Source organism: Arachis stenosperma, chromosome 6 (assembly GCF_014773155.1).
Source record: "Arachis stenosperma cultivar V10309 chromosome 6, arast.V10309.gnm1.PFL2, whole genome shotgun sequence".
NCBI lineage: Eukaryota > Viridiplantae > Streptophyta > Magnoliopsida > Fabales > Fabaceae > Arachis > Arachis stenosperma.
Window position 1 is genome coordinate 142,619,782 of NC_080382.1, and position 72,089 is coordinate 142,691,870.

Here is a 72,089-nt window from a genome sequence, read left to right on the forward strand (position 1 = left end):
ATATTTTCTTTAAAATTTTGTTAGTCATAGAAAAAACAACTGCGACGACGACGATAATAATAATAATAATAACAATAACAAATTAACAATAATGCACTAATGGTGTAACCATGTAACAATAACGACGACTATAACAATTAAAAATAACCACAACCATCTCTATTAATTATTGAATTAATATTTTAACACTGTACAACTTTAAATTCATAACGAAACTCATTTTTTTTTGGTCATTAAGGAAAACTCATTTTTAATTCACATTTAATCCACTCTTTATGACGGGCCGATTCTATTGGGTGCCATGAGCTGAGCACTGCATGGGCCTTACCGATTCAATACATGTCCAACGCTAGTCCACTATGTTATTCCTAGCCCAAATAATACCACTCCTTTAAACAGCCGCCACATCATCATTCATTTCCTTAATCACATGGGGAACCTGTTGTATTATCAAAAGTTTTGGGGTCAACCTTTTAGATACCACTTTCATGTACGGCACGAATGACAACCACAATTTTAGCATATTCCAAACAGGTCCTCTAAGAACCAACTTCTACTTTCCCCACAATAGACAAATCCATCTTTTAGTTACCAAAAAAAGTGAACTTTGAATATTTCTTCTTCGAATACTATAAGAAAAGATTCGATAACGACACTTTACCTAAATCCAAACAGAGAAACGACCACCATGTAAAACCACTGTGGCTGCTGATAAACTTGGCCACACTTAAAAGATTCAGTCACAATCCCTCTATCCACAATATTTTACTTTAGATAAAGTATAAGAAGTCAATGTATGTATTATATAATATATACAATAAAAGTTAAATTATAATTAAAATTAAATTATAATCAATTAATTAATTTTAAATTTAAAATAAATTAAGATTGTAATCAGTTATACTAACATATAAACTCTCTCTCTATACAGTCTTATCCTTTCTCTTTCTTTCTCCTCGATTCTCTCCGCCGTGCGCAGAGGTCACCCTCCACCACTATCTTTCGGTCATGTGCGTTGTTCTCGCCGCATCGCACCATGGCAGCAACTCCAACCAGCACTTTTCTCACCGTCGTAAGTCCACTTAGGGGTGAACATGGATCGGATCGGATCTAATATCCGCAGTTTTTTTAAACTTGGATCCGATCCGATCCGCACATTTACGGATCGGATCAGATATCGGATATATCCACAAAACATAAAAAATATATTTAAAAGCTTATTTTTATTAAAAATTATCAATAAAATTTATTTTTCTATTTTTTTAAATATGTTTACTTTTAAAATAATATTAAACATACTTTCCTTAAATAATAAATTAAAATAATACCACATATATGATAATTATTAATTGAAATAAAATATAAAAAGAATATTTACTTATTTATTTATTTATTTTTGCGAATACGCGGATATGCGGATTGGATATATAGATATCTACACAAAATCCGCAATCCGATCTGATTAGTATGCGGATCTAATTCGATCCGATAGCCTTGCGAATCGGATTCATATCCATAATTTTTTTATCGGATTCGGATAAACACGTCATATATTCAGATCGAATCCGATCCATGAACACCTCTAAGCCCGCCGTGAGCAGAGGTCACCCTCCACCATTACCTTCCGATCGTGTGAGTTGTTCTCGTCCACTGCACCATCGCAGTGACTTCAACCAGCAACCTGATGTTCATTTCAGTATGTATCTGGATGGTTAATTTATTAAACAAAATGGATGGTCATTCTGCGTATATGATACCACTTATTGATTACATGATTATCTTTATGCACAAAATGTCGGATGTTCTTGTTTACATATAACTGGATGTTCACAATTACTGTACGCGTGGATGGTTGGTTTTTGGGTGCGAGAAAGTTCAGTGATGCAGTTCGCGTTCGCCACAATGATTCAACCAGGTCACGGTCGGATGTTTAGCCGCGTTTGGTGCAAAGCAGTTCCTTCCCGCGAGGGAGTAGGAGCCCAGTTCGGGTCGGAGGAGTTGCGCGCGGAGACTGGGCTGCAGTTCAAGTTGGAAGAGTTGCGCGCGGAGCCTAGGCTGTAGTCACAAAGGAGTTGCTGCCAATGAGGAAGGATGCTCGCGAAGAAGGGTGGGCAATGCGGGTCTGTCAGGCACAGATGCAGGTTTCAGCGCACACGGCAGGATGACGTGCGGGTTCTGCGAAGCGAACGGAAAGGATTGGGGGAGAGAGTAACCGTGAGAGAAAAAGGATTAATGGAAAAAATTTAGAATTAAAGGTAAATGAATAGTAGGATAAATTAAAGCTAAACAGGCTATTTAAAATTAGAGTAAATGAGAATTAATTTATTTTTTTAATTTATATTTGATCAAATAAACAGTCTATTATAATTATTATATAGATATTTTATTGTCTCCTTGATGAAATTCCATTACTTTATTTATTTTTGTGACTTCACTCTACGGGCACACAATAAAAGCAGGTTTATTAATTTTTTCAAAGTAAATTCATTATGTGAGAATATCATTTTTTTTGGATAGAGAAGAAAATAAATGCTATCTAAACTATAAAACATTAATTTATGTAGAATAATAATTGGGTAAGATGAGATCTCTAGTATAATAGTTATGTAATTGTGTAGTTAGTTTAGTTAGAGCAAATTAATTATTGTAACAGAGAAGAGAGAGTTAGTTAGAATGCTTCTTCTAGAAGATTAACAAGAATCAAATACCATTTATGATTAATATATATGTAAATAAATTCTATAAAAAAAATTATTGAAAAATAAAGTATAATGATTGAAAAGTCTCTTTCTTCGGTCATGGTTTTTCAATTTTCACAATAGTATTTTTCATGAAATTCTTTTTCTGTAATTCTCTAGAACTCACCAAATTAAAGAATAACAAGTTATCATTATATTTTATGTGTGAATATATCAAAAATGACATATAATTAATATTATGTTTAAATTAAAAAGAAAATCTTCCAAAGATACATCAAATAATTAATATAGGGCAACTTTATTCATGGACCCCCATTGCATTCCATCCTAAATAAATAGCTGTAAATCACCAAGTCTCCAAAATCTCCTCATCAACACCTCACCCCACTCATCTTTTTTATTTTGTCTGGGTTTTAGATTTTAGTTGGCCGAGTAAACCATCAAAAATATTTTTCAATTATCAAATTGCTGATCAATTATTCTTTAAATTTATTAACGATAAACAAGTTTAACATATTTTAAAATACAATCAAAATATTTAATTGTTAAATATATATTCTCAAAACAGCTTCAAAAATTAGATTTCGAATATAATTTTTATAAGTATGGCTAAAAAATATTTTTTTTTAAAATTTTAGTAATTTTACTTTGATAAACAAACTTTAGTAATTTTATGCTAAGTAAAATTTTTTGTAATTATTTTTGTGTAAATAACTAAAAAAATTAAAAATAAAAACAAAATTTAAAGATTGAATTTTAATCATAATTTAGAAACTGTTGACTCAATACTATGGTCCAGGTTCTAATAGGTCAAAAAAGTCCAATTCAAAAATTGGCTTTTACTTTCCATCCGATTCCGTCTAAAGAGGTCGGGTTCGACATATATTCCTTTTCAAAGAGGTCGAGTTTGATAGATAGTTTGCAGATAACACATATTTAAATAAGTAACTGCCCCTAAAATCTCTTAACTCACTTCTAGAAGTAATATCTTAAGGACCCTAAGATAAAGGGACGGTTATCCACCTTCAGAAGTGAAACTACTCTAACGGTAATTATTGGATCGCCACTATATATACCCTAACTCTCCTCAGGTATATTTAAGTTCCAATATACTCTAAACCTGCTTACTTCCTTTGCTAACTTAGACATCGAAGTGTCTTTACAGGTACCATCCCCATTCTTCAAAACATTCAACTCGGATGGCTGCTCCCGATCGTGCACAAATCAAAAGTTACCTTTCATTGACGCTTGGACCAATCCTACAAGTCCAATCCATCTATTTCAAGTTACCCACGTAACAGAAATCATACTTAATTTTTACTCTAACCAAAATTACATCAAAAACGTCAAAAAAAAAAAAAAAAGAAAAAATAATGTTATGGGCAATAATAATATAAACGATTCTAATTAACCTATCTAAACACACACACCGCTGCAATTGCAATTTTTTTTAATCTTCTCTAAATAGAGTCTCCACTCTCTCATATTGTTTTCACATTGAGATCTATAATAAAGATTACTATGGCTTAAAGATAAGGTCTCATTCATAAAAATATATGAACAAAGTTTAGTTTCGTCATCATATAGTGTACTTCTCAATTAGCTAGCCGACACATCCATGATTCCATGGCCCAATTAAATGTTATATAATTAATTAATATATATTTCATCATCATTGCATCATAATAAGTTAATGACGTGGCATGCGTATTAGTCAAAAAGTTTTTTCGGAAAATCTTTGCCAACTTAATACTCCATCTCTTATTCTATTGTTACGTTTACTTGATACTTCCATCATCACCAATATTCATTTGCAAATTTGGCTACACATAAATTAAACCTTTTTACTTGTGAATTAGTTTTTTAACAATACTATGTCATTTAAGTTATAACTCGTTAGCAGCGATTTATGACTCTTATCTTTATTTTTAATAAGAATTTTATTATATTTGTTTAATAATGTCCAAAACATGAAAAATATAATATATGATATTTCTCTTAATTAATCAAAAGTTAAACTCGAGTTCCATCACTAATAGAAGAAGCATATCATGGATAGCTTTGAAAAAAAAGAGATTAATTTCCTTACCTTGCAAGTATAATAAACATGAATAATAGCTTTGATTCTACTATTCTAGGTTTATCTTTTAAACAAAGATTCTGCATGCCTTGCTTTCCACACATAAAACTAATAAGTTGAGTGATGAATTAGGGGAAAAAAAGGTTTAAACTTTAAATTCAATTTTTTAGAGGGGTAAAAACAAAAGTAACTATATTCGAAAAGGAAAAATAAAAATATTATATATACATAAAAAATCAATCACAAATTAACTATTATGTATTTGTGTATAAATACATAAAAATAATTTTTTTAATTTATATAATATATTTTAAAATGTATTTTATACGAAAAATTGATGATTTGGGACTGACAGATTTTTTATATGTGCAGAATGATTGTAGAAAAAAAAGTTTTTTCTTTTTAATTTTAAATATAGTGGAAAAAAAAGAATAAAAGAAAAAAAAAAACCTAAGAAAACAGTTAAAACAGTTACTTCTATGGCCTTATCTTTTTTGGGCAACATGGTATATATAGCCTTACTTGAGAAAGAGGAAAAAGGAAAATCTATCTAATAATGTTGCAAAAAAACAAAGAGAATACTAAATATGCTCCAATATTTATTTTTGGGGTATCAATATATGCTCCAATTATTGGTACTACCTTTTAGATGATGTGTGCAAGCAATGCACCCATTCAATTATATTGAAATCCAAGATTCAATAATTCATACCCACCACACAAACCATATAAATTGTATTGAACCCACAACATTCCATTCAAAATTATATTATTAATCAAAACTAAAATATCTATTGTTGTGTCGCCATTCGCCAATGAGGTTGGAGGCCACATTGACCAATATACTCTCTCTGTTATCTTAGTAGCTTCAACTAAAATAATTTCAAGCACGCAATGTTACTTACAAAGCCACACGCAAGTTGGCTACATTATAATAATAATATATATAAAGGAACACTAATTTTTGTTTTTAAAGATTGGAAAAGTCTAGAGGGTCAGTAATTTTATTACATTTTGGCCAACATATAACCAGCAGAGAAATGTGAGCTGTTGAATGAAATCTCACACCAATCTCATACTATCAAATCATTATTAATAGCTAATTGATGACTACTAATCACAAATATTACTGACCCCTAGCATTGCTCTTAAAGATTTTCAATAAATATGTTCAATTTTATTATTTTGGGTCTCTTTAATTTTTTTCAAATATATTTTTTGCGAGTAGTTTCTTAAAGGAAAAAGTTAAAGTCAAAGTAAGTAATAATCAACTATATATATTGTTAAACATAGGTTTTTAAGATATGTTTTTAATTTCCCACCAAATTATATATATTACATAAGGAAAAATTCTTATATTCATATAGAGTAAAGTAAATATTTTTTAAAATTTTAAAAAATTTTAAAAATAGTTTTAAAATTTATTTTATTTTAATTTTGTTCAATAAATTTTCGATTTATATTGATTATATCTTAACAGCTAAATTTTCAAGAAATTTATGACTAATTTGACTATAATGTTTGACAACTAAAAAATAGTGACAGAATTTTGTGTTAAAGGTTATCTTTATAAAAAATTTTAAGATAAAATTAAAGGAAAATAAAATTTAAAGACTTTTTTAAAATTTTAATGATAAAAAATATATTTTATGTTAGTGTTTAAACGTCTTTAGTCCGAAGAAAATTTCACTTGTGCCTTCGAGAAATTTTATATCCATAATATATAAAAAATACTTTACCTATCATCAACAACCTTGCGTCATTAGAAAAATTACATTGTTTATTATGTAGTTCAATAATGTTTTCCTTTAGATGCAGTGTACGTTTCATTTGAAGATAGTGTGTGTCTTAAGACTCAAGTCATAAATCATAATCTATTTATATATTTGTTTTTTAATTTATTGAAAACTGAAATAATTAGAGAATAGATTAATTAACCACCTAGCGATGGATACTAGCTAGATCTAGTTTTGATGTATTAATTATTAACACACATTTTTATAGTTATTAAATTATATAAAGTTATATTATTAAAGTAGGGTAATAGATATTCGCTGTTCTTAGATCAGAGAGACCAATTTCATTAAGTACTTAAGAAACTTACAATATAAATTGTGATAAATTAACTAGGACAAATTATATTATTAAATCAATTGAGATTTAAAATTATACAATTATAACAATTAAAATTTATGTATACATGTGTGTAATTTTTTTTATATATAAATTGCTACGAATTATAGTGTTTTAACTTTTTGCATATAATTTATCTTAGATTATCATAACATCATGCAAAGCATACGATTTATGAAAAGAAAATGACGAAGCAGAAATTATTTCAAATTATAGTGATTTATGAGAAAAAAATAAAAATATAAATCAAAATAAATAGTGATAATTTATACTCTAAATATTATGTTAAAAAAATAAAATATATTTTTTTTATAATTTATGTACTTATTTTAACCTATTTATATTATTACAAAGTTTGTCAAATAAATAACTAATTTATAACGAATTATGAGGTTCATTTGTTATTAACTAATAAATTATTATATATATAAAATAAAATTTAAACTTCTAATATTTATTTAAATAATTTAATAAATTAACTATTAAAACAAGTCAAATTAATTACATAATTTTTGTAACACATAACATAATTAAACTTTAAATTAAGAAGTTACCAAATAAGTATTTATTGTAGGCAGTACTTGAAATGGTCCGGTCAATAGAATCCTCCTGAAAAGTGAAAGGGGTGCTGACTCTCCCAAATTTCAGCTAATTAATTAGTGACACTAAAGATGCGAATTCTCATATTATTTAAAAATAAAAAAAGGAGCATAAATAGATAGATTCATGAACCAATACTTATCCTTTTAGGTGGCAGATAAATTCAACATTACATAAGCATAAATCCCAACCATATAAACCATCCAATGAACACAACAGATTCCATGTTACTTTTGGTCGGCCAGCAATGGATTATAATTAGATTCCACCACGCAAAGGAAAATATCTACATGCTATTGGGCCGTCAACATTTGATTCCCATTCAGCCCGGCCCACATCTTGGGCCCACCATCAAATCATATTATTAGATTCAACCGTCTAGCACACTATAGATGGCAAGTTGGACAGCTATACTTAGGATTTATAAATTATTTATTAGATACTCATACAATAAAATCAATTTGGGTTAGTCAAGGGGTCAACTTATTCATCCGCTTAAGTAAGTGTCGGGAGTTCGAACTCCGCTTTGTGCATGCAGTAACCTATTGACCAGTAACAGACCCTTAAATAGTGCTCAGATCCACACAAAAAAAAATACTCATACAAAAATTATATATATATATACTAATTCAATTATGGATGATTAAATTTATAAAAATAACTATTCTTTTATGCTTATGTGGTAAATAGTTATCTAAAAACAAAAGTTTGATAAGACTAGAGTAGGTGAATTGAAGTTAAACATATTTATTACTTAATTTGTATGTGTTTTTATAGAAAAAAATATGTTAAAAATATTCAACAATATATTATTATCAAGTATGAGTATAAAATAATCACTTTTATATTTATATTCTAAAGGATTCTCTATAAAAAAATACTAGCATTAAATCTTTTTACGTATTAAAATTAAACTATTTTCTCTTATTAAAACAACAACAATAAGGACAGAGAAAGAATTTATATACAACTTTTTTAAAATTATATTTCATTATATATAATTCTTTTTTTATTATTTTCAATACTTGAATTCAATATCCTTTAATTAAATGATAAGTCATATATCATCTCAATTAATTCTATAGTTAATAAATAAAAGAGTAAATTAATAAATATGTTAGTGTCATACAAAATTATAATAGTTGGTAAATTATGAATAGTTAGCTAAAATGTGAATACAATATTTTTGCATATTGCAGTAAAATATTAGGTTGATGAAAATAACCTTATTGGCAGATACGGCAGTTGTATTAGTTGATAGATTGAGGGTAGATATGAATCTCTCAGAAGGAATCTCTTATCTTCACCTAAGAATCTTGTCAAACATTGTACAGCACAGCATGTTGAATGGTGGATTTGCACCTGTTACCTGTGTAATGGGCACACACACAAAACAATATGGGTCCCACATCGAAGCTTCCCACTATGTAACATTATACAAATAGAAAAATAATGTCATCAGCTACCAACACTGAACACCCATTTGGTTAAGTGATAAAAAAATATAATATTTAAAATTAAACTAGTTAAATCTTTAAGGTAAATGCTACGTTAATTTTTTTTAGTAATGAATTAGAGGAGTGTGTTATGTATAGTTATAGAGAATTAGTGTATTTTTTATAAATATAAAAACAATGTTTTTTAATTAAAAACTATAAATTAGAAGTTTTGATTTGAGTAAAAATAGAAAACTCTGGGTTCGGATGAGAGTAAAAGATTGATAGTCGATTTTAGATGGAATAGAAAACTGAGAGTCGATTTTAAGTAAAAAAAACAAAAAAAATAAAAAACCCAAATTAAAGATCTGATTTGCATGTTTAATTTTTTTTCTATATTAAAATACAAATTTCACCCACTGATTTATAAAATTTTTAAAATAATAATAATAAAAAATCATAAATCTGACGTCAGATTTATAATATGCATACAAAATAAAATATTCTAAATCTTAAGATTTGTTAAAGCAAAGAGCTTTTAAAAATAAGTCAATTTTCAGTAATACAAAATTATTTTTACATTTGAGTTCTAGAATAATTAAAAGAAATCTTGTACTACTAAACATATAATCACATATATATATATATATATATATATATATATATATTCTTTTTCTAAATTTGATTAGTTGAATTTTTAGTAATAAAATCTTGATATCGATCTGGATGTTAGTTACCATTTAATAATAATAATAATATTTAGTTACCATAGCAACAGCAAGTCCCATACGCTACTCCCTCACCCACACTATTATTTAATCCCTTGCTTGCAACCAAATCCTTCATCACTTGCTACACACTCTTAACACTTTCTCTTATTCATGGAGTCCCTTCTAAGGATCACTCTTCTCTTCTTTGCCTTCACTACTTTCGTTGCCTCCGCCTCCGGCCGCCGCGACATAGTCGGAGGTACTCTCCGGCTGCCCTCTGAGGCCATCTCCAGATTCTTCCATGAGCCAGAGAATGAAGGGACAAAGTGGGCTGTTCTTCTTGCTGGTTCCAATGGTTATTGGAACTATAGGCATCAGGTAATTAAATAAATAAGTTTAAATTATCATTATTATTATTATTCTCTTCATATATCTATGTTTATGTGATATTATTTGATCAGGTTCCATAACATGTTATTCTAATGTTTATTTGTAGACTTTATGTTTAAATCTAATAATGGTTTCAAGGAACTTGTAAACCTTGCATGAAGAAAATAATTTTTATGAGAGTTTATCTTGTTCCAAAATTATTAATTTTGTATAGTGTATATTACTAAGTTACTAACGTCCAAAAATATGATGTGATTGGGCTGAGGTGTAAATATTGGTATCTATATGAGGAAATTTCATAATATTGGATTCTTGTAGTACTTGGGTGGGTACTACAAGAAAATTTTGGATGTTTTCTTTTTTCTTTTATTTCGAATATTATAAGCAATATTATAAATTTTGTAATTACATCCTAAACCTTAATTCCTTTATATATATTGATGGATAGTTATTGTATATGTAGGTTGTTGTAAATATGTGTCTACTAGAGTAAAAATATTGGTATTTATATAAGATATTTTATAGTAATAGATCCATATTTATTGAACACCTTTATCATATTTTTTAAATTATAATTTTCTTAAAAGAAATCTTTAGCAATATAGATGAGGTATATCATAGTAACTAGAAGATAAAAAAAAATTCTATTTATTTTACTGATAATCTTTCAAAATTGTTACATAGGTTTTGTGTTCTTATGATCTGTTTTAAATAATAACTTTATATGTCTTATTATAATCATACCCTTTCCTTCAAAAAATTGCATTCATACCCTCCTCTGTTTTTCTTAAAATTTGCAATATTTCATAGATAGGTAGGTAAAGTTAGGATACTAGAGTTTGAGAAACTCCAACATCTCTTCCTCTGTTTTCATTTTCATCATAACTTGTTGAATTTATATTTGCTTCTTACTCTCTTTATGTTACTTTTACTTATATGATACTTGTTATTTGATTTTAACTTTCATTACATATAATTAAAGAATACTCATATGTAATTCTCTTATCATAAAATTGATAGTTAAAAATCGTTAAAATAATAATTTAGTGAAATATATCTAACGATTCTTAATTAATAGCTTCACATGACAACTGCATATGAATTTATACCTTAAATAAATGAATAATCATTTTACACACATGCACGTGTATGTACGAAATATAAATATATTGTGTCAAGTGTCTATGTCACTATTTATACAATGTTTATATATCTTATTATAAAAAAGTTGGTAGATCTAAATGAATTATTTCGTGATAATAGATCCGTACACATTAAACACTTTACGTTACTTTCAAATATTTTTTGATTATCTTTATAATTTGATTTTAGCAATATATTTATCAGATCATAATTCATATTGACTTTTAAAACTATATCCCACTAATAGTGCAATAATTAAGCTTTTAAGATCCTTTCTAAATAATAATACTTTATATATGCTTTATTATAGTCATACCCTCCCCTGTTTCTTGGACTATATATAAATAATTGCTCTGTTTCCATAACATGTTAGATGTTACTTGGATATTTGGTTTTAATTATGAAACTTTGTGATTGTTATTTTTTAGGCTGATATTTGTCACGCATATCAACTATTGAGGAGTGGAGGGGTAAAAGAAGAAAACATAGTTGTGTTTATGTTTGATGACATAGCTTATAGTGAAGAAAACCCAAGGCCTGGAGTCATAATTAACAAACCAGATGGGGGAGATGTTTATAAAGGTGTTCCTAAGGTAAACATATTTTACTAGCTCTTTTTTTTAATTTAATTTTTATTATTTTATTCTTTTTATCATGATTAAATTTAATACATCTTAAAATAAAACATATTTAAATATAAAATAAACATGAAGGAAGAAGGACTAAGATTGTACAGGTGAAAATTCAGGTGCAGTGGACTTCACGTGAAGTTGATATTTAAGAGCTGTTAAATAATTTGATTGATTTGACTAAATTTTCATCTAACAACTCTCAAATATAACTTCACGTGAAATCGACTTCACCTGAGTTTTTACTTTTTTTTTTTTTTTTCAATCATATCTTCACAAAATTCCACTATGCTTATCAACTCTCTAAAATAAAAACAAATATATGAATTATAAATGAAATTAGAAAGTAAACCTGACTAATGATACATATGTTAATGTTCTAAAATGAAATGAAGTTAGATAGAACCCTAAATTGCTAAGATGAAGTTCTGGTTTTGCAGGATTACACCGGCAAAGATGTTAATGTCAACAACTTCTTTGCTGCTCTTCTTGGAAACAAATCAGCTCTCACTGGTGGCAGTGGCAAAGTTGTAGATAGTGGCCCCAATGATCACATATTTGTGTTCTACAGTGACCATGGAGGTCCAGGGATTCTTGGTTAGTATCTCTTAAATCTTTCATTTAAACTTTCTCCAATGAAATTCATGGATTTTCTAGTTTGTTTATATGCATACTTTGTTTGTTAGGGTAGTGTGTTTCTTTTTCTTGCTGGTTGTTGTTTATTTCCTGCTTGATTATGTCTCAATACAATGAAATCCCTAAAATCAATGTGAGATTCGTCAAGATGGTAGGTGGTAGGTACCTTGGTTGCTAGAAGTTTCAGCTTTAAGCCCCGGAAATGGAAAAAAAATCCTTACCAATTCATGGGATCTTAGTTGTGTCAGGTCGAATTAGTCGAATTTCTGGTAATAGAAACCGAATATGGATGGTTCAATGGGGAAAATTTGTGTTCTGTGGCAAAAGTTGATTTCTTTCAGCAGTCAGCACAATAGAAAATGAAAGAAGTTGCTAACATATAGATCATAGATGATGATGGTTTTAAAATTGAAATGTTCGCGAATTCGAGTTTTTTGTTGCGAATATTTTTGAACTTAAAAGGGTAGTCCTCGCATCGGAGTGCTTAATTCAGGTTACTCTTTTGAAAAATCATTTACAACACAAACCATTTTCCTTCATATATAGATATATGCTATTTTCTGTTACTTACTTGCTCTGGTTTTTCGCCGTGGGAATTTCAGGTATGCCTGTTGGTCCTTACTTGTATGCAAATGATCTTAATGACGTCTTGAAGAAGAAGCATGCTTCTGGAGGATACAAAAGCCTTGTAAGTTATACAAATAATTATTGATTGAGTTCATTAATTTTTGTAGCAACATTAAGCCAACAATTCTTTTGGTGCAGGTGTTTTATCTAGAGGCATGTGAATCTGGGAGTATCTTTGAAGGCCTTCTTCCTGAAGACATAAATATTTACGCGACAACGGCTTCAAACGCGGTCGAGAGCAGTTGGGGAACATATTGCCCTGGGGAGGATCCTAGTCCTCCCCCAGAATACTCAACCTGCTTGGGTGACCTCTACAGTATTTCTTGGATGGAAGACAGGTATTTTCCTCACAAATATACATAATTAGTTGTTCTGTTTCAAAATAAAAATCTCATCAACTAATTTGGTATGTTGAAAAATCAATGCATCTATATCTGGAGATATCAGTGTATCTATATCTTGACACAATTTGTGTCTAGATACATTGATTTTGAAAGAGAGGGAGGAGGTCATAAATGAGTCAAGGGTAATGTATACAGTTTTCACCTGTTATATTACTGTTAGAATTTTATGGATCAGAAGAGATTTCATTGTTTTATAAGTAATTTTGTTTAGTTCTTGCATAGACTAATTCTAGTTTTTATCTAATCATGGCAGTGACACCCACAATTTGAGGACAGAAACTTTACACCAACAATATAAATTGGTAAGAAAACTGTGCCTATTGTAATCAAAGAATGTGATTCAATACCTTGATAGAATTCATTAAAACAATGCTAGAAGTTTTTTTGACATGCATTTTTGTTTTTCATCACAGGTCAAAGATAGGACTTTGAATGGAAACGCATACTATGGCTCTCATGTGATGCAATATGGTGACGTAGGGATCAGCGAGAACCTTCTTTTCCAATATTTGGGAACAAATCCTGCCAATGATAATTACACTTTTGTGGATGAAAATTCCTTGAGGACACCTTCAAAAGCAGTGAACCAACGCGATGCGGACCTCATTCATTTCTGGGAGAAGGTAATCTTGTGTTCACAACAGTTTATTTTTTCAAAAATCATACATGTACTCACTCTTTTCTTGGATACTAAGCCGATTCACTAGCTTCTACCATTGGATAAGATGTGAGATCTTCATATGGATCCCACAACTGATCTAATAGCAGAGGTAAGTGAGTTGGCTAAGTGTTTGAGAAGGAGTCACTACAAATATCACAACTCTTATTGGTTGCTTGTTCATTACTTCATCTTCATTCTCAACTGTTTTTGGCAGTTCCGCAAAGCGCCCGAGGGTTCTTCGAGTAAGATCACGGCACAGAAACAAGTTGTGGAAGTGATGTCTCACAGAATGCACATAGACAACAGTGTGAAACTCATTGGAAATCTCTTATTTGGCACTGAAAAGGGTCCTGAATTGCTAAGTGCAGTTAGACCTGCAGGGAAGCCTCTTGTTGATGACTGGGATTGCCTAAAAAACATGGTACCTTTTCCCATGATTCAGTTTCTTCTCTTATGCTGATATCATAAATTAATTACATTCTTGTTTGGAAAAATTATATGGTATAATGGAATTAGAATAATTTCTTTGTGGTTGGTCCTTGTTGTAATGATAAAATTTTCAAGTGAAATACCAAAAATACCCATCTAAGGATTTTTCATATCTTTAATGGTTTGAATTTTTATTCTTCTATGGATAATTTTGTCAGGAATATGATCTTTCGTTGGTAATTGACATTCTTATGGTCTTATCTTAATTTACATCTTGAAGTTCACTTTGGTTTATGAGAGAATAACCCAAATTAATCATTGTTTAATGCAGGTAAGGACTTTTGAGACACATTGTGGATCCTTATCTCAATATGGAATGAAACATATGAGAACCTTTGCAAACATCTGCAATGCTGGGATCCATAAAGATCAAATGGATGAGGCCACAGCACAAGCATGTGTTAGCATCCCTTCCAATCCATGGAGTTCTCTTGAGAGGGGTTTTAGTGCATAATTCATAAGATAATGCACTAATGAAGATTAATCTATTATTAGTGTTTACATTATCATATCTTTTATGCTAGCCATTACTATTAATTTCTTGATCCCTCTTTGTAAATACAAAATGGGGTTGGATCATTGTAATGATGCAAGAATTATTAATGATGCATTTATAGGGTTGGATCATTGTAAGAAAAAGAAGTTACAAGGGATGAAGGAAGGACCTAATTGCTTTGGCCAATTGGAATATCCAATATGATATAGGGCATAAGATCATGAATGCATATGCCATAATATAATGTGTATATTTTTATTCCATAGGCAAATTAGGCAGATAGGTTCTCTTCCCTTGGCAATTTGCTAGGGAATTGACATCCCTTTGTAGAATTATTTTTAGAGCAATGTATTTGGTACAATTATTGTATAATATTAAAAATATTCATTTTGAATTTATTCTTGTTCTTGTGCATTATTTATTGAGCTATAGTATTTTACTTTATAAACAATTGGGTTGCTCCTTTTTATTATCTAGATTTTTGGATGATAGTTGTGGCAAGGGCAGGTTGCAAATATGATATCAGATTGAAAAATGGTTAATTTCCCTAATATAGTTTGCCAAAATGTGTTCTAATTAAGCACACAAAATTAATCCAAGACATATAGGATTATCTCTTCCCCCCTGTTAGTATGACAAAACATAAATGATTATCTATACAAAACTCTTCTACAAAGACAGAAAATTAAATTGTTAAAATATAGAATAAATGACACTCCATTACGAGCCACATATTGGCGGCGATTTTTTCCTTGATTAGCGGCGGTTTTAAACCGTCGCAAAATCAAATGCCGGCGGTTAACTGGACCGCCATGGATATGGGCGCCGGGATTGGATTTGGCGGCGGTTTCCAGCAACCGCTGGTATAACCGCCGCTAAATCAAAATTTTGTGGCACACCTATAGAAAACTGTCGCCAAATGAGACTAACACAATTTGTTTCATATTTACCGGTGGTTTTCAAACCGCCGCTAAATTTAATACAAATTTAAAAAAAATGTATTTTCATTTTAAAAAACACTTATTTTTTTGTTTAATTTCAAAGATATATTTTTTGGCCTTTTTATATTTTTTTAATATTATGAATCTTAAAATTTTTCATCTATTGAATCTAAATTTGTGGCAAAAACAACAAAATTATTGGAAAACAAAATAATATACTTATAAAAATATCAACATAGTAAATCTCTTACTAAGAACTAATGAAGTAAAACTGCAAGCATAAGCCATGTGAAGCATGCTTAGTTACCCTCAACCAGATGCATCACACAGGCTTTATATATACTCTCCCATACTTTTATAACACATTATGAATCTAAACATGAACTAGGTGAGGTATTAATGATGCATGTATATTACTTTAGTTAATTATATTTCTATCTCACTTCCAGGTTCAACTAATAGCCAAGAACATTGTTCTTATTTGATACAGTATGTAAATTTCCTATGTACAATGATGGAAACAAAGGAAAAATGAAAGAAAACAGATAAATTTAAAGCTCAGAACTAAGACAAAACTACACACATATTACAATATTTGTACATTTTAAAACTATCCAATCGATGATTGTCTAATGACGAGAAACAAACAGATCACTCTTCGTCTAATTCAGAATCCTGAACCTACAGCCTCTTTGGTCCTTCGATATGATTTGGTTCCCTTCTAACCGGTAGAATGATACTCCTAACCATTTGATTTGCTGATAGGGTATACAGATAACATGAGCAAAGAGATCTCTTATGCGAAAAACTAACAACAAATTAAAACATATCTTTTATATGAAAAAAAAATTTAATCCATTATGATAATCAAACCCACAAGACCACTTTCTATGTAGGGGTACATAAATCCTACTCTGCAATCAATTTCGAAACTCCTAGTTAAACTATGTGCTTAAATCTATACTGCCATATTCCAATCACAAGTTCACAACAAATCTACTGAGTTTAAACAAACACGGAACAATAAATAGAAAAATTAAATCACTTAAAATAGCTCCTATATGCTAACTTTCATTTAACCATTTTTTCCTTTCGAAACAATAGATTGCCTGTATTGCATTGAAATAGGAGATCAAATGGTGTAAATAGAGTTACAGACTTTACATGCATACCTGTCACTAAAATGTTCATCCATAGAGATCTTGCAAGTTGGAATTCCACCTGGTGTGCAATGACAGATTTACTCTGTGGAAAGGAAGGGAAAACATATTTTTGTTTTCAAAAGAACATAAAAAAAGAATGCATTTCCAAATTCAAATGATAACAAAATTAACAAATAGATTTTTACCATTTCACCATACACAACATCGACAACTTGATCAAGTCTAGCTTGATGCCTCAACAGGAATGGACGCAAATGATTGGTATAGAGTTGTTTTGCACCCTGTTCAACAAGCACCATGTGGTTTTGTTAATTTATTACTACCCAATATACCGAAAATGTTATCCCATAGAAGAGGATAGTTAAAAGAGAAGTAAAATAGCATAATACAATATATCCTGCTCAAGAGCTAAAAAAGATAGTATTAACTAACTAACTAACGAAGCAAATTCTCTGAAAACACGGCAAGGAAAGTAGTAATGTGCAGACGTTTGATTAAGCTTATATTAATAGCAGGAAGCTGTAGCGAAACAAGAAATGCAAACTTCATGTGGTAATAGAGTAGAAAGCAACCCCATCTCCCTGTTCTCTGCACAAAACACAATTGTTACTTTCCTTTCAACTTTAAGGTATAGCATAAATTTACCTTGTCCAAAAAAGTAATGAAAGCTAGAGAACATCAATTTTCTTTCCTGAAATACTTAAGCATCAATTTGACAAAATGATAGCACAAGATATAGTTAATAGATTTTTGCCGTAACCCATATCGGGTTTTTTCTCAGCTTGAGGTTTGGCAAGAACAACCTCGAGCAATTGACCTGAAGTTCCAATCCATCACAAAGAGGTGTATGTTTTAACATGATTCAGACAGAACCCAGTTTATAACTGAATCATAAAGAAGTACCATCAATTTCGTATTTCTCCGAGTCTTTTACGGCCTTTAATGCACTTGACCTCTCTGCATAATGGATGAAACCAAAATCACGCTTCCCTCCAGCTTTGCTAGGTGGCATGACTACTTTTGTTACTTCTCCATGACAAGAGAACAGTTCCTTGAATTGTTTGGTAGTAGTATTCTCAAGTATATTCTTCACATACAGAGCTTTAACCTGAGAATTCCCAAAAAACAGTTTTCTAGGTGTAAATATGATTTTATTTTTCCGTTTACAGTTTTTTACATTTGTTTTGGTCCGTCTTCTCTTTATTAGATTTTTGGCTCCCACCACTTAGATCTAATAATAAGTGAAAAATGAAACTAAAAAGTATTTGTAAGGACCAAAAGTGAAATTGGCAATATTTTAAAAACTAAATTGTATATTCTAAAGTACTTATAAGGAACAACGGCAAAAATGTGTCCATGTGTGTGTCTAATATTAAAAAATATCCTATATTTATATTTTATAGGGACTAAAAACATATTTAAACCAACAAAACAAATAAGTAAATTTATGGTTAGTTGATTAGTTCATTATTCATTATTATGGGTGACACAGGGATTCCCTTTTATATAAAACCACTTGTATCATCAGCATATGTAAGTATATATTATCAGCATAGATTAGTTGAAGACTGCACCTTAAAGAGCTCAATAACTTCAACTCCAGGACCAACACCCTCGACTATTCTCAGATAGTGAACACCTCAAAGTTTTACCCTGTCACAGGAAAATCTCGACTTTGATTAAAAGATTAAAACTAATCACCATATAAGATCGATTGCAGAAAGCACCATGAATACCTTATATTTCTTATTGTGTATCTCTTCTATGGCGTTTTGTGCAACCTCTTTTGTTTTGAAAGCCACAAAAACATACCCCTTACCTTCTTCATTGTCCCTGTCTTTCATTAATTGCACCTGAAAAAGTAACAACAAAAATAAACTTCTAACTAGATATTTCAGCTTTTCTCTCTCACTTGCCAAAAAATCTAGTCTTCCATAACACAATGCATTACTGCTATAGTGAAATTGGTAACTTTTCTGCAAACATTTCTGCTACACTAAAAGATCCATAAGCTGGAAACCATAAGAGAGATCCAACATTAGTATAAATACACACTTAAGCAAATGTTAGTATAAATATTTCTGCTACACATACCCATTTTACAGATAAAACCATCAACTCAATGAACTCTTACAAAAGCCCATAGATCAGAGGGAACTACTTCCTCACTTTGTCTACTGCTTGGTGATGATGCTGCTGGAATACAAATCGACTTCTTTGCCTGACTTTTCCTGAACAAGTTTCACAACAATAATAACAACTTTTTACTTTTTGATTAGTTATCTGATAAATCTAAATCTAATTCAAATAGACACAAGAGAATATCTCTTTGGTATAGCTAGTTATTGATAGAACAGGAGTCTTCAGGTGGTTTTGTGTGAAAAGTAGTACTAATTGAAAAGATAAGCTTACTTATTAATTAGTGTTGAAAGCTCCGTTAGTTATTATTGTTATAGTGACAGCCACAATATCCTACTAGCTTTCTACTTTTCATGTGGGTTAAATCCCCATGACAAGCCTCCATCATCAACTCTTCAACCCCATTAATCCATTTATTAATCAATTATATCTCACGAGGACAAAATCCATCATCATTTGAACAAATATATAATAATAAAAAAAAACTATCTAACCGGGAAGTGCGATCCTCATCAATAATTATTTGTATAACTTACAAGGCTTTTGTATCCTCCAGAAGCATGCTTCTTCTTCAAGACTTCATTAAGATCATTTGCATACAAGTAAGGACCAACAGGCATACCTGAAATTCCCACAGCGACAAACCAGAGCAAATATAACAGAAAATAGCATAAACCAGAGTAACAAAAGCAATCGGTAAAGAAGAAGAAGACCAAAAATTCTATTTTATTTATTTAAATTTTTTTTGGTGAAAAACAACAACAAAAAAATACAATGAATCAGATCAAAAAAAAAGAAAAAAGAAAATTAGGTTCCTAACCCTAATTTCTAAAATCCAATTACAATGAATCAGATCTAAGAAAAAGAAAAAAGGAAAAAGAAAACTAGGATTCCAAAAATCCTAATTCTAAAAATTCACAGATTAAAAAAAAGCTAATCCCCTACACACTAAATTTACCCGATCACCATTTACATCATTGCAGTCTATTTACATCATTGCAGTCTATGCCTCTTCTCCTTCAGTTTCCGTCGTTCCCCCACTACCATTGCTATCTCCGTCTGTCTCTGTCGTTTCCTCTCCCCGGAGGCGGACCTCTTGTTTGAGATTGCGATTCACTCTTTTCAATCGCCGGTAAGGTAAACGTGGCCCTTCGATTCTATATCTTTTCCACATTGAAGCAGTCCATAATAGTGCTTTCTTCATCTTTTTATATCTTCTTCTACTTTTTGGAGCACAGCGTCGCCATTCAGTAACTTTAGAATGCACTCCGCGTTAAAAACTTCAGTGAGCAACAGGTATTGCTCATTCGCACGGCGAGAATGAGGCTTAAAATGCCGCTTGAACCGACAACCATGGTAGCATCTTCTTCCATATTTTCTACAATGAGGACAAGTAGCTCCTGTTGCTCACCGAGGTGTTTAATGCCGATTGCCTTCTAAAGTTCCTAAACGGCGATCAATCACAAATCGGATGGTCCAATTTGTGTTTTTGAAAATAAAAAAATTTTTAATGTTAAAATCAGACCGTTTGATTTCTATTTTAAAAATAAAAAAAAAAATTAAAAATACAAAACGGACCATGCGATTTGTAATTTTTTTTTTATCAAACAAATCGGACCCTCCGATTTATACTTTACTTTTTTTTTCAAACAAATCGAACCGTCCGATTTGAATAAAACACCATATAAAAAAAACACCTAATCTTCCCATAACAATGTATTACACATATATTTATACAATATAAAAAAAATTAGCCATTTTATATAAACTTGAATTTTTAGAAATTAGGATTTTTAAAATTCTAATTTTTTTTCCTTTTTTCTTGTAATTCAACCATAAGAAGTCATAGATTATAACATCGGTCTAAGAGTTTTGGAATATGCACAGTTCTTATGAGATATAAAGATAACAGTAGTAATCTAGATAGATTATAATACTTTGGTGATTGCATATTTATTTGTTAGAGTTAGTGGATGTATTTCTTGCGAATTTTTTTCAATGACTTTTTAGATAGATATGTATTGCTTCGTTGCTTTTGTAATTTTGCTCTATTTCTATGCACCGTATAGAGATTTAATTTAAAAACTCATATTTTTATAATGAAGTAATGTCATTTCTATTTATTATTTCAACAACCATCTCAAATAATGTCATTTCTATTTATTATTTCAACAACCATCCCATACAAATATTATTTCAAACACTTATAGTAAGTGGTTTACTGGTTCAGTAGTTCAACCGAAAAAACCGTCTTAAAATAGAATAATAAATAATCTATAAATAAAAATTCAAAAACATAATTATAGCCTAGTAATTCAAATAACAGATTTCCTTTTAATTCAAATCAGTTTTCCATTAATGATCTCACTTAGCATCCCATGGAGTTCATCTTTGGTGAGTGCTTAATAACTTAAATCTAGAAAGAAAAAAAAAAGTGTCAAATTTTTGTAACTAAAAAAAGTGTCGCGTGTAATATTATCTAGTATAAACAAAAATACAAAAATACTTGCGATGTTCTCTCTATGCTAAATCCTAATATTTGGGCCATTGGAAAATTGAAAGTTGTAGCAAAACTGGCCTCAAATTGCTTTCTTCAAACTTCAAAGCGAAGTAACCAAGTTGTTTTCAATTAGAAAAGAAACTCCTTTCACAAAAGTTGCTAAAAGAATAATAGAATATATTTTTTAAACAATCTTATAATCACCTTTCTTTCTTGTTGCATGTCACACAATAAAGTGATTCACTTTTTTTTGAAAAGTATAAATAAATAACTCCTAACTAACAAACTTTAAACAACTGTAATTAATAATTATTGATTTTATATTTAAAAAAATTTAAATAATTACTAATTAATGACAATTTGAAAAATCAAAATTACCAACTAAAGACAAGTTAAGGACTAATTCGTCGCGGATTCGAGCTCTATTTAAGAGTCTACCACTGACTAATAGACTTACTACATGCACAATGCAAGATTCGAACTCCCGACACTTGCTTAAACGAACGAGTGAGATAACCATTCGACCAACCCAAATTGATTAAAGTGATTCACTTTCAACACACAAAAGACTTTGCTCACTTTGCGGACAGGAGAAGCATCGATTCATTTTTTTTGGAATAACATACACAATAAAGGCGTGGAATAATTTTAGGGACACATTCTTAAGCACTTATTCTACTTCTTGTGGTTTCCGTTTTCAATTAAATAATCCCTTGTGTAATGAAGCTATGTAACAATGCTCCTGAACAAATTCTTAAAAATAGAAGGAATTGGAGGTAATTTTAGTTATAAAATGCAAACCTGAATTTACCTAAATTACAAAGGACTTTTTTTAATTGTTATGCACATGTTGAGGGACCATGTTTCAAATAAGATTAGTGTCACATTTCACAAACAAAAACAATACCAACTTTTTGGACAAAAATCATAATCATAAAGGTCATTAGATTATACAAAATGATAAAAGCATGGAATTCACTTATTTGTTCTTAAGGTTGGTTAGACACAAACTCTAATTGTGTAAAATTTATTTTTGAGTTTTTTTTTTTAACCAAAGATAGAGAGACTCGAACCCATGACATTTTAGATGAATATGAAGAGACTATGTCATTTTTAAACTATAGCTAATTATACATTACACATTAGTAAAATTATCCAAAATACATTAATTTAATTGAATAATTGCATAAATTTTTTTGTAGTATTAGTGTATTAAAATTAAATTTATTGTCTAGTATTTTTCTTTTACTACCCATAAGAATATGAAATATAACCGAACTTAAACATCGAAAAACAATGTTAATATATATTTTCATAAGTAGAAAAAATATTATTTGTAGTGTAAATTTGAGAAAAATTGGTATAATTTATTACAAAAATGCTATTTGTACACTAAAATCAGCCACTATTGTATTTATGTATAAATACATGTGTAGTTTAATTTATTTTTAATGTGTATTTATATTCCAACATATATTTTATATACACGTAGCATAACTCAATTTATTATTATTTCTTTATTCATTCATTCTTATTGTTATTTGTGTTGTTTTTCTATGTAATATAAGGCTTACGTGGAAAATGACATGGTGTGCTTAGTGACTCCACAATCACAGTGGCAATGCAAGTGGCGTCCACAAAGGGGTCTAAATGACCACATCAATGTTTACTTTACTATTTCTTAGTCAAGCAAGAAAATTGAGGACCAAATGACACTTAATTGACAATATTTGTTCTTCAATTTACAGAACCCGGCACGTACGCAATTTGCCCCATAGAAAAAGGTAACGACGCAATTTGAAAGCACCTTTATCTTTTGATAAGGCATCATAAGAAAGCAGCCGCTAATTCATGTTCTGTTCTGTTCTTTGTGCGTCAATACGTGTAACTACACCATTTTCAGTTTTCAATAAAATAAAGGAGTTTACTTTTCAGCTGTGCGCACTTGTGTTTTTGCGAATGGCCACCACCCAGCTTATTACTCATTAATTTTTTTTTTAAGTCATGAGACGTAAATTCTTAAATCTCTTAAATCGAAAGCCAAGTAGCAGGCTTAGTTCATTCTGTTTGTTGACCTTAGCTATTTAGTTGTACACTTATACTAAAAATTAAATTTTACATACTCAAATTTAAATTCTTGAACTTCTAAAATATTCATGCTCTGTTATTATATTATGCTAACACGTAACAAAATTTTCATTCACCGTGGCAAACTCTGCGTTAATATTAGCAGCACCAAGGCTATTAAGTTTATGTCACTTTCACTTTCATTCTGTTGTTTGCTAAATAAATTGAACTAGTAATTTATACGAAAACGATGATACGTATAATACAATAATCAATTAAGCATACTAAACCTTAGCTTGCCATTGTCGTATTAAACTTTAAATCAATTTATTTATTTCTATAGTGCCACCGGTTTTCCAATAGATTTTGTAATTTATTTATAATTAAATTTCTATAGTTCAATTACATAATACTAAGACATAATTCAATAAAAAAAAAAATTAACGAAGTAGAACCAGTTGCTTTTGTAGCTAGCTACACACAGTGAGCGAGAGTCGAGCACTAGAGCTACCTCAAACTACATTTGAATCGGGGAGAAAAGAGGCACAAATTTGAATACAAAACAGTAGCTCAATTATATACTAAAAACAATCGTCACAATCATACTACTACTACTCGAAATTCAAATCATAAATCATCACAGATCCATATACTTTAACATAGCATTAATCTCTACACAGCAATATGTATAGAAATGAGAGAGAGAGAGAGAGAGAGAGAGAGAGAGAGAGTCAGAAAAAGAAAAAAAAATATTATATAGATATGTCTATATACTACTATAGTCACTCATCAAACTCTACTATGAATCCACACCGGTAAATAGCAGAAGAAAATCCATGGAACCACGCCAGACTCACGTGCTCAGATCCTGAGACCAGATCCGAAGGCGAGAGCAGCGACGGCGGCGACAAAAACGGCGGCGAAAGACGGTGAGACGGCGGTAGCCGGAGAAGCAGGGCTCGGAGCAGGAGCTTCGGCGGCGGTAGCGACGGAAACCACGGCGGCGATGACAAGCATCGACAATGTGGTAAGAATCATTGCTTTAGAGAAAGCCATTGGTGCTTCTTCTTGCTGCTGTATTTGTTGATGGTGTAGGGTTTGAGATTTTGCGGGGAATGACGGAAAGATTCTAGAGGAATGGGGGTTTATATAGAAGGGGAGCGGGAAGAAGTTACGGGCAGTTCGGGTAGGTGCCCGAATTACAGGCTGGTGATAGGGTAGTTTTGCCAGCTGGATCTGGTTCTGTTGTATCTTCAACCGAATCCAGTTTCACATGGCTCCTTCTTAACAGCAATCATCAACGACGTCGTTGCAAATTAACTACCATTTTCGCGCGCTTCATCCCACGCGCCTTTTCTTAACCAGTTAAGTTTTTTTTACTTTACATAATTTTTTTTATATTTTTTTTCAAGAATACTATTCATACATTAAAATCATCCAATAATATATTTGTGTATAAATATATATAAAAAAAAGTCTAAAAAATAAGTACTTTTATTAAAATCTAGCCAGTATTTAACTAGCAAAAAAAAAAAAGTGAGTAATCTCACATTATTTGATGAAATCTCACACTATTAAAAACATCAATGATAACTACTTGATGATTACAAATCACAAAATTTGCTGAGCCTCTAGCAGTCCTAGCGATAAAAGTACTCCAAATACAAATATGTTTATACCTAATTATAATTATATTTGCTGAATCTAAATATTTTTAATATAGTCTGTTGATATGAATGATAAATACTTTTTCTTGCTTATTCGCTAAGCTGTACTTTAAGACACTGATTAAGAAATTGGTTTGTTAATCAAGTACTGAAGACTTAGCAAGGTTATTTTCATTGTAATCATAGAAGAAGACACAGAGTTCATAACGCATTTGGACTCTTGTGCATGTGCTTAATATTAATGCATTGACAAATACATATTTGATTTTTTCGTGTCTAAATAGATATTAATTGTAACTACAAAAGGTTGTAATTAATTTGATAGCCACAAAATCAGGTAACTTGAACAAATATTCTTAATAAAATACTTCTTATTAACAAAAACTAACTAGCCCTGATTTAGTTATTACTTATTAGGGGGTGAAAAGAATAGAGACTAGTGAGGAGGGTAGAAAGTAGGAGCAGAAAGTAAAGATGTAGAGAATATTTTATGAGGTGTTATGATGCTAATTAAGGATTATTAATGAATTAAGTAATTAATAATGAGTAATGAGTAATGAACAATGCTGGGACCATGGAATTCATGGTCCTTGGCAAACACCAGTATTATTGCAACAAGTGGCACTTTCTCTCTAAGATTTTTATTTTGTGTCTTTCTTTCCAGAACCTTCTCTTTTGTATCTGTAGTTTGTAAAATTAGTATTCTCTTTTCAATATACTGTAATTCATATTGAAATTTTAGGGCACAAATTAAAAATAATAAAAATATAGATGTATACTTATTTGAGTTAAAAATTATCATAGACAATAAAAAAAAATGTTAATGGCGTCACAAATAGAAATTTTTACTAGAAAGTATAATTTTTATTCTTTTGGTTTAAATTTATTGAATGCATTGACAATAAAAAATATTATATTTATATAAAAAATTAGCCATTAAATTAATTAATATATATTTGTGTATAAAAAAAAATATATATAATTTAATTTATTTTTAATATATTTTATATTTTAATTTATATTTTACATTAATAATTTATTTTAATAATTAATTTTAGTTTATACCTAACATGATTGAGTTACAATGCATTAAAATAATCAAATGTTTTATTTTAACTATGTATAACTAAATCCTTTTATGTGAGACGGTTTTACTTAATTTTATAGTATACAGTATATTCACTCTTTCTCACATTTAGATTTACATTGGTATTTCAAATAAACACAACTTTAACTATACCAACATCAGTTTTACAAATTATTGTGTTTTAACTAATTAATTTATTTATATGTGGATCAAAATTACAAGTATTTTCTAATTAGTACAATCTCACGCTAGTGATTTATTTTCAACTAATCTAATATAATACAATCATTAGTTTAGTAGTTAGTTCAATAATCTGTTTAAGTGTCGAGTTAGTTTGAATTCCGCGTTGAGTAATTCATTAGTCAGTGATAAATTCTTAAATAAAGTTTAGATCTGCGACAGATTAATCGGATTGAAAAATACCGTAAAAAAAAATAATATACAATATACAATATATTTCAAAATTATATATATTCGTATGTTCAAATAATCCTTGTTTAATTTTGATTAGGACACGTTTAATTATAAGTTGGGTCATTAGTCAACGGGCCTGGCATCCAAGCCAAGGATGCGACAAAAGTCAAAATAGAGAATAAATACACCCTTGATTTTGATCTTCTTCTAAATAGTAATTAACAAAAACATTGATTCCACCTGAAGTTACCCTATTGGCTAATTACATCAATGATGTTGAACAATGATATCAATTTCTATCTTCACTGATTAAGTTTCTGAAAACCACTATTCAGATTGATTAACACCTTTTTTTTTTGTCACATTACAATCACACACAAATTTAGGTAGGGGTAATTAAGTATGAATGTTCTTGAAGAATTGTCAACAATTCAAAGATTATCTTAGCTAACTTACTTTAAGAATTTTCAAGAAAAATAATACTGCATTTTCTTCATAGTGCCTATTATTTTGAGGAAAATCTTTAGCTTAGTATACCTGTCATTTTTATTTAATATTTGCTAAATATTCTTTATTTATATAAGTCTAATTTATTTTATAACCTAGTTATTAAATAAGTCTAATTTGATAAATAGTTATGTAATGAGTTCTTCATTTTTGGTTTCTAACTCTTCAAATGATCAAAAGACAAATATTATGAATGAAAAAATGAACTCATTACAAAATACTTTGTGTATAAAATACGAGCCAAATATTGAAAAACTTGGTCCACCTAATTAAATTGTTTAAATTTATTTGAAATGAGAAGTAAATAAATTAAATATAAGTAGATAAATAAATAAACAAAACAAAAGAAGAGCAATGAGAGAGAGAGAGAGAGAGAGAGAGAGAGAGAGAGAGAGAGAGAGAGAGAGAGAGAGAGAGAGAGAGAGAGAGAGAGAGAGAGTATCTACATATTTCTTTTAATAAATTTGGTTGAGACTATATTTAAGTTTTCTTTCTCCGAATAAATAAAGAACACATATTAAAATGGAATAGTGAATAATAATGTATTATCAAATTTGGTTGGCATGAGTAGTTGACCAAAGAAGGGTAGGTCTATGAACCATTCTCCACGGATCAAAATTGCCGTTCTGAAAATGGTTAAAAATGTTCATCAATATACACATATCCACCTTTAATTAATCTTGTTAATATTCTCATCATATTTTAAGGTCAAAGACAAAGCCCATAGGCCTATGGCGTATATATATGGTTACTTTTGCTTCACACCAATTTTCTTAAAATAAGGGTTTTTTTATTTTTTTCCCTTTAAGGAAGATGAATTGAAATTACCATATGGTTACTTTTGCTTCACATCAATTTTCTCAAAATAGGGGTTTTTCACTTTTTCTTCAAGGAAGATGAATGAAAATTACCATATAATTATTAAGCTAGTTCCTAAAATTTTACAGAAAAATTATGTGTATATGAAAAATCAGTCACTAAATATATTATTAAATGTATATTTTATATTTTAATATATATTATATATAAATAACTAATTTAATAATTGATTTTTTTATATAAGTAAAATAATTGAAACCTTTTATTCTACACATACATTTTCCTTGTAATCACAATGAAAAGTAATAGTATTTGTCAAATCCTCATATATAACCTTTGAATCCATATGCTACAAAGTTTGATAGCAATTTTTAATGGAAATAAATTGGTGGTCATGCATTCAAGAACTATTATATTTGGAAATCCTTGTATAGTTCTACTAATTGCTAAGTTGAATGATTCATCAATTAATAAGACCAAAGAAAAATTCAACTAACTTCTAATAAGAACGGGGTTTCCAATGAAATTGCAAATTCAAGGTTATGTCTATCAATGAGTCCAAACGAACATAATTGGCTTTGTTTTAGAAATTATCGGAAGCCAAGAGAAAAAAAACAAAAGAAATTTTGAAATGTTCTAAATTATATTATTGATTTGATTTCAATGCACCATTAGTGCATGTAACAATAAACGTTAGCACAGATCCAAAGAGGTATTCCCATAAAGAATACTAATTAAAAAAATGATAATGCTAACGAGACAAAAAAAAAAGTCAAAATTTATATTATTTAATAATTATTAATTATTATAATAATTAATAAATATCAAATAAAGTAAATTTGAGCTATTTTTAATTATTTTTTTCTTGTTAACAAATATTTTTGTTAGAAAAATATAGCTGACTACACTAAACAGCTTAATCTCTTTCTCTGATAATTCACAAAGAGGAAGAAAGAAACTCTTTAAGCTCTTTGAAATAGGGGAAATTGTTCAATTCAACTTGTTCTAATGGACATGGCTAATAGTCAGGTTATTGAAATCAGAAAAATCTGTCACATTAATGAATTGATAAATAAATAAATAAATAATTAAGCAAAATAATAAAAATTCTCTTTTTTAGTCCTTTTTTATTTCGGGATTTTATAAAAAAATTCAAACTTATATTTTTATTTCATGTTTACATTTTTTTTACGTAAGTTTTAAAAACTAAAAATACTAAAAAAATAAAAATAAAAACGCAAACTAATGACATCCTTAATTGCATCCAATATTGTTGGCTAGATTTCTGCAACAATGTTATTGTTAGGTGTCTCATCAATTTGAGCATAAACCTACCAACATATTGATAAGCTTATTAATTAGAGGACACGCAAGAATATTTTTAAGATAATATATCATTACCCTTTCATTATTATGAATCTATAAATTTGGCCAAAGTTTTTTTTTTCTTTTTAAACATATACAGGACTAAGTTCATAATGATAGCTTAGATGGGTCAACTTGAAATAAATTAAGATGGTTGAACTCCTAGTTTGTTTTATTTTTAATGTTCTATGATACCTTCAAATCTTTGAAGACTTGTTTGATATCACAAGTATTCAAATGCACTATTTATTTTTCTTAGGTCTAAATTGATATTCTAGCCTTATTATCACAAGTTTATTTTATAGCCAAAGTAGTTCTAGAAAATGTAACATTTCAAAATTCTACTCATATTTTTGAGATGTTCTAAAATTAATTATCCAAGTAAAAGAAAGAAACAAAAACTAGATAGAGATAGATGAGTATATGGTATTCAGTGTCCTTGCTATCCATTTTATCTTGGCCATTCTTCTTCCTTTCAATTTTTTTCTTGGATGTTTATATCACAGAGTGGTTTCTTCATAAAAATATTATCTGCACCTTTTAGTTTCTTATTCAAAAATACTCTGCGTTAATAAAAAAAATCCACAAAACCAGTCATTTCATTATATATATGTATATATTTACATGTGTTGTTTCGTACATTTTTAATGTATATTTTATATTTTAACATATATTTTATACATGTAGTAATTGATAACTGAAATTTTTTTATATAGAATAAATTACCATTTATACCCATCAAAGATATCGACGCTGACAAATGTACCCATATAAAAATAAAACAACAATTATAACCACTTGTGCCAAGAGTACCCAGACGTTGGTTACGTATTGGTCTGTTAGAGTACTCTTGGCACACGGAAGCCATCTTCCGTGGTTACAATTGTCATTTGTCAGCGTCGGTATCTTTTTATAGGTATAAATGGTAATTTATTCTTTTTATATATGTAATATGATGATTTTTTGTTTGGTCCTTTTTGTTGAAGTAGGATGCTTCTAGAACATATAAAAAGCCTTGGAAGCTACTATTAATTCCCTTAATTTTTTTTTTAAATTACAAAGTGGTTGAGTGTCATAGAGGCTACATTTGAAGAGATTAGTGTATGTAAAGAGTTGCAAATTCACAAACAAATTATGAAGATCAAGATTCAATCATTATGTAAATTTTTAAGGACAATGGCTAATCATATACTTTGTACATCAAAAAATGTCTAAAATGGTGAACAAGAAACCCACCAATCACCATAGCCATATGATTTACTAAGCTATAAGCTAAGATTCAAAAGACTTTAAATTATTGTTATTATTATTCTACATGTATATCTTTCCTATAGTTTCAATTGAAAGTGAAAAATATCAAGTGTTAGAAGCCTAAGACCCTTGAATCCATATCCAACAAAGGTTTCAAAGAACTAGGAGAAAATTTTCTTGCAAAAAGAACACAAACTGTGGAGTTCCTTTCATTGTATTTGCAATGATGACGACTGCGAATTCTAACGATAAACTCTTCTCTGATGTCTGATTTTCCAAAACTAGCCGGGTGCGCGCCACCCCGGGACCAGTCCACCCAGGTTAAGCTCCGATTAGCCAATGCATTCCCTGCTTCAATGCTCAGCATGGTTGGAAAATAATGCTCATCAACATAACAAGCTGGTCTACAATACTTTTCAAAAATCGGATAATATCTCGTATCTTCAACAATGCTGGTGGCAATCTTTCGATTCACTTCAAACCATTGAGAGCCTTTACGCCACTGTGTTATGTTCACAAGAGGGGCCATTTCATTCCGGTAGCGTCCCCTTCCATAAGGTCCAGGATCATCAAACACACTCATGAAGCTGTGCTTGGATTCCATGATATAATTGTAGACGAAACTGAAATTGTAGAGAGGAATGCATGATTCGGATAGAAGAATAAACCGCTCATTGTAGATGTCGAGCAATGCATTAGCGAGTAGTCTTCTTTCGGCATCACACATGCTCATCCTTCCCCACTCAGCAACCTGCAGGAGAAAAGAGAAATTCATGTATTTTCAATATTCGAACAAGTTTAAGCACGAAAGCAACACAGGAATAACCTCAACTCTGAAATGCAGCCAAGTCTCCAGTTTATAAGGCATAATCATTTCTTTTGTAAGGGTGTGTTTGGCCGGAGGTAAAGAAGGGGGCGAAAACTTTTCATGGATGATTCGAATGTGTAAAACAACTAAAATTACACATAAAGCTCGTCCATGAAAATTTCAATCCAATTTTTACCTCCTGGCCAAACATACTCTAAGAATGATCCTTATAATATGGCTGAGCACAAATTATGTAAATTCACAAAACCTTAAATCTATGGTTAAAAACCTTAGGAAAACTGATTGATGCAACCACCTCTTACTTCCTAAGGAGAGCACAAATCATGATTACCAATTTGCTAAACTAATCCATAGTTTGTAATCTTAGACTCGGGAACATTTATCCATAATATGATCAAATACAGAAACCCTTCAACCTTGTACTTTTGACTAAAGGTTTGCGTCGTTTAGACGGCTGATCTATAATGATATTAGAATTTTTATAGCTTCGATTGGAGTACGATCATAAACTAGATTTTAGCATATGATCAAGTAAGCTTAGATAATGTCCATGTTTCGAGCCCAAAGTACTACAGAACCAATCTTGTTCTTATTATCTTATACATAGCAACTTAAACTCTAAAACCATTTGTCCTTAAAAACTCCTCATTAAGAATATGCATCAGAAGAATCTAACACATGTCTATCTTAATCATGGCAACAAATATTTCTTATAAGAACTATGAAAGGAAACAGAGAATAAGTAATTGCAGATTACAGCCGCACCTCCCCTCAAACTCATCTTCAAGACTAATCACTAATAATTTTGAAGAAGAAAAAAATTGCTGCATTTTCATCAAGAAACTGCTGATTTTTGTTACTCAACTCTGTTGCACCTAAATCTACAACATAGCGAAAACAAAAAGCAAAACAGTACTAACACCAGAAGCCAGGATTATGAAAACACAAAATTCTCTTCAAGCATGTAATTGATGAACAAACAATCTAAACAACCAAACTGGTATCAATTAAGGATTAAGGGATAAATTAAGCAATCCACAAATGAAATTTAAATCAACAAACTATGTGTACCATAAGAGGATCAATATCAGCATACCTTGCTAGGGATTTGCCTGTTATAAAAAACAGAAGAACGACTGAACTGAGGCTGAAACGACGGCAGCGAATGGACATATATCGAATAAAGCCTCTCATTTCCTTTGAAAAACCTCTCCCAAAGGGGTGCTAATGGCAATGGTCCCTTGGTAAGGAACATAAATGCAACCTTAGGAACCCTTTTGAAAGGGTAATCCTTGATCCTAGGACCAAATGAAGCTCTCCAAAACAATTCTTTGTCGCTCATATTGTGGATTGGATTCGAATTAGGCCGAATCCAATCTTCCAAGTCTAACAACCTATCCTGTTCGCCACGACATGGCTGAAAACTAGATTTCATCACTGATGTTGTGACAACACTCTCAATCCCAAAATGCTTAAGTGTATATATGCTAATAACTGAGAAAACAGCACAGATTGTAACAAACAAAATAAGCACCCTCAACAACGTTATAGGTAACCCTTTTACTTGGTTTGTTGTTCTCTCTTTCCCTTCTTCAAGAACCATAGCCCTAGATTCCATCTTTCCCAATAGGCAAAACCAAATCACTAAAAATCTAACATTTCAATTACAGAACTCTTCTTCTCTTGTAATGAAGTCAACTCTGAACACAGCATCATCACTGAATATAAATAAAGGCATCAAAATGAAGGGGAGAAAAAAAATCTATGATATGGTTGTTATTTTCAAAGCTTGAATTGAAAGGTTATGGCACAACAATAAAACCGCTATAGATCTATCTAATAGGGAGTACCAATACCATAGACTGCGCCAAAAATCAAGCCTTGAACATGTGATGTTGTGAAGAGTGAAGATCATCAATATGGGCACATGGGTAGTTATAAAAACATGAACTTTATCAATGATTGAAGCCAAAATTGGGGATTTTTACTATTTTATTACTGATTATATAATTGGGATCAAACAGAATTAAAGGGGTTATGCAGAAAACTAGAAACTGAAATTAAAAAGGACTTTGAAATAAGAAGAAGCAGTAGTGGCGCGAGTAACTAACAATGATGTAAAGCAATCTATGCATATCTATGATGAATGGCATTTGTGTTTGGTATGCACAGAAACAGAGTCAAAGGTTGTTGGGTATGAAGCATGAAGAGGAGTGTGTTATTTTGGAGTTTGGCACAAATGAATGAAATGTGTCACGTTGTTATTTGTCAAACCCAAATGGCCAACCTTCATTAAAGTCAGACACTGTACTTTTCACATTCCATTTTTCATCTTAGATGGCTGCCGTATAATGTGGGATTCTTAGAGCATGAAAATTCCTAGAAATTTTAAATGCTTATTATATTTATTGAATTAAATCCCTTTGAGGCTTTGAATGTGAATTAATTCTAGAAGGATGCTAATTCGAACGGTCTTAAAAGATGAGATAATAAAATAAAGTAGGAGTATAAATTGGTTTAACCCTTTCGATTAGGCTAAGTCGATATAGTCTGACCACCATTTAAATTAAATATTTAGTTGCAAAATGGTTGTTACAATTTCGAAACATATATATACTTTTTTTTTAATGCTAAAATTACTAATTATATTATTCTAGCTATACCTTTTAATTAGTTGTAATTTCACATATTGTTAGCATTTTGTCGCTGAATGATAATACTACATATGATAAAAATGTGTTAAGAAACGTACTCATTATTAAAAAAGTTAGCATAATATACCTCTTGTTTTTGAAAAGTTAGGAGATTAATTGAATTAGTGATTGATAGATTAGCCAGAACCAACGAAAAAGTTAGCACGGGTTAGGGGAAACTTAATTTGTCCAAAGTGAGTCTTCAAGTAATATCATAACTCTATGAATCAAATTAGTTTTCATAAAAAGTGAAATTCTTAATGGCTTAATGCAAAATACACCAACTTTTCCTTATTTAAGTGTGAATAGTGTTCTTTATTTTACCAAGGCAAAGACAAACATGCTTGACTGCAGAAGCTGCCGTGGCCCATGGCAACAATTCCATTATTGTTGGCTGCTGTCTATGTCAATTCTTCTTTCCCCCAGTTTGGAGTGGGGTGTGGGGACGCTATAAAACACAAGGGTTTGGCTCCGGATATTATTACGAAGAAAAAGTATAAGTAACTAACAACATTTTTGAACTATGTGAATTAATATAGTTAAAAAAATAAATTAATTTTAAATTTAATTAATAGCATTAAATTAGAGCATAGTATATTTTTATTTGATTGATAATTGTTCATATTGTTCAAAATGCTCATTGTTTACCTAGCACAAAAACATATAGAATTTAATTTTTTTAATGCATTTATTATATATATTTGGTGAAAAAAATAGATAATATATTTAATATATATAACTTAAAATATATGTTAGCAAAACTCTAAATCAAATCGATTTTGGCAGTTTACTAATCATTTTTTTAATTAAAAAAACTAGAGATGTATTATTCACAACTAATATTAGTTTAACCTAAAACCACAAAAAACATTTAAATAAAGAATGCAGCATCTTACTACAAAAACACAAGTGAATAATTATATTGAGCGCGTTATTTCACTTAAAATAAAAAAGACTTCTACCAAAAAACATGAGAGCGTTAAAACCTAGAAATCAAACAGAGTTAAATTTATTTTAATTTTTATTATCGTTTTAATATCATCAAATTAATTAGTATTTTTCACTCTACCGTCATCTTATTCTTCTGGATTTTTTGAAATGATATATCAGTCAGACTTATCCTCCAAAGTGAATATCAATTAAAAATGTTAAAAGCATTGAAATTGATTTGTTAATATTTTCAAAATTTATTCCAGCAATATAAAGCTATAAAAAAAAGATGTGGAGTATTAGAAACAGGAAAAAGGGAAAGTGGGAGATAATGGAAAAATTCAGAATAGAATACCTAGTTTGTGAATATTAGAAGATAGCAAGACAATAATGAGATCTTCAGATGGAAATATAGAATAAGCATACAATACACTTGGGAGCCATTCAAAGATTTTTATTCATGAAAACAGAAAACGCACCACATTTGATTTCTGTGTGTCAAAATGGGAGTGGAAAACATGCAGATACTTTGAATTATCAACCACCACAGGGGTTATGGCATAAGAGGTGTCTCAGAAGTTCTCATCATTAAGAAGGTAATTCAGATTAGACAAAGACATCAATCAACATAACGCAACTTACCAAATATGAAATAAAATGTGCTTCACATCGATCACTTGGAAATAGGAAGCTGTTTCTCCCCCCTCCAAATACATCATGGTTAACATGTATAGTTTTAAGGTTCTCACGAATACAGTGCCTAATTACAACCAAAGGTGAGCTTAAAAGGTAAAACATGGAACGGTCGATTTTATGTACCCGGAAATGAGCAAACAGCAAACTAGTTTACTCTACTTCACCACCTCAAAAGTGGAGCGAAGATTGGATATCGTGACAGGGCACTCTCCTTTCTCATCATAATCGGCGAAGTCTCCACTTGACAAGTCAATATTTTCAAATCTGGTTCCCTCCAGCTACAAAGGTACAACTTGCATTATTCGGAAAATACAAAATAGGCACAAACGTGGAAAATTTATGTTGTCAAAAAATATGAAGCATGTCAAAAGTCAAAACCTCAAGTAAACAATGAAAATCAGATGAAGGATTACAGAATTTGCTGATAATCTCAACAATCATGAAATCAGAAATAACATATTCAAAATGATTTGGAAGAAAAAACAAGATGACAAAGCCAATACCTAAGGAAGTGAAGATAGATATTTCCGCATCAGGGGAAAATGATCAACTAGTACAACTTTGCATGAAAGGGGGTCTGGCTCTCACTATAAATTTATTTTGAACCTAATCATTATTGCTTATAATTATTACTTTTGTTTCAGCACAAAAATTAATATTCATGCAAGTTTTGAGTTCTTAAGTAATTTTCAAGCATAAGGGATAACGTATATCTAGTTTTCAACAGTAAACATAAACCCTGATAATGTTCACTTTTACCACCTTAGAGAAAAGCTGTATGAGCTAATTGCAGTATTTAGTTGATATATCAGCAACACTGAACTATAATAGGAAATCACACATAGTATACCACACTTAGAAAATGATCAACTAGTACAACTTTGCATGAAAGGGGGTCTGGCTCTCACTATAAATTTATTTTGAACCTAATCATTATTGCTTATAATTATTACTTTTGTTTCAGCACAAAAATTAATATTCATGCAAGTTTTGAGTTCTTAAGTAATTTTCAAGCATAAGGGATAACGTATATCTAGTTTTCAACAGTAAACATAAACCCTGATAATGTTCACTTTTACCACCTTAGAGAAAAGCTGTATGAGCTAATTGCAGTATTTAGTTGATATATCAGCAACGAACTATAATAGGAAATCACACATAGTATACCACACTTAGAAAACAATGAGCAACAATAAGGAGACTCACCGACTCAGCTTTCCATCCATCAGCAAATACAAAATCCACCGGCTCATATCCCCTACAGTCAAACAACATCAATGGAGCATACTTCCCTGACTGACTTTGTGAATGAGTAAGAGGTTGGCCTCTTCCTTCAATCATTGCCACTGTACCATCCCTGCCACAGAATTTGCACTGCATGCCAAGTAAAAGTTAGAGGTGCTAAATGAAATAGAATTCCACTCAGAATTTGCACTGCATGCCAAGTAAAAATACCAGAGCTACATATCATTTGTTCTCCAGTGGTGCACTCATTCAAATCAATCTTATTGAAATGAATTCAATGGAGACTATAGCCATCAAAAATCAACAGCAAAGTTTTGTCCTACTAGATGACATCAGTGCTAGTCAAATCTTGTCGATATTAAAACCATTACGATCAGAGTGATACAACATTTTTGAGTCAAGTACCATGCCAACTCCATAAGAATTCATAATTTGTTAGTTCATTACTGCCCTTATTTATATTGCTAATTACTAACTAAATAAATAAATCCCTAACAACCCTTAATTGGCCTAAAACTACTGGGCTAATGGGCTCTGGCCTTCTAGTCAAAGTTCCCCCTCTATCTCTAGCTATTAAGACTATTGTCTATCCTGTAAACCGGGGCCTCTCACATGTCATCTACACATTTAATCAAACAGAAAGCATGAATAAAATTATACGGTAAATAGGGGCAAACTGTATTAGCTCATTTAATGGAAGATTACAACCAAAGTAATTGCTGGGTAGCACAGGTTACAAATTTGGTCATGCAAAAATAACAAGAGTTGATCTATTTTGTTGAATTGAATCATCTAAAAACACAGTTAACAAAAATAAAGAGCTGAAGAGTGATTAATTGTACCTTCCGAACGTAATTGAGGATCCTAGGGCAAGGAAAAATTCTGGGATAAGGCTAAATGAAACAAAATTCCTCTCAGTCTTAACTCTTAAACTAAAAACGAGCTTATATATATATATATATACTTCGAAGTTGTCAAGTCAATAAACACGAAAATTCCAGTACTCATCGAGTCTACAACCACATGCAAGAAACTATTTAGATAGATAACTTCACAGACACCAGAGTTGCATATTCTTCGTGTTCCAGAGCGCAGCATAACTTCACAGTTCAAAAATACCAGAGCTACATATCATTTGTTCTCCAGTGGTGCACTCATTCAAATCAATCTTATTGAAATGAATTCAATGGAGACTATAGTCATAAAAAATCAACAGCAAAGTTTTGTTCTACTAGATGACATCAGTGCTAGTCAAATCTTGTCGATATTAAAACCATTACGATCAGAGTGATACAACATTTTTGAGTCAAGTACCATGCCAACTCCATAGGAATTCATAGAATTCATAATTTGTTAGTTCACTGATGCCCTTATTTATATTGCTAATTAGTAACTAAATAAATAAATCCCCAACAACCCTTAATTGGCCTAAAACTACTGGGCTAATGGGCTCTGGCCTTCTAGTCACAGTTCCCCCTCTATCTCTAGCTATTAAGACTATCATCTATCCGGTAACCCTCCTTAATGGGGCCTCTCACATGTCTTCTACCCATTTAATCAAACAGAATGCATGAATAAAATTATACGGTAAATAGGGGCAAACTGTATTAGCTCATTTAATGGAAGATTACAACCAAAGTAATTGCTGGGTAGCACAGGTTACAAATTTGGCCATGCAAAAATAACAAGAGTTGATCTATTTTTGTTGAACTGAATCATCTAAAAACACAGTTAACAAAAATAACAAGAGCTGAAGAGTGATTAATTGTACCTTCGGAGCGTAATCGAAGAACCAAGTCCAAGGAAACTTTCTGGGATAAGGCTAAATGAAACAAAATTCCTCTCAGTCTTAACTCTTAAACTAAAAACGAGCTTATATATATATATATATATACTTTGAAGTTGTCAAGTCAATAAAAACGAAAATTCCAGTACTCATCCAGTCTACAACCACATGCAAGAAACTATTTAGATAGATAACTTCACAGACACCAGAGTTGCATATTCTTCGTGTTCCAGAGCGCAGCATAACTTCACGGTTCAAAAATACCAGAGCTACATATCATTTGTTCTCCAGTGGTGCACTCATTCAAATCAATCTTATTGAAATGAATTCAATGGAGACTATAGTCATAAAAAATCAACAGCAAAGTTTTGTTCTACTAGATGACATCAGTGCTAGTCAAATCTTGTCGATATTAAAACCATTACAATCAGAGTGATACAACATTTTTGAGTCAAGTACCATGCCAACTCCATAGGAATTCATAGAATTCATAATTTGTTAGTTCACTGATGCCCTTATTTATATTGCTAATTAGTAACTAAATAAATAAATCCCTAACAACCCTTAATTGGCCCAAAACTACTGGGCTAATGGGCTCTGGCCTTCTAGTCACAGTTCCCCCTCTATCTCTAGCTATTAAGACTATCATCTATCCGGTAACCCTCCTTAATGGGGCCTCTCACATGTCTTCTACCCATTTAATCAAACAGAATGCATGAATAAAATTATACGGTAAATAGGGGCAAACTGTATTAGCTCATTTAATGGAAGATTACAACCAAAGTAATTGCTGGGTAGCACAGGTTACAAATTTGGCCATGCAAAAATAACAAGAGTTGATCTATTTTTGTTGAATTGAATCATCTAAAAACACAGTTAACAAAAATAACAAGAGCTGAAGAGTGATTAATTGTACCTTCTTCTGAGTGTAATTGAGGATCCTAGTCCAAGGAAACTTTCTGTGATAAGGCTAAATGAAACAAAATTCCTCTCAGTCTTAACTCTTAAACTAAAAACGAGCTTATATATATATATATATATATATATATATATATACTTCGAAGTTGTCAAGTCAATAAAAACGAAAATTCCAGTACTCATCCAGTCTACAACCACATGCAAGAAACTATTTAGATAGATAACTTCACAGACACCAGAGTTGCATATTCTTCGTGTTCCAGAGTGCAGCATTCACCCTTATTGAAAGAATTCCACGAAAGCTATATCCATTAAAACTGCAAATAATATACTGGATAACATCACCTTGCGACTTGCGAGTTTCCTAATAACATATTAACAAATTACCATCATCGTCACCAACAGTCTTGTCTCACTCCGCAGGGTCGACTAAAAGGACTAGATGACATCATTGTCAGTCATAATAAATCCTGTCTATGTTAAAACCATTGTAACATAAACCATTCAAGCTTTTCACATCAACAGCTAACTCCAGTAGGAATTCGCTGAACTCAACTTCACTATTCACAATCTTATTTTCGACAACGCTAACACCCTTATATCCAGTGCTAATAAAACTAACTCACTCCGAAACAAAAACCCTAAGGAGTCTGAAGTCTGAAGTCTGAACCGAACGGCTTGGCTTCTAATTATAGTTCTTTCTTTCTACTTCTCCCTCTACCCTCGAGATATCAAGATTTAAGCCTATTCGAATGAAGAATCTATGACGTTAACACATATATATGCTGCAAGATTTAGAAATTCAAATGGAAGAAAAACAAATAACATCAAATAACTGCAACGAAACACAATTGATCCATTTTTCTTGAATCGAAACATCTGAAAACACAGTCAACAAAAAGAAGTGATTGAAATTGAATTGTACCTTCTGAAAGAGATGAGCGATACCTCTACTCCTGGGAATAGTAATGGTCTCCTTCAAAGAAACACAAGTCTCTTTCTGGCTGACCTCACCGCAGTTTCCACATTTGACCTACAGAGAGAGAAAATGGGAAGTGATAAGAAGAGAGAAGCATGGAAGAATGGAATTAGGGGAAATGACGAGAAAGACCTTGAACATATAGGGGAAGTCAGGGTCATTGCAACCAGATTGAGGTTGAAGATCGGTTAGGTTTTCGAGATCGGCGGTGATCATCAGCATGAGGAGCACCATTTTCGTTTCTTTCTTCTTTCTTTCTTTTTTTTCCGTTGGCGTCAATCGCAAGCGAGTTTTCTTCTCTCTAAGCTCGCTCCCTCGATTCTGTAACACTTTCTCACTCTCATTTCCGTTTCGTGTTACAAACTTATATGCTGGAATATTGAATTAAAGGATTCGATTATTCTAGAATCTAGAGCATCCGTTTCTTTTAAGAAAATGCCATATGTACCCCCCAAAATAAAATTTGTAAGACAAAAAATACTTGGGGATAGATAGATTATCAATATTTAAAAATATGAAATAAAGTATATTGTTAGATTATTAAATTAAAAAATTAATTTTATAATTAAATAATGACAAAAAAATTAATTTTATTGGTCTTTAATATTTTTTGTATAAAATTATAAATATATTGTTATTCAATTTATTTTTAGTGTATATTTATATTTATTTTTTATTAAATAAAGTAAATACTAAATTTATTTTTATTAGAAGTGTATATGGGCTGGGTTACATCAAATTTAGCTTAATCCAAATCTGACTCAAAATATAGATCGGGTCTAATTTTTAGACTTTAACTCGATCCTAAATCCGATGAAATTTACGCACTTTCGGAACGAGTGAAATCTGGATAAAAATCGGGTCTTTAGCATGTAAAAATCACATAATCTCCAACCATTATTTCATAATTCACTTAGTAAAATTCACTTAAAAAAATATAATAAGAACAAACTCTTCTCTAAAATTAAAGCATAATCATAATTAATATTAATATTGTCTAATAACACCAAATATTTAAATCAATACAAATAATATAATATTATGCATTAGTATAAAGTCTTATGCATTTTGAACATAAAATATTAACATATAATCTTATAATGACTAATAACACAAAATATTAAAGTTTACAATATTTAAATTCCACATAAAAATAGCTATTATCCATCACTAATAACACAAAATATTAATTAATTCGATTTGTATATAAATGTGTTTTGAGACTTTTATGTTGATTTTTTTATTTGAGATATTCAAGTAATATTGATATGTATTTGGTTTAATGAAGTGAATTGTCCTTAAATTTAATATAAACAATTAACTAGCTACTTAAAAATATAGACTATCTTCAAAATTGTATCAAAAATTTACTTAGTATTTAATTTTTCTTAAAATAAAAGATATAAATCCATTATAAAATTCTTTTAAAAAATATTTCTCCTGTTAATCAAAGAATGAAAAGATTTGTATATCCTTGTTCTTTAAATTGAGTGGGTTTAACGAATAGTTAACACATGAAGATAAATAAATAAATAAATAAAAGTTTAATTGCTCTGTTAATTTTTATAATTTTGTTAAATTTTTAATTAAGTCTTTATATATATATATATATATATATATATATATATATATATTAAGTCCCTATATTATATCAGATTTTATAATTAAGTCTTTATCGTGACAAAAACGTTAAAATTAATGAAATATTTCATTAAACAAAACGAATATATCTAATACTTAACTGAATATTCTATATAGTTTAATAAAATATTCTGTTAGTTTCAACGTTTTTATCACAATAAAAATTTACTTACAAAATTTAATTTGGTATAAGACCTAATTAAAAATTAAAATATATATATATAGGAATCTAATTTAAAAATTCAAAAACTATAAGGAGCTATGAAATAATTTAAACCATAACTAAATAAATATGTCATATACTTAGCTAGTTAATTATCTTTAGACGAGGTAAAACTCTACAACTGTGAACATGTTTGTATACATTGCAAAGATTATGACTTTTGTCCATGTAAGTTCAAAAGTTAAACTAATTATGATATCTGTTTATTCCTTCCATTACCATGATTTCAACTTCAGGTACATATTTCAAGTTTGAAATTATGAATAATGAAAAAAAGAATAATATATATCTTTCTATATATTAATAAATTGATACTCAATCTTCTTAAATCATATTATTTATAAAGATACTGGATTCCTAAAATATGATGAAAAATAAAAATATTTTTTAAATTATCCATTATATCTAATTTAAATATTTGCAATTTTTTTTAACTTGACAAATGAGTGAAGACTAAAAAGGAGGTACCTGATAAATGAAGCATGCTTTTCATGCCAAAGATCCAATTAAAATCAGCATAAAAACAAAAGTTGAATGACATATTTAGATGGTAAATCATGCAGTCATCACTGACTCTCACTCATTGTTAAGAAATAATATCTTATTTTCTAGTTAGTTCATATCTATATATATGTTTCCAATAAATAATAATAATAATAATCAATGGCACATACCACATATGTTTTCAAACCCCAAATCATATCCTTGTCTTCCATTTCAATTATATTGTCTCAAATAATATAATAATAATAATCACCAATAAATAATATATATAGATAATCTTCTATCAAATTAAATCTTGATGGATTATTCCAAAATAATTTTCATCTTTTTATTGTTGGGCCTAGCAATCATAGCTCAAGGGTTTGTAAACCATGGTGGTTCATTCTCCAAACAGAAGGTTTTGGAAGTTGAGAACAAATTGAGACATCTTAGAAGGCACTCCTTGAAAACCATCAAGGTAAAAAAAAAAAAAAAACAGTATTTACTAATTAATAATTATTATTTTTATACTCTTCAAATTAATTATTTAATTATATATTGCATGTGATCGTTAGAAGAAAAACTAGTACATGCTTTTCATATGTTAGTCATGATTAATCAAATAATCCTCTATAGCATTTACATTAAAAAATAGGTAATTAGTTACTTTGTTAAGTTTCTCAACATTTTTAAGTTGTTTTTAGGCAAGATGCTTATTACTAATATTTTGGTGCTAATCTCACTAACATGTATTGCATGACTAATAATTGTAGAGTGAAGATGGGGATATTATTGATTGCATTGACCTTAATAAGCAGCCAGCTTTTGATCACCCTGCTTTGAAAGATCACAAAATCCAGGTCACTATATATAATATATAATTTGTTTATAATTAATTATTTAAAAAAATATTAGTAAGGTTCTAACTGAAAATTTTGATATAGTATACGAATTATAAAGGCCGACAGAATAATTAAACTTTTCATCGACTTTTATGTAGTTAAAATTATAAAAAAGTCTAAAAAAATAATTTTTTTAATTTTTTTTAATTCCTCAATGGAAATGAATGTGCTTTTTAGTTATTAAAAAAATTCTGAAATAATCACATCCTTGGTGCATTACATTACCTACTAATTAGTACATTTATTTACTTATTAATCAGATGGCTCCCACTAAAAATTCAGCAAATAAGGAACCTATTGAATGGAGCAAAAGTAGAAGCAAAACAAAGGATGCTGAAGATTCATTATCATTGAGGGTGTTAACTTCCCAAATATGGAAGAAAAGTGGAACATGTCCAGAAGGAACAATACCTATTAGAAGAATAAGAAAGAATGACATGCTTAGGGCTCCTTCAATTGAAGAATATGGAAGGAAGAAACCTAGCTTCTCTCCCACTAGACAAGTTCATGAGAATCTTGACTCCTATGTACCACTAAGAAATCACTCTGTGAGTCTATTACAAATACTATATACATTTTAATTTTAATATATTGATAATATTAGTGTAAAATATTTTATATAGTTATTTAATTAAATTTAAATTATATATATAATCATGCATGATGCATAAATACAGAAGGCAATATTGTTCGCAGTAGGGTTCAGGTACTTGGGAGCAAAAGCAGACATAAATGTATGCTGGCCATTTGTTGAGAAAGATGATGAATTCAGCACTGCACAGATTTCTCTCCTCACTGGCTCTTATCAGCACTTTGAATCTGTTCAATCTGGATGGGCGGTAATTCATTCATTCATAACACAAACATATTATCCCAATTAACATCTACACCAAAATCAATCATTAATATAAAAGATATGTTATAATACAAAATAATAAAAATACACATTAAAATAAATTAAATAATATATATTTATATAAATATATAATAATTAGTTTTGATAATATTTTTTTATCGAAATAAATTATTTTTCTAACTAATTCTAATTTAAATCGTTAAAATAGATAGTTTCATGACATAATAATATGTATCAAGAAAATTCTATAACATAAAGTTAATATTTGTTACTAAAAAGATATATATATATATGAAAGAAGAGGCTTACAGTATATGCACAATTCACAATTATTTGAAACCCCAAAAAGTATTTTATGAAAAAGAAGGTAACAATATTTTTTTATTAATTTAATTTTTTTTACATAAGTAATGAGTTTGGACAAATTCAGGGGCGGTAATTATTATATAGTAAGGGGGGAATAATGGCTTCCCAAATTAAAATTTTTAATGTATAAATTTTTTTAATTTTTACTAGTCCCCTAATTTTAATTTCTTTCTTCTTTTATAGTGATGTTTTTTTTTTTTTTATATTGGCCTTCTCCAATAAAATGCTCTAGCTAGTTCTGCCCGTGGACAAATAATCCACTTCCCTTCATGGGAAATATCTGCATTTATTCCACCCAAACATCTTTTGTATTATTGGTATAGGAAACATGAAGAAACATCAATTAATTAATTCTCTTATTACTTGCACGTATAAAGTTCGAATAATAAATTTTGCATGATAAATGATCACCAACTAAAGTGCCATTTTTTTAAAGGGAAAGTATGAGGAGCCAATGAAATATTTATACAATGTATACAATGGAGGTTTATGGAATATTAGAGATATAATTATTAGTGTTACATTTTCTCATCAGCTGAAGTTTTTGGGATGAGTGGTATCATGACATGGTATTAAAGCGCTAGATCCTCCTTTTTTAAAACATGCTAACTGCCTCATGCGTCAATTTAATTTTAAAGTTATATACACCATGTTGTGTTTAATTTTAGCCATTTTTAGCAATAAATTTCAATTCTTTTATTTGTCTTTAATGAAAACAGGTCAATCCGGGTGTATATGGTGATAGACAAACTCGTGTGTTCGTATATTGGACGGTAAGTATTTAATTTTAATTAATTATTAATTATTGGGTTCTATATAAGGATAAATAAATGTTAATTGAAAAATAGACACATAGGAATTTTGCATATTACAGTGTTTTTGTTTTCATGATTCTGAGAACTAAATCGAATTGATCGGTTCAATTGAATTAACTAAAAATAATCATTTGGATTTTTCACTTCAATGCAAATTTGGTAGCCAATAAATTGGTCAATTGCAAAAATATATTATTTTATTATATCTAATTAAACTTTTATTAATATTTTAATTGAATCTTTAAATTTTTGAAACTCTAACTTTATCGAATTGATTATCAGAAACTTTTCGAATTATCTCCAATAATCTGGATTAATTCCCCTTTAATTTGATGGTGATATTGATAATAATGCAGGCTGATGGTTCAAACAAAACGGGTTGCTTTGATCTAACATGTCCTGGTTTTGTTCAAACTAGTAAAGAAATTGCATTAGGTGCTGCAATTTATCCAATCATTCCAGTTCCCGGTGACCTTCCATACGATATAAATATTTACATCTATAAGGTCAGAATACTTTATATCAAAATAAAACCCTAGTTTTAATTTAATTTGTTATTACCCCTATTACATATTATTTAAGTAATCATGTTAGGCATTAACTTTTTTTGGCTAATATCGTTCAAATTTTTTAAAATTATTTTATTTATCCTAAATATAGACCATAAATTATAAATTTTTAACCATAAATCCTAAATTATAAATTATAAAATCTAAAGTTAGTTAATAGTGACTAACTAATAATTAGTTTCGTATGCTTTTTTATATTATTTATTGAAAAGATATAAAAAATTAATGGTTAGTTAGTTGACATTAGAGGTGTTCATGGGACGGACAGAATTTAATTAGACCTCGAATCTAACCGTAAAAGGTCACCAAGTATATTTTTGTCCGGATTTAATTAGACCTCAGATTTGATCCTAAAAGGTATATACAATTTTTTTAAATTTTATATATTAAAATAATAAAATTTTATTTTTGAAAATCAAATTTAACAAATGTTATATCCTATTTATACCAAAATAAAATATTTTGAAACAAAAACAATACCGTATAATATAAAAAAATATTAATTAAAGTATAAACAAAATATGACATTACTAATTTTATTTTAAATTATAAAAAGTAGTCTTAGGTCGAGTCGGACGGATCAAAGCATAACCTGACCCGACCCGAAAGGGCGAGGGAAGAGAAGGGGAGGGGGTCGAACTTGGCAAGCACGGGTCTGGATCGGATCTTGAACACCCGTAGTCGATATTATCTAACTTTAATATTTAAGTTTATAATTTAGAATTTACATTTAAAAGTCTTTGATTTAGAATCTATAATTCAAAATAAACAAAATAATTTTAAAAGAATTAGTTGATGTATGTCAACTCAAAAAAAGTTAATTATCTGAAATTGCTCTTATTTATTTAATCGAGTTAATTAATTTAATTTCCTTAATTTATTTAGGACATTATAACCAACAATTGGTGGGTGCAGTATGGAGAGAAGACAAACATAGGGTATTGGCCAGCAGAGCTATTTGAAACATTATGTTACAATGCTGATTCTGTGGAATGGGGTGGTGAAGTTTATAGCTCTAAGATTTTACACTATCCTCACACTAAAACAAACATGGGCAATGGTAAATTTGGCTCACAACCCAACTCTGCCTACTTCAAAAGGATGAGAATTCATGATAACTCTGAGTCTTTGAAGTTTCCTGAATATGTTGATCGCTACTCTGATGAATATAATTGCTATGATGTTAGGTTTCTTGGGGATTATGTTGAAGATCCTGAGTTATATTATGGTGGTCCTGGCTCAAGTGACTATAATTATATGTGCCTTTAATTTATTTTTCATATAGTTGTAGGCATTTATTATGTTGTTAAAGTTAATTAATTCATTATATGAAGCATATTCTAGGTTATAGGGCTTCTAAGAATACATTTCTTAAATTAAATACTATTCAAGTGGGTAAAAGTACATGATTAGGTGCCATTGAGTTATAACTCAAATAACATAATCTCCTCATATTTATTTAAAGATCGCGGATTCGAGTCTCGCTATCTTTGGTAAAATATATATATATATATATATATATATATATATATATATATATATATATATATATATATGATTAGCTCAATGTGATGAATGCAAGCTATATATGTTATCCTCCTTTTATATACTCATTCTTATTAACATTTTACTTTCTTTGGTTCTTTCAAGTTTGACGAGTACTTAATATATATCACATTACTGAAAAAAATTGCTGTAAAAAAGAACGGAAAAAAAGGAAAAAGAAAAGTTCAAACTTGACATGATGAACCTGCATAAATTGATTATATTAATATTTTTTAGGTTTAATTAATCAGTAAATATTTATAGTCTCAATAAAGTTTTAATTAAATCCTTATAGTTTAGAAATTTGTAATTGAATATTTGTATTAGATAAAAAAAATTAATTAGATCCTTTTTAATTATATTTTATTAAAAAATACATCTTTTAAAATATTTGTTTTGTATTCGATATAGAATGACTTAAGAATTTTCAATATTCTAGTATCATTGTATTTTATTCTAAAAAAAAACTAAAATTAGTAAGAATTTTTTTTAATACAAAATCTCTATTACAAATTTTTAAACAATAAAAATTAATAAGAAATGGACAAATAAGTCATTGACCTTTTGATCCGCAGACATTTAAGTTTTTGAAGATTTGAAAATACATTTAAGTTTTTGACCTTTTTAAAACTTGGACATATTAATCCCTGACTCAACAAAAAAATCAAACTCGTTGTACTGATCTGATTAATACGGATGCACACATGAGAGGGTTTTTAAAATTGGACAAATTAGACTTAGGGATGATATGTTCAGTTTTTTTAGAGGTCATGAATTTAAATGTATTTTTAAATCATCAAAAACTTAAATGTCTGCGGACTAAAAAGTTAAGGATCAATTTGTCTTTTTTTCAAAATTAATTAAAATTTTAGTAAATTTTAGAGATAAACAGACCAATTAAACTTATTATTATTTAAAAAGAGTGCTACATATATAATTTTGACAAATCGGTCATAATCTCTCAACATTTTTATCAGATTATCCAAGTAAAGAAATATTCAGTAGGTTGATAGGTGAAAATATGCATCAAAATCATCATATTTTTCATAATCTCTTACTTTTCGGTATGTGACTCTGTTGAAGGAATAAGAAAATTCTCAACAATATTGTACAGAGGTCAGAACTTGTTCTTATTATTGTGTAAATAAATATGATATATTATCCCGTTATTAATTAGTCTTCTCCTAATAATCGCTGTTTGTTTTTCTTGCACTTACCCAAGAATAAAAAAAATTAAGGTCTTGTTCCTTGTTTTAGCTTTGAGAATATTTTTTTATATATTAATTTATTTAACTTTATTATAAAAGAACAACATTAGATATTTTCTATCATAATTATACATCCACAGATTTATTCTTCTTTAAACGAGTCTTTCGTAAATTTTATAAATTTTTATTTAATCATTGGTTCCATTTAATTTGGCACTTATTAATATAGCTTACTATTATTTGGTATATCATGCAGACACCTAATGCTACCACTACTTTGCATTATCCAACCCTGGCGTAAAGGTAAACTAAACAGTTGATTCCTTAGAATATTAAACAAATTATTTTTTATCTTTAAAATTTGAGATAATTTAATCATTTAGCTATATTATATTTTATAAAATTAAGAATTAATTTATTACTTTTTCTTAAATGTTAGGAACTATTTTATTCTTTAAAAAACTAATTTATTTATTTATTTATTCAGTAGAAAAGAATTTGTTAAGAATTTATTTAAAGTATTATTCAATAAATTTAGCGGTCAATAAAAATAATAAAGCAATAAATAATTTAATTTATATCTTCTCAAGAGAGTGTAATAATTAATTATGCTTCTATATACTTTGTTTTGCATGATATTTATTTAGGATGCCCTCTTTAATCTCAACGCTAAAGGAAGATATGATGGCATGGAAGCAGACATAAATGTTTGGAAACCAATGGTGGCATCAAAATTGGACCTAGTTCAGTTTCTATGTGGGTTCAAGCAGGGGATTTTCCCAATATTGATATTGCTTACATGAAATTATTATATCCTTTTTTCAACTTTCATTGATATTTCACTCTAGTTTGTGTGTCTTTTATTTCACTATATTAGTGATATGTATTAGTATTACACATTTAAATACCACATAATAATTAGAGTTTAATTTGATGTATTGACAGTGTAAAATATTTTACACAATTTGCAATTACAACTATTCTATTAGATGACCATTCATACCTTAATGAAAACTAATGCAGATAGACGTAACTCCGCATTTTTATCATGACAACAATAATAAACCTAGATTTACCACATTTTGGACGGTAAGCACATACAAGCAATTGCTCAAATATCTTTTAAAAATTAAATGAGAAATTATTCTTTTATCATTTACTATTATATAGTAAATCTAATTGTATGAAATAAAATTTTTAATATTTATTTGAATATGAAATGTCCTATTTTGAATAACTAATTACTGAGGATGTTTGATTTGCAAGTATATTTCCAGCTTCCAATTTTTACCACACACAATTTTAAAAATGAAAAACAAACACCAAACATAGAAATTTCCAAAATTGAGTGATAATTTGCAATGATGGAGCCATAGAGGATTAGCACTATGTGAAAATTGGAAATGTAGTAAAATAAAATAGCCCTTGTTCTTTTTCTAGTTTCTAGAATATGAAAATTATGGTAGTTATGATTATGCAAATCAAATTATTGACTTGTTTATATTGGCCTTTTATGCTTATAACTCATTCAGTAAATCAGTAGAAGAAGGAACCCATTTAAATTAAATCCTAATAAATCAAATGGGATATCCTAAAACTTTATTCTCCAACAAAATCCTCCCTAAATGTCTATTCGTAAAAGTTTACAAAATCACATACAGGATTGGATCACTAAGGTAAAATCTAATATAAACGATAAAATGAAAAAACAAGTATAGAAGTAGACAACATATATTAGTGTTACATTTTGACCAGTTTTGATATTCCATGAACATATTATATCTACATATGATATAAATATGCTTTGTAATTTGGTCAAAGGCGAAACCTATAGTATACTTAGCCTCTTACATTCATTTGTTACATCATATATATCCGACCATAAAAAAGACTTACAGAAACCGATGGAATTCCATATGCTGATTATTAGGAATCATACCTTTTTCTCTCTTCTTGAATTGATAAAAAGATTCTAGCAGCTGATTCTGTTGCAGATCTTCGGTTGTGAGGCACAACTTTGATCACCCTAGTCTCTGATCTAGTTTCATGAGACTGATTGGTTCCCTCTATTACCACCACAGGATCCACAAGGGAAGGTGAATTTGCTTCTCTTCCTTCAGCAACTTCTTGTGTTGTTCTAGTCTGTTGTGCCGTTTCATTAGGACTATTCGTGGAGCTTCCTTGGAACTCGCTATCCTTTGGTGTACGAGATTTCCCAGCATGCGATGCAGATCCGGTTCTCTGTACCGTCTGATTAGAGGAGCCTTGATTATGAGCAGGGAAATCGATTCTGTCGGCTGATGAATGACCATTTTGAAGATGAGAGCCTTGTGCCATGAACCGGTTTGCCTGTTCAACGGCCGACCCTGACATTGCTTGATTGTTCATAAATGGCATCCCATAAGGAGGGAAGTAGGCATGACTTCCTGGAGGAATGTAAGGCGGGACCCCAATTGCTTCGTGCGAAGCCGGGAGTCCATAGACAGGATTCATGTAAGTATTGCTCATAGGAACCGGCCCAAGGGGTCCAAATCCTCCACAAAATGACCCAGTAAATCCCGGTCCGGGATATGGCTTGTAGACAAGCCCTTCAGAAGGAGTCATAACAGGAATCAACCATTGATGCCCAGGTGACGGATTGAAACACATGGGGGCCATTCTATTATCAGCGGCACCACTGGCTTGGTGTGGATCTCCTGGAGTAGAAGAGTAATTCAAATGGTGGCTACCACTTTTTTGGGACGAAAAAGATGCTTTCCCGACTGCATTCTCAGCTGAACATTCCATCTTATGGTTTAACTTTTGGGAATCATCCTTGCGCTTTAGATTTTGTCGCTTAGGTTCCACAAGTTCTTCCAGTGAGAGGTTTTTAGTAGTAGACCCCTTCAAAGGGATCTTTCCAATGAAAGCAGCATCTTCAATCAGAAGTTCGGGCGATCCAGCAATCAGCTGTTGGACCTGTTTAAATAAAAGAGAACCAATCAGCACAAACCAAGTGGAAGGGCAAAACTGTGTGCTTGTGCAAGCGAGCAAGATAGGAGAACAAGCTTCCAATTTAGAATAGTGCAAGGCACTTAGTGTTGGAGATTATGATGATACCTTGATCAGTCTGTGCAATTCAAACACTTGGACTGCAAATATTCTCTGTTGACTGTACAGAGGAATGGGAGTTCAATCAAGACAATTGCACAAAACTCGTCCGGTGTGGAACATTAGACACAACAAAATAAAATAGAATGGACAAGAAGAAGTGAAAATTCTAGCAGTCAAAATAATGTGAAATTCTCATGCGACACTCCATTTCATCAACAAGTAACCACTAAAATCAGAGGATCTCTAGTCTTAGCTAATCAATTAAGCCAAAAAATCTACCATTCATGTACTCAAAATATTTCATATGTTCATAGAAATCTTAAGAGGACTATTCCACAGAGATTAAAATAACTACACATTTATAACCATATTTGTTTCCAAATTCAATATTCCTATTGTTTACTCATAGATTGCTTCAGTTTAAAAATCTAATACAAATTAACAAAATATAGCTAATATCGGACAACAAATTATAATATACAAAAGTAATATCTGTCCACTCATCTTCAGCATCTGCCATTTCTAAATCAAAATATAAAGATCTCACAATAAAAAGCACCCAGAAAATCCAACCCTTTGAAATCTAAAGCTTTATGGTTATCTTTCTTTCAGGAAGAAGAAAGCACATATACAGCAGATAAAAAAGGCATCTAATCGATAACAGAAAACCCAATATTATGATTAGTCTAGACCCCTCAAGTCATCACAAAACTCTCGAAGCGTCCCTACCATACTCCCTGGGATCATCCTGCATATACTTGGTCCCCTTCTTAGCCCAAGTCCTTCAGTGTAATTAAGGGCAAGTGTAGTAAGGGGACTTGCCCCAATGGTCACATTGAGAACCAAAGTAAGAGGAAACCAAGACAGGAATATCCAAACAGTGAATCATGAGATGATCGGCTGTCACAAGGGTCCCTCTCCGACATAGTACAATATTTAAGATTGCTCAATGCCCTGTTATAAAGATGATCCAGTACCCACCATAGAAACATTAGTAAGACTTTGAACAAACAGAAAAACCAATCTAGAAGGGACCCCAAGAATATTTAAATTCCCTTTTTTCAGAGTCACATTTTCTTTTATGCTATAACCAATTTGTAAATTAGTTTAAAAGGTGTGTGACTTCTGAAAAAAGAGAGAAAAGAGAAATTTGAGAGAATGTGTAGAATAAAAAAAATTAAATAACAAAAGCAGAGTTAGAACTCATAACTAAAACAAAGATATCTTAACCACATTAACTAATATGACTAACAATGCCCAAAAGAAACTAATGTGGCTTAAAATTTGCAACGGAAGACAAGAAAGCAGAAGCTTTAATTAGAAGCCTGGAAATTCACCTTTCTATCTACCTTCCAAGGGTAAAACTTTCACATTCCAAAATTATACCAAATATCTTAAATATGCATGCAAAAGAATAAGAGAAGGGAGAGAAAATCTCATCATACATCAGAAATCAAACTTCCACCAAATCTAACTTAGGACTTGTTACTTTTTTTTTGTTGGGGGTTGAGGGGGGTGTTAATTTTGAAATCCTGGCAGACATAGAAATTAAATTATCACTTCTTTTATGAAAAATCAGACTTATAAAATTCACAAAACTCAAGAATTAACAAGACACTATTAGACTTGAGCATATAATAATATGCATTTATCATGTAACACGTTTTCACAAAAATATGGTTAAAAACTACCAGAGAGGCAGATGCTACTAATAATTTAACATGAGACTTACTTGGCAATTTCTCGTCTTGCTTTAAAGAAATGTTTTTGACCTAGTATCCCTACAACATCATCAGTACTAACTCTCAAGGTTGACGAATTTTCTATACTGGAGATTTTGGAAATGTCATCACTGTCATCTAAATTCCCCCCTTGCATTGGGCCACCAATCTGTGTATCCTGACATTCGGGATCATTGTTATCCTCTTGTGGACTAGTTTGGTTTTCTGTCAAGATATCGCCGTGTTCATCATCATTGGTTTGTGAGCCAGCAACAGACACTGGCCATAAGCAAGCATCAGCATGATGTGATCTACTAATATTTGACACAAAACAATCTTGATTAGGAATTGTCTTTGTTTGACTTAGACCATCAACGGTTTCCCTTGATGATATGTCTCTACAAGACATTACTGGCTGTTGTCCATTGGAGATTATTGATGGATGTCTTTCACTCCTCACCATTGGAGTGAGATGTCTCCCATTGGAACTTTGAACTGTTTCATCATTTGATTGACCATTCCTTGAGTGAACATATACAGGAACCATGAAGTCATCATCATCTACCTTTCTCCTCTGTTCAACTTGTGTGGACGGAGTGTTCAGGTTTGCTCCATCATATTGGCGAGAACTATAACTTTCTCGACGAGTAGATGCTTGAGAAGGTTTATGAACTGGGAATGCATAGCTCCTCTCAGGACCAGTCCCCTGCAAGTAAGTTAAATCAACTTATGTTTGCAATACATAAAAGAAGCCATTCATGAACCTTCAACGAGCAGCTTATATTGTTGACATGGTTAGTTTGTCACAAAAATCAGAGTCTTCATGGCCAAGTAGGGTTGTCCCATTCTTCTACTTTCAAAACAGAAGTTGAATTTAAAACATGCAATATTAATAATTGGATATAAAAGCATCTACAAGCCTTCTCCTCAAATCCATAAATACAGTGAGGCCACATAAGAATGTATAACAATTGACATACGCCGAACATAAAATTGTTATACGTTCCTACATGTTTGGACGAGCTGTTGGAGGGAGTAGTGTCAATTCCCTTCCATCACAATTGATTTTGGCCATTTAAATCATGTTTGGTTTTTCTCAACTAGAATAAGTTCTTGCCTCTAAAATTGACTTTAGAAGAAGTGCAAATATTTTCCCCACACAAAATCACTGTTAGAGAAGTAAATTACGAAACATAAATGACTTCACATAAAAATCAATTTTAACTAAACCAATTCTGTCAGAATTAACTCTACCTACAATCAGTTCTAAAGAAGTAGAACCATACACATATAAGATTTTTATATCTCAAATCTCAGTTCACACACACACACACACACACACACACACAAAAGACAATAATTTCCAAGATCCTAGGGGGAATTACATAAAAAAAGTGAGGATTGCCCCAAAATTGATTGATACACAACTAGTCATAGTGTCATGCTAAAATCAACTAAACAAACAATCTCATGAAAACTATAAAAAGTGGATCACAATAACCACAACACAAAATCGAAGCAATAATTATACCTGGCTTGAGGATGATGGGGTACTTGGATGATTGATTGGTAGAAGACGCTGGTTGTTGAACCTTTGAGAAGGAACACTAAACTGTTCATAAAGTGCCATCTTGTTCCTAGGTGGTGCTCTTGGCCCTCCTTTCTCTGTATCATTCACATGAAGCCTTGGAAACATTGCTTCCCCAACAACCTTCTCTTCCTCTTTCCCTCTCTTCATCCTCCTCTTCTTCTTCTAACCTAAAATCCTCAGAGACAATTACACAAACACCTTAAGTGCTTAACACCCCACAACACAAAAATACACCCCCGAAACAAGGCATAACAACAATTACAACCTCAGACCCAAATCAAAGCGATTAATAGCTCAATAGCTCAATAATACCCTACAAACACAAAAGGAAAAAACTTAAGTCTTTAAATTGTGTGAATCTGGAAGTTGGGAACTAATTGAGACACACATGAAGGTATGTGATTGAAATTAGAAAAGAGAATGAAGATGTGGAAGTGAATGGGTTTCTTGTGGAAATTTGTGGGTGTGAAGAAAGAAGAAATTTTGAGAGGTGTGAGAGGCTATTTAGGGATACAGAAGAAGAGAAACAAGAACATCATCTGTGTCCGATAAAAAGGGTAGAGAGGAAAAAAACAAATAATAATAAAAAAAAAAAGTGCGGTGTTGTGGGGTCCACTAGTATCCAACTAGACTATCTCTTCCCACACTTTTTTTTTTTTTACTGGATTTTCGTTTTCGAGAATGTTCTCTGTTTTTATTTTTTAATTTTCGCTAATTATTTTAGAGTTTAAATTTAATTTTGATGTATGGAATCATTTTCTTTGTCAATATAATTTTAACTAAGTCACTAAATCTAATTTTTATGGTGTAATAAATATATGTATATTTTTTTATAAATATTATATAAATTAGCGTTTACGGTATTAAAAATTTAAAATCTAAGTATAAAAGATTAACTTTTTTATTATTATATATAACAATATTTTAAAAAACAAGTCTCAAAAATATTAATTTGCAGAATTATATAATTTCAATTTTAATTATTTAATTAAAAAATTATAAATTAATGTTTTTGTTATTGTGTTATTATGAATTTCAATCAAAATCCCGAACAATAAAATTTGCAACTTTTTTTAATTTATCATTATGAAATTTTTATGTTCAATTAAAATAATTTATTAAATTAATGTAAAAATTACTAAAAATATAACTTAAATTATCTATAAATTGTTTTATATAATACTTATAGATCCAATTAAATATAATTTAAAACTTTTATTTGTTTAATGTTAAAATATAATATGTGTTAGATGTATAAACCTTAAATCAAGCCTAACTAATAGATATAATTTTAAATTTTAAATAAAATCATAAAATTATATTATTCTTTTTTCATGACTAACCCACAATTGTAAAGATATTTTCATAAAAAGTTTTTTTTACTTTATATTATTTAGATGAAATTAGAAATTATAAAATTAAATTAATTTAATTCTTTTTTTTTTTTTATTAGGCTGCGGTGGTACACGTTTTAAATCAATCTAAACTGTATTAGATTTTTATGTCCTAATTTAATATTCATGTAAACACAAGATATGAATTTTAAGTTATATTATATATATACAAGTCTTTTTGACTTACAAGTCTTACAAGTTGAGTCAAATTCAATAGAAACTACGCTCACCCACCGAAACATGTTAACACGCGTATCACATTTTCAAAGCGTGCTCATTCACCATTATTAACGACTCTTCTTCTTCCTCAATGAAAACCACAATGATCATTTTTTTCTTTGCGTTTTTCCTCCTCCTCCTCTTCTTCCTTCTTTTTTGTGTTTTTCCTCCTTTTTCTTTGCGTGTTTTATCTTCATAGTCATTTTTCTATTATTGTTGTTGTTGTATTTTTTCCCTCCTTCTCTTCCTTTTGATTTTGTAATATTATGTATTTTTTATTTTCTTTTTTATTTGTTTTTTCCTCCCAAGAAGAATTATGAGAATATGAAATAAGAAGATGAAGAAGAAGCAGCATAAAATGAGGAGGAACTTATCAGAATAAAAATACACTCAAATATCTTCATGTTACATCCAAATATTTTCGTGTTACACCCAAATATCTTCGTGTTACACCCAAATTTGCTGCAAATACAGAAAAATGTTTCCTCTAATGCTGCATTTTATCTTCTTTTTGTTCCTTATTTTTTTCTTTCTTTTAGTTAAATGAATGTAAATTCATCTTCTTCTAAGTAATTTTGCAATATTATGTATTTTTTCTTCTTTTTTGTTTGATTTTTTTGTTTTTATTCTTGTTAAGAGAGTAAATCATGAAGAAACTTGAGAAGGTAAAACAAAAAGGAAAATATGAATAAGAAAAAAAAAAAGAAGAAGATAGTGATTGTAACACCCTACCATAAAAAGTCTTATGCTTAAGTCATAAAATCGAGGTGGCAAAGTATTACGATCTCTAAAAGTAAAAATATATATTAATAATAGTTGAAAGAAATTTTTACCGAGGAGCCTTTGAAGGAAAGATAAAACAAAATGTTAGACCAAAAAGCGCAACACTCACGTGAAAGTTAGCGTAAAACAAATAGAATAAGAGTAGAGCAAAATATATATACATAAGAGGTGACTTCCAAGGATACGGATAGCAAAGCTTCTGACTCGGTTAGTGAAGTTAAAACCGATCAGAGCATATATATATATATATATATATATATATATATATATATAATATTATATATATATTATATATATATATATATATATATATATATATATAAAACCCAAAATACTGTTTCTAAAACCTGTTTCTCCAAGTAAACTTCTAGCAGGGACAAAGCATAATATATACATAGTGGAGAGATAAATGTATCCATATATACAATATACCAAAACATAAACCCAAAACTCAAGAATCCTTCGCTGACAGATGCTCCCAGAATGCTTCAGCGAGGTGCCGCTTGACCTACATCTGAAAACCAAAAAATATGTATGGGTTGAGAACCGGAGGTTCTCAACATGCTAACAGTGCCCACATAACTAACATATAAGGTCCTGGGAAAGTCGAAGGCGATCTTAGAACTTCCGACAATAAATTCAAACTAAAAACTAACATTTTAAACTATAAACGGGGTGAGGTATCTAAGACTTTTTGGTTCCATCTCAAATTCTAACTTAACTTCTAAGCTCATCATCCCTTTCTCCAACCCTCCGAAACACCGATGAACAGACAAATAAAACAGACAAGGCAAGCACAAGTAGATATTCAAATATAGCAAATAAGCATAGATATTCAAGTAAGAAAATCCAAGTAATACAAAACCAAACAAGTCACATAAATACATACGATGCATGCCTTTTCTACTGGCCGTGAGTGATAAACCCCATTTGTAGGGTTGGAAATGATGTGGTTCCAGTTGGGTTGGAAAGCTAACATTTGGGGCTTCGAAATGATATAAGATTTGCTATGGTTAAACCGCGCATGGTGACGCGTACGCGCATAGTACGCGCACGCGCCGTTGCTGCCACATGACCCACTTAATGCAACACGTGGCCAGCGATTTTAGAAGCCTTGTGGGCCCAATCCAACTCATTTCTGATGCTATTTAAGCCAAGGATTGAAGAGGAATCAACATACTTGTCATCATTAGTCATAGTTTAGTTTTAGAAGTAGTTAGAGTTAGAGAGAGAAGCTCTCTCTTCTCTCTAGAATTAGGATTAGGAATTAGGGTTAGATTAGGATCTCATAGTTCTAGGTTTAATTCAAGTCTCCTTCTACTTCTACCTTCAATTGATGATTGCTACACTTTGGTTCTTCTTTCTATCCCTATCCTCTTGTTGTAATTTCTCTTATTTTGTTTCTAGGTTTTGTAATTGAAATATTTTTGTTCTTTTGTTTTCTTTTAATAATGCAATTTGAGATAATTCATGTGATTGTGATGTTGTTGATTGTTGTTTTGTTAATTCTTTGTAATTGTTAGTTGTTGATTCCTTTTATTCTTACAAATAAAAGTGCTTTCTTTCATTACCCTCCAAGTGTTTGATGAAATGCTTGAGAGAATGTTAGAGTAGAATTCTATGTCTTGCTTGAGAAGGTGACTTAGGATTTCTTGAGTCACTAGTGTCCAATTGATTGATAGTTGATAGCCATTAACTCTAGCCTTCATTAATCCAATTAGTGGAAAGCTAGGATTTATGGACTAGGATTGATATAACTCACTTGACTTTTCTTTGTTAATTGATTTAAGGATGACTAGGTGGGATTAATCCTTGCAACTACCATACTTGTGGCTAGTGATAATGATGAAGACCCTTGACAACCAAACCTTGCCAAGACCATTTTGTTAATAAAGTTTTCTTACCATTTACTATTCATATTTCTCATCCAAAACCCCAAAATAAACAAGTCCATAACCAATAACAAGAACACTACCCTGCAAGTCCTTTGAGAGACGACCCGAGATTTAAATACTTCGGTTTATAGATTTTAGAGGTTTGTACTTGTGACAAACAAATTTTTGTATGAAAGGATTATTGTTGGTTTAGAGACTATACTTCAACGAGATTTCATTTGTGAAATTCCAAATCGTCAAAAATCCAATCATCAGTGAGTTCACGTGTCGGTTACTTTGCCAGAACCCGACACATCCGGCAGCTAATCCGGATATCGTCCTCTCGAAAACCGATGAGCGGTACACCACCACGAACCCCACCATTGCGAGTGGTACACCACCACGAACCTCGCAAGATTTTCAATTGGAAAAACAACACACACATGTAAGCGGTAAACCACCACGAACCCCACATAACATTCTCTTTAAAAATATGTGGGCAGTACACCACCACAAACCCCACACAACATTCACTTTTAAAACATATGGATGGTACACCACCACGAACCTTACATACATCTCGACGCTGGACAAGAGGGTAAACCACCACGAACCTTGCCAAGTCAAACTCAAAACAATTTCATTTTTAGATTTATTATAACTCATTCCTTCATAACCACATCCAAAGCAACATTACACAAAATTATCAACAACATGCATATACACTTCATCAATCTCCATAAAATTTACATTATTTCACCAACAACAACCTTAATTAGCCAAACCTCATAAATACCAACCAATCATAAATCATCAACAACATCCACATCTCAAAGATATCATCATTATCATTTATCAATCTCATATACCAAGTTAGGCATATCATTCATAATAGCACCAATCACAACCTCAAAATTACTAACCAACATACATATTAATCAATCTCAACCATCAACAACATCAACAATTCAATTTCTATCTTACGGTCAACTAACCTAAGTTTTCACGACACATTATAATTTAGATACGAGAAATCGAGACCATACCTTGTCCGATTATTTCCTAAGATCGAAACGCCTTAATCATCCACTGTTTCCCAAGTTCCAAAGCTCCAACTCCTCACCAACTGAATTTCCAGCTCCCATGATTCAATTTTAAGCTTCCAATGACCACCAATTTAACTCCAAAACACCTAATTCAATCTAATACAATCCAAATTCACTAAAATTAACATAGAATTTTCTAATTAATGATTTATAAAGGGTTAAGTAATTTCTCACCTTATCCACTCGAAATTAGGATAAAACCTAACAATTATCCAACACCCGGTTAACCCCTAACACACACCAAACACCCCCTTCCTTTGAACATCGAAGCAGTTAGCCCTAAGGTTCCCCAGACCTAAAACCCAACTTCGTCGCCGGAACTGCCGCCGCCTTCGTGGTTGTCTGCGTCTTCGCGGCCTCCTCCTTCCCCTGTCCCAAAGGCACACGACCAGAGCTTCTCTAGCTCGGCGCGTCATCCATTCTGCCGGTGAAGTTGCTGTTCAAGGCTTCCAGATTCTGCGCCGTCATCTCGCCGTTGACGTCCTGCTGTGGTGGAAGGTTAGCGGCACTGTGATTTCTGTTGAGTACTTGGATTATTGAATTTGAATGTCTCTGAAGTCTGAAGTAGTGATTTGTGATTTTGAATATCTCTGATTACTTTATTATTGATTTGTGTTTTGAATCTAAAATTTGTGATAAATGATAACTGATTTTTTTGCTGCTGTTGCCGATTTTTTTCTCAGTAAACTCATAAGCATTGAACTGTGCTGTTTTCCCTCAAATTAATTTTGGTTCATGTGATTTAATTGGTGTTTAGGGTACAAAGTGAAAACTATTTTTAATTGGATTTGCAAGGTGATTTTTGGTTGATTTTTTATTTAATTTGGTAATAGTGTTTATGATTGAGTTTATCTGGTTTTCTTTCTTTTTTACTTGTTGCTATTTTGTAGTATTTGTTGCTAAATGATGGTTGTTATTTCTTGCCTCTGTTTAGTAATGTTTATTGAAATTTTGTACATTTTCAATGCATATTTGTACATTTTCATTGCTAAACTCTTCAACTATGGATTGTATTATATGCTGCTAGATTTGAACTCATCAAAATTCACCTCACTACACTATATAGTCATGCATCCATGCTCATATCTATTTCCAGTTAGTTTGTAGTTTTGTACTATAAGTGATTTGTACATATCATAGTAAAATAAATAATAACATTGGTTACAATTGTTTATTGAAAATGTGCAAACTTAAGTCATAAAAGTTGTTTGTATAATGTGAGATCTCAATGAATAAGTAACTTTGCATTGTATTCAATGATTATTTGAACCTTCCGTGCTGTCTTCTTATCTATTTTTATGCTATTAATTCATCTCTACATGTTGCTTGACGTATTCTAAAATCGATCAAAAGGCACTGTTGTATCATGTCTTACCTATTTGTCAAGTATATTAGTACATTTTGTAATATTAATGTATCTATGTGATTAATTCCTATTATTTGTAATATTAAGGAGATGAATTCACCATTAGTATTGCAAGGTTTGTTCAATTTGTTTGATCTTTTTTAATTCTTTATATTAGGAAAGAGATGAAAGAGATATTATTGGCTGAATGACAGTATTGTTATGAGACAAAAAATGGGTTGAGTTATATTTTAGGATGTTTTATTAGTATATTTTGTAATATTAATGTATTTATGTGATTAATTCCTATTATTTGTAATATTAAGGAGATGAATTTCCCATTAGTATTACAAGGTTTGTTCAATTTGTTTGATCTTTTTTAATTCTTTACATTAGGAAAGAGATGAAAGAGATATTGTTGGCTGAATGACAGTGTTGTTATGAAACAAAAAATGGGTTGAATTATATTTTAGGATGTTTATTTATAATTTATTTATTATTTTATTCTAAAACGATTTTTTCAGTTGAACCACGGTTGCACCGGTTAAATCACGGTTGGACCGATTAAATCAATAAACTAGTAAACCAGTAATTAGAACGATTCAAAGACCGGTCCAGTTCTCAGAACCTTGACAATAATAAACACTATTCTCTCTCTTTCTGTTGTCATATATATATATATATTGAGATAATAATATTAGTGGATATTAACACTAGAGTCTTCTATTTATATTTTATTATTTTATATTTATTTCTTCCTCCTTATTTATTTATTTTAGAATACGTTATCAACACAAGACTCTTGATTAAAATTTAGGAAAACTCAGGTAATAAATTTTTGTTATGACAAAACTCTCTCATCTTGAATTTAATACTCTTGATATATTTGGAAATAACTACTTAGCATAGATATTAGATGCCGAAATTCATCTTGATTCAATGGATATTGGAGATACCATCAGGGCTGAAAATAATGCATCCCAAAAGGATAAAGTTAAAGACATGATCTTCCTTCGTCATCATAATAAATATCTCACACTAAAAGATCCTATAGATCTGTGGAAGAACTTTGAAAAAATGTATAATTATCAAAAGCCAGTGATACTTCCTCAACCCTGATATGAGTGGACACACTTGCGTCTATAGGATTTTAAATTCATAAATGAATATAATTCAGCATGCTCCGAATTACCTCACAAATGAAATTATGTCGAAAAAAGATGACTGATAATGACATGTTAGAGAAAACTTTATCGACCTTCCATGTAGGGGTGGCAACATGCACCTTACCCACGGGTACCCAATCCGACCCTACTCGGTCAGTTAGGGTGCGGGTCGGGTAGGGTGCGAGTTGAACCTCAACTCTACCCGACCAACCTTCACCCTATATAAGTATATGTTATATACTTATATAAACATATGTTTCAAGTGGATGTTGAACTAAAGACCTCTCACTAAATGTAAAAGATCTTTAACCACTAAAAGAAGATAATTAATTGATAATTTAATGTTTTTTATTTTACATAAAGTCAGTTCTATTTTGAATTATTATCAAGTTATATAATAATGTTGCATCTTTTTTGTAACCTGCGGGTTAAGAACGGGTAGAGTTAGGGTTAGGATTTAGATATTCTCAACCAGCGAATAGGGTAGGGTCGAGTTTATATAAAAATCTCAACCCGCGAATAGGGTTAGGGTTGGCTCCAAACCCTACCCTACCCTACTTATTGCTACTCCTACTTTCATGCCTCGAATGTGCTCCTACAGCAGCAGTATCGAGAAAAGAAATTTAAAAGATATTCTGAGATAAATTCTTATCTTCTTGTTGCTAGACAAAATAATGAATTGCTTTTGAAAAATCATGAAGCGCGCCCTACTGGTGCCGCCCCATTTCTTGAAGCAAATGTGGCAAATTATAACCCTAGAAGAGGTAAATGGCAAGATTTTGGTAACAAAAAAAATTATAGGAAGAAGACAAATTATGTTCATAAGAAAGGATCTCACTAGAAGTGGGATAAAAAAAGAAATAATGGGCAAAATAAATCAACAGAGAATAAATATTTTCGTTGTGGTGTAAAGAGTCATTGGTCACGTATCTGTCATATCCCAAGGCACTGAGTTGATCTTTATCAAATATCTTTAAAAAAAGATGACAACGAAAAAGAGACAAATTTTGTTTCAAAGAATGTTATTGAAAATTATACCACTTATTATGAAGTATCTTATTTCTTTTAGGATCTTAAAGGAAATATTGACCATTTGATCAATGATGGAAAAGTTTAATATTTAGGTTCATTAAGTATTTACGTAAATAGATAATGTAAAAAAAAATTGCTATGTTTTATTCTCTATGTATTTGAACGATATATATATAATGTTTAATAAAATATTTACGTTTATTTTTATAAATTTTAAAATCACTAAATGTGTCCATTTCTAAAATAATAATAATAATAATAATAATAATAATAATAATAATAATAATAAAATTTTAGTATATGATATTATTTTTTATGTACAGTATTTTTTAAAAAAATAATTTCAATCAGAAATATAATTTTACTGTGCATGTACTGCTATTCATTTTATTATTATTATTATTTGTCTTTGAAAAAAATGATAAGAATATATAATGAAGATGTTTGCTTTACGGATATTGCAAGTTCGCATACAATTCTCAAAAGTAATATATATTTACTCATCTTGTATCAAAAGAATAATATGTTAATACTATTATTGAGTCAGGCAATGTGATAGAAGGCTCCGAAAAAGTTATAACTTTGTTTCCTGGATAAACAAAATTCATAATAAATAATGCATTATTATCTACCAAGTCTCTAAAGAACTTGTTGAGTTTTAAAGATATTCGCCGAAATAGATATCATATTGAAACAATGAATAAGTGAAATCATAAGTACTTATATATCACCACTCATAATTTAAATAAAAATGTTATATTTGAAAAGTTACTCTCACTTTCATCTGTGTTATATTATATTAAAATTAATGTAATTGAATTCCATGCCATTGTAAATAAGAAGTTTACTAGCCCAAATAATTTTATAATTTGACATGATCGATTTGGTTATCCTGAAACAACAATAATGCGAAAAATTCTTAAAAACTTCTATGATCATTCATTAAAGAACTAGAAAATTCTCATAAATATTCACTATTTTTTTTAAGTATAACAATCCAACTTACACAAAAGAACTACAAAGACATAAAGTTATATCGCGATGCTTTTAATATAGAATTATATCTTACTATAAATAAGTATGAATGCAATCCTTCAAGTAATTTAACAAAACTTCTAAGTAATGTAAAACTGATATCTATTAGGGAGGATGAAAAGTAACATCAACATAGTGCTCATCACATTCTCAAACTCAACCTTATTGAACAATATGCAAACAACAGTAATCAAAATAGTAACAACAACTATAGTACATCAGGATATGTCAAAAAAAAAATTCGAATATAGTGCTTGAGATAGTACTTAGCAATAAGTTCAATCTTACTCTGGTTTCTTAGATACTCAATTTTTCTTTTTCAATTCTCAACTATTGGCATTATTTTGAAGGAAATGTCATATCCTACACTATTCAGATTGTAGTATTAATGGTTTGATAAACTAGAAAAGAGAGAAAAAGAGTAAAAATTGAAAAAAAAAATGAGTTTTTCTCATTTTTAAAATTTCAGATGAATAAAATAAAAAATTAAGAAAAATATTTTGTGATTAAGGATTAACATTGTGTACTCTTTATGTACTTCTATTATAATTAATTACCATCAATACCAAACTAATAAAAAAAATAATCATAGATAACGGAAATAGAAATGATTGTTTGATACAATATTGAATCATACAACTTTTTGTAGCTTTCACCGATGCTTTAAAATCATGCTCGGCATTTTTTATTGGAAGAGAAATTCAAGAAGCGACCAACAACAGCAATAAATTGGTGTTTGTATATAAGGGAGGAATTTATACTGATATTTAAATTTGTGTTTTGGCTACTTTGAAGAAGATGTTCTTAGAGGGGAATACCATGATAACTTGAAGATCGATTCCATTAAAGTTGAATTATCTAGCTCTAGCAACAGCAACAAATTGGTGATTGTATATAAGGGAGGAATTTATACTGATCTTCAAACCTGTTTTGGCTACTTTGAAAAAAATGTTCTTGGAGGGGAATACCATGATAACTTGAAGATTGATTCCATTAAAGTCGAATTATCTAGCTCTAGACAGTTTTGTGGTATTTTGACGAAGATGAAAAGTCCAGAATGCACTAATATTGATGAAAAAATAAAAAATAAAAGAGTAAAAATTGAAAGAAAAAAAATAGTTGTTTCACTGAGTTGTAATGTTAATAATTTAATAAGCCAAAAAAAAGAAAAAGAGTGAAAGTTGAAAGTAGAAAAAAAAAGTTATTTTCATTTTGAAAATTTAAAATAAATAAAACAGAAAACTAAAAAAAATATTTCGTGATTAATCCTATGTATTCCTTATGTACTCCTATTATAATTAATTACATTCAACATTAAACCAATAAAAAAATTATAGATAACAGAAACAAGATGATTGTTTCGATAAAGTATTGAATCATATCGTTTTTTGTAGCTTCTGCACTCACAGTGCTTCTTTGATCATCATCTTTTAAAAGGTTCATTTCTTACGGTATATTTTAGTCTGTTTAAATCAAAGAAAAAAAATTCAATTTTTCGAAACTAATAAAGAGAAAACACTTTTCAATTTTCCAAATACATTACCTTTTTTTAGGACATTTTGCCCATACTCTCCTTAAACAGATCAACTATAGTTGGATTCTACTTGCTTTCCTGGCTTTTCACCTAATCTATTAATAATAAAAATTATAAAAAAATAAAAAATATTAAAAATAAATTACTATAATTGTGATATTGACAAGAAAAAATGAGTATTATTAGCTAATAAAATATTATGTTTAAGCTATTCAAGTAATAATGTTAATAGTTTGATAAATTAAAAAAAAATGAGAGTTGAAAAAAATTGATTCTTTTTATTTTAAAAATTTTAAATGAATGAAACAAAAAACTAAAAAAATATTTTATAATTAATTTTATATACTTCTTATGTGCTCTTACTATAATTAATTATTATTAATATTAAGCTAATAAAAAATAATTTAGATAACAATTTCTCCAGTCAGGTTTTTCATGGTCTTCAGATTAAAGAAGTGAGACGCTTTTTGTTTTATGGAAGGGTTCTATATATCACCTCTTTAGACCAACTTTTTTTTGGTATACTATTTTAGACCAACTTTAGGGATGGCTGTGTGAATAACTGTATACAACATTCTTTGCCATTTCTTTTGTTATTTTTGGACTTGACATTCTTTGCCATTTATACTACAATGTATCATGGACTCAATTTTGGATTGGGCCTTTGCTTCGCCAATGAATTTATATTTAAGTATTATACTCTAAGGTAGCGTTTTGTGTATCGTGTTTGGATACGATGGATAGGACACTAATGTAATGTCCAGTATTATGTTTGGATACACATGGACAAGACTAAAATATTATATAAAATGACTAAAATAGCCATGTGATTCCAAATTTTTTAGTATAAACTAATTTAATAAATAATGAGAGTACGTAGGAGTACAGACAGTGAGAACTTGAAAAAAAATATTTGAAGCAGTCAAAAATTTTAATAAAAAATTATATAATAGTATTTATATTAAAATAAAATTTATAAATATAATTATTTTTTTTAAAATTTATTATTAATATGTAAGAATACATATGGTTAATATTAACAAAAAAAATCTGAGTTTGATTAATAAAAAATTTCATTTAGGTTAATAAGCCAAATTAATTTTAAATACAAAATCAGTTTTAAAAAAAGAATCCATTTTTAAATGGAAAAAAATTAATTTTTGCACATAAAAATTTATTTTTATTTAGAAAATTAATTTTTTTATCTAAAATTTTATTTTTCTTTTCAAAAAATTAATTTTTCTTTAAATTATATAAAATCAATTATAATTTTTAAATTATTTTTTAGTATTTTAAAATATCAGTTTTACCTTTATAATATTTATCTTTTAAAAGTTTTCAGACTAATTATTTTTGTTATTATTTTTATTACAAATCAAATAATATAATATAAGGTTAAAATAATGTTGAAGTAAGAATGATAAGAAAAAAGAAATTATTTAGTCCAATAAAAATTTTTATAAAAAGGAGAGAGTACTTGAAAAAAAGGAGAAAGAAAAAGAACGTAGAGATAGAAAAAGAGCATGGAGTAAAAAAAGTACTCTTTCTGATAACAACGCAAAATAGGAAAAATAAGAAGGGGTAACAGTGGAATAATAAAAAATAGCACCATGGACAAAAAAGAAAAAAATTCATAAAAACAGTCCGTGTCCCTCTTCCAAATCTCGTGTCCATCATTGTCCTTCGTAAAAGAGTGGACACAAAAGTATAAAAAACTGTACCGGAGACAATATGTTCAGTGTCCATGTCTTTGCTTCCAAACGCTTTTTAAGAATGTGCTATCCATGTCTCCGTGTCCTGTCTCCGAAAACAAACGCTACCTAATTGATGTTAGGACAACAACTATTTTTATTTAGCTGAAATTTTAAAATTTTTGGTACATTGTAGTTTGTTTAATAATCAATTATGTTATATTTTTAATTAAAAGAGTTAGTGATGTATTTTAGAAGTAGTTAGTATCTTTTAAAGATCAAATTAGTAAAAATTTAGGCTTTTCAAGAATAACTTATTAAATTTATTTTTTGAAAAATAATTTAGTAAGCATCAACATTTAAATACCTACAAAATATAATTTATTCATGTCAATTTTAAGGTTTACTAATTGAAATATAGAATTTATAATAAACATATGTGTTGTGGGTTAATTGATTTTAAAGTTTAAATTATCATTTAATTTATTTTAGAGTGCACCAATAATATTTATAGTATTTATAAAATATAGGTAATGAATCACATATAGAAAAATAAAAAATTATCATTATATAATTAGTGTTAGTTTAGTTTATTCATGTCAACTTTAGACTTCACCAATTGAAAAGCAGAGTTTATAAGAGAGACAAAATTAGGTGAAATATTAAGAAGATGCCAAAAATTAATTTTACAATAAAATAAAATTAAAATAAAAAATTTAAGAAGACTTAAATTAAAATTTATATATAATTTATGTGAAGAAATTAAAATTTAGGGGCATTGCCCCTTCCTTACTGAGACTCCGTCTCAAGTTTATAATCAAAATAAAAATTAGGCTAATTGATCTCAAAGTTGAAATTTGTATTTTTTTTATATTGTACCAATATTTGTAGTAATTCTAGAATATATTGGATGAATCGTATATAAAAAAATCAGAAAGTCGTCATGTGATTAATATTTACGGAAAAGCTCTGCATACAAGCCATTAAGGCTTGTATGCTTTACAAGTTTATTAAACAATAAATTTAAAATACGCGCTCCTCCACCTTCGTTGATTACACGCGCTATATAATATGCCGCGTATATCTAACTTCCAAATTTAAAATATTTGTTTCCTTCTTCGTTTTCGTTATTTTGAGATTTGGTTGTTCTTCTTCTCGCGCGTCTTCCCTCATTCTTCTCCATCGATCTTTTCTTCTTCTTTTCTCACTGGTATGTTCTTCGTTTACGTTCTCTTTTTCTCTCTCTGCAACTCCAGCTTCGTTTTCTCTTTGATTTGTTGTTTTCTGAAATCAAAGTTCGAACTCGTTTTGAAGATGATGGATCCTTCAAGCTCAGATTCTGCGCTGAATCCAGGCGATGTGGATTATGAATTTGAATCTAACGAAGTTTCTGAGGTTTGATTTACAGTAATTTGTATAGCATTGTGTAGTTTAAAAATTGCTGAACATTGTTTAATTACCTGGAATTTATAGCAGACGCTCGGGTGTAGATCAATTCTTCTTTGGATGTATTTTAGCTATAAGTGTGGGTGTATATACACTTTACTGGTTTTTTGTTATTTTTAATTGAGTTGTTGTTGTTCAGGTGTATTATATCAGACATGATTGGGTGTGTTTTTAATTTTTTGACATGGTGTATTCTGCAGCCTGTGTATTGACAGTTTATGGCTTTAAAGGTCATTCTGTAGTTGAATTGTTTCGGTTCGGGTGTATCATATTAGACGTGATTGGGTGTATTTTTATCATATCTATGGGTGTATTCACAGTTCTGACCAGGTGTATTCTGCAGCCTCTCTCTATTGTTGATGACGAGCTTGTTCCGAAGGTCGGAATGACCTTTACGACCCTTGAAGATGCCGGAAAATTTTACAGGAACTACGCCAAGGCTGCATGTTTCTCTACAAGAGTTCGGTGCACAAATAGGAAGGGAAACGAGATTAAGAATCAACTGATTACATGTAGCAGAGAGGGAAAATGGAAATCTAAAATATCTTCAACCGAGAAGACCAATCCGACAGCCGGTTTAAACTGTCCTGCAAGAATTTATATACACACATTGAAGGATGTCAGTGCTTGGATCATTTCAAAGGTTGTGCTGGATCATTCACACCCCTGCTGTCCAAGCAAAGCAGAGATGCTCAAACAGCACAGGGAACTAAGCATGTCCATTCGTCGTACGATAGAGAATAACGATGAGGCCGGTATCAGACCAAGCAAAACCTACCAATCATTTGTTGCGGCTGCCGGGGGTCACCGCGAGTTAAACTTTATCGAAAAGGACGTGAGGAATTACATTACCAGGGAAGTGCGGAATGTTTCCGAACAAGAAGATGCAAAGGAATTCGGGAAATATTTGTTACGAATGAAAGAGAAGAATCCGAATTTCTTTTTTGAGCTCGACCTCGAGGAGGATCAATCGATTAAGCTGGCTTTTTGGGCCGACGCAAGAAGCAGAGCCGCGTTTGAGTATTTTGGAGACGTCATTTCATTCGACACCACTTACAATACAAACAGGTAACAAAATGTCCCTGTTTATGATGCTAAATTAATTTATTTTTACGAATCCGCAGCAGAGGTGTATATTGGCTGTCTCATTGGGTGTATTCGAAGCATTTGTTGGGGTGTACCTAATGATTTTGCATTCTGGACCATGGTAATTCGTTTCAGGTATAATTTGGTCTGTGGTTCTTTTGTCGGGGTGAATCACCACGGTCAGTCAACACTTCTCGGATGCTCTTTGATGAAGAACGAAGAAATTGAATCATTCA

The 72,089-nt window shown here is 30.2% G+C and overlaps 5 protein-coding genes and 2 long non-coding RNA genes across 11 annotated transcripts; 2 read left to right on the plus strand and 5 right to left on the minus strand.

Moving 5' to 3' along the window:
* The first annotated feature begins 9,783 nt into the window (after nucleotides 1–9,783).
* LOC130933029 (vacuolar-processing enzyme-like) lies at nucleotides 9,784–15,531 on the plus strand. Its single transcript, XM_057862525.1, has 9 exons — nucleotides 9,784–10,036; nucleotides 11,620–11,784; nucleotides 12,261–12,417; nucleotides 13,059–13,144; nucleotides 13,222–13,421; nucleotides 13,741–13,789; nucleotides 13,901–14,110; nucleotides 14,363–14,569; nucleotides 14,909–15,531. The coding sequence occupies exons 1-9, from the start codon at nucleotides 9,830–9,832 to the stop codon at nucleotides 15,089–15,091; spliced, it is 1,464 nt and encodes a 487-aa protein (XP_057718508.1). The 5' UTR covers nucleotides 9,784–9,829; the 3' UTR covers nucleotides 15,092–15,531.
* Nucleotides 15,532–16,621: 1,090 nt separating this feature from the next.
* LOC130932416 (uncharacterized) lies at nucleotides 16,622–18,339 on the minus strand. The gene is made up of 3 exons (XR_009067456.1): nucleotides 17,423–18,339; nucleotides 17,247–17,319; nucleotides 16,622–16,832 (listed from the first exon to the last, which is right to left on the minus strand). It is a non-coding gene; the product is annotated as an uncharacterized LOC130932416 (long non-coding RNA).
* Nucleotides 18,340–18,830: 491 nt separating this feature from the next.
* On the minus strand, nucleotides 18,831–19,498 carry LOC130932417 (uncharacterized). Its single transcript, XR_009067457.1, has 3 exons — nucleotides 19,332–19,498; nucleotides 18,974–19,090; nucleotides 18,831–18,890 (listed from the first exon to the last, which is right to left on the minus strand). It is a non-coding gene; the product is annotated as an uncharacterized LOC130932417 (long non-coding RNA).
* Nucleotides 19,499–30,934: 11,436 nt separating this feature from the next.
* On the minus strand, nucleotides 30,935–34,130 carry LOC130935317 (glycosyltransferase BC10-like). 2 transcript variants are annotated; one of them, XM_057865012.1, is made up of 3 exons: nucleotides 33,739–34,130; nucleotides 32,979–33,600; nucleotides 30,935–31,804 (listed from the first exon to the last, which is right to left on the minus strand). In XM_057865012.1, exons 2-3 carry the CDS (start codon nucleotides 33,498–33,500, stop codon nucleotides 31,166–31,168), a joined length of 1,161 nt encoding a protein of 386 aa, XP_057720995.1. In that variant the 5' UTR covers nucleotides 33,501–33,600; nucleotides 33,739–34,130; the 3' UTR covers nucleotides 30,935–31,165. The 2 variants fall into 2 exon arrangements, with proteins under 2 accessions (XP_057720995.1, XP_057720994.1); XM_057865011.1 differs by having other exon boundaries at nucleotides 32,979–34,130.
* A 1,994-nt stretch (nucleotides 34,131–36,124) lies between these two features.
* LOC130935206 (uncharacterized) lies at nucleotides 36,125–41,504 on the minus strand. Of its 4 annotated transcripts, XM_057864818.1 has the most exons (6): nucleotides 41,262–41,504; nucleotides 41,076–41,183; nucleotides 40,149–40,202; nucleotides 39,218–39,268; nucleotides 37,408–37,575; nucleotides 36,125–36,479 (listed from the first exon to the last, which is right to left on the minus strand). In XM_057864818.1, exons 1-6 carry the CDS (start codon nucleotides 41,361–41,363, stop codon nucleotides 36,357–36,359), a joined length of 606 nt encoding a protein of 201 aa, XP_057720801.1. In that variant the 5' UTR covers nucleotides 41,364–41,504; the 3' UTR covers nucleotides 36,125–36,356. The 4 variants fall into 4 exon arrangements, with proteins under 4 accessions (XP_057720801.1, XP_057720803.1, XP_057720802.1 ...); XM_057864820.1 differs by lacking the exon at nucleotides 40,149–40,202; XM_057864819.1 differs by lacking the exon at nucleotides 39,218–39,268.
* A 1,709-nt stretch (nucleotides 41,505–43,213) lies between these two features.
* Nucleotides 43,214–48,253, plus strand: LOC130934882 (uncharacterized). The gene is made up of 8 exons (XM_057864407.1): nucleotides 43,214–43,229; nucleotides 43,842–43,954; nucleotides 44,250–44,336; nucleotides 44,639–44,926; nucleotides 45,056–45,217; nucleotides 46,320–46,373; nucleotides 46,772–46,921; nucleotides 47,870–48,253. Exons 1-8 carry the CDS (start codon nucleotides 43,214–43,216, stop codon nucleotides 48,251–48,253), a joined length of 1,254 nt encoding a protein of 417 aa, XP_057720390.1.
* A 3,185-nt stretch (nucleotides 48,254–51,438) lies between these two features.
* LOC130934960 (protein EARLY FLOWERING 3-like) lies at nucleotides 51,439–56,678 on the minus strand. Its single transcript, XM_057864472.1, has 4 exons — nucleotides 56,083–56,678; nucleotides 54,563–55,257; nucleotides 52,837–52,888; nucleotides 51,439–52,695 (listed from the first exon to the last, which is right to left on the minus strand). Exons 1-4 carry the CDS (start codon nucleotides 56,287–56,289, stop codon nucleotides 51,664–51,666), a joined length of 1,986 nt encoding a protein of 661 aa, XP_057720455.1. The 5' UTR covers nucleotides 56,290–56,678; the 3' UTR covers nucleotides 51,439–51,663.
* Between the last annotated feature and the right edge of the window lie 15,411 nt (nucleotides 56,679–72,089).

Excerpts from the sequence above, each read along its gene's own strand:
- LOC130935317 (XM_057865012.1), bottom strand. The coding sequence starts at position 33,500 with ATGGAATCTAGGGCTATGGTTCTTGAAGAAGGGAAAGAGAGAACAACA. Across the intron at positions 31,805-32,978 it reads ACAGGCAAATCCCTAGCAAG|GTTGCTGAGTGGGGAAGGAT; the intron begins GTATGCTGATAT and ends TTTCTCCTGCAG.
- LOC130933029 (XM_057862525.1), top strand. The coding sequence starts at position 9,830 with ATGGAGTCCCTTCTAAGGATCACTCTTCTCTTCTTTGCCTTCACTACT. Across the intron at positions 10,037-11,619 it reads ATTGGAACTATAGGCATCAG|GCTGATATTTGTCACGCATA; the intron begins GTAATTAAATAA and ends GTTATTTTTTAG. Across the intron at positions 14,111-14,362 it reads TCATTCATTTCTGGGAGAAG|TTCCGCAAAGCGCCCGAGGG; the intron begins GTAATCTTGTGT and ends TGTTTTTGGCAG.
- LOC130935206 (XM_057864818.1), bottom strand. The coding sequence starts at position 41,363 with ATGGTGCTCCTCATGCTGATGATCACCGCCGATCTCGAAAACCTAACC. Across the intron at positions 40,203-41,075 it reads TCGCTCATCTCTTTCAGAAG|CCTTATCACAGAAAGTTTCC; the intron begins GTACAATTCAAT and ends TGTTTCATTTAG. Across the intron at positions 37,576-39,217 it reads TCTTCGATTACGCTCCGAAG|TGCAAATTCTGTGGCAGGGA; the intron begins GTACAATTAATC and ends CTTGGCATGCAG.
- LOC130934960 (XM_057864472.1), bottom strand. The coding sequence starts at position 56,289 with ATGAAGAGAGGGAAAGAGGAAGAGAAGGTTGTTGGGGAAGCAATGTTT. Across the intron at positions 55,258-56,082 it reads CCCCATCATCCTCAAGCCAG|GGGACTGGTCCTGAGAGGAG; the intron begins GTATAATTATTG and ends ACTTACTTGCAG. Across the intron at positions 52,889-54,562 it reads GCAAGACGAGAAATTGCCAA|TCAACAGAGAATATTTGCAG; the intron begins GTAAGTCTCATG and ends TCCTCTGTACAG.
- LOC130934882 (XM_057864407.1), top strand. Across the intron at positions 45,218-46,319 it reads CTGTTCAATCTGGATGGGCG|GTCAATCCGGGTGTATATGG; the intron begins GTAATTCATTCA and ends TAATGAAAACAG. Across the intron at positions 46,374-46,771 it reads GTGTGTTCGTATATTGGACG|GCTGATGGTTCAAACAAAAC; the intron begins GTAAGTATTTAA and ends ATAATAATGCAG.